Source organism: Musca domestica, unplaced genomic scaffold, assembly GCF_030504385.1.
Source record: "Musca domestica strain aabys unplaced genomic scaffold, Musca_domestica.polishedcontigs.V.1.1 17, whole genome shotgun sequence".
Classification (NCBI taxonomy): Eukaryota; Metazoa; Arthropoda; class Insecta; order Diptera; family Muscidae; genus Musca; species Musca domestica.
This window is the reverse complement of record NW_026712230.1, coordinates 701,083-773,171: the sequence shown is the minus strand read 5'-3', so window position 1 is coordinate 773,171 and position 72,089 is coordinate 701,083. Positions and strand designations below refer to the sequence as shown.

Here is a 72,089-nt window from a genome sequence, read left to right as displayed (position 1 = left end):
TAATATTCGTGATCATTAAAGTATGAATATATTCCCAACTTGCCCTTTACCAGTTCTCTGCGCAAGATTTCGAGTGTCAATCCGTTATCAATATCGTCTTTGTCTAGGAAAATTCTTTTGTTTCCGAAAACTACAGTTGTTGGGTTTTGTTTCTTTTCCACGAGGATTATTTGTGTTTTGAATCTGTTAAACACTGTCTCTAGTATTGGTACGTTATACCCTAAGTCGTACTCTTGAGAGTGAACTGTTTGTACCTCTAATGAGGCGATATCGTTTTGATCTATGTCCCCACTTAGTAAATCAGCGGTTCGTGCCTCTTGATTGTCGGTTTCCGGTTGCCAACAGTTTATTTCATCCTCTCGTATTCTACTCAGGATATCCGCTATGTAGTTGGTCTTTCCTTTTATGTATTCGAGAGAGAAGTTGTACTCTCCTAGACTTATTAACCATCTCTGGAGTCTTGGGTTGATATCTTTGCCGGAGTACTTCGTCATTAACCACTTCAGCGGTTGGTGATCGCTTTCGAGATCAAATTCACTACCATATATATATGGTCTGAAGTATTTTAATGCCCAGACGATGGCGAGTAATTCTTTTTCCACCGTAGCATAATTACATTCATGTCTGTTTAATGTACGAGATGCATAGGCAATTGGGTGTCCTTCTTGAGAAAGTACTGCCCCGATTGCGAAATCGCTAGCATCAGTAGTTATTTTAAATTTCTTATAGAAATTTGGATATCTCAGTATTGGGGTGTTCGTCACCAAATCTCTTAATTTTTCGAACGCTACCAAATAATTGGGATCGTTGATATTTATTGACTGATCTTTTTTCAGGCATACCGTCATTGGGTGTGCAATTTTTGCTTAATCTTTGATGAACTTCCTATAAAAACCTGTCATTCCCAGAAAGGATTTTATTTGTTTTGCAGTGTTTGGTATTCTCAATTTTCGAATAATAGAGACTTTATCAGGATTTGGTTTTATACCCTTAGCGGTTAATACATGACCTAAGAATTGATTCTGGTGTCAATGACAATGAGGCGCGTGTGCATGGTCAGCCAAAAGTACACGCGCAACCAAAAGTACACGCGCAGCCAAAGAATAGTTGGGCGATTGCACAAATGCAGCGCGTGTGCAATGACAGCAAATCTACACGCGCCGCAGGGAGAGTGGCCGTGTTAACTCTTCCCCCCTCAAAAATCTACGTCCCGTAGATGTTAACAAATGTTGGGAGGATCTGTTCCCAGTTTCCTAGGTCCGACATCTGGTAAGGTCACTCTACCATTGACCTTTTTCCAAAGTTAACCAATTGCCATTATGAGAAGCACCAAAATGAAAAAACTGGGAATTCCGACGGCTTGAACCCCTTGTGTGAGTTGTTTGAGTCGCTTGATGTTTGTTCGCGATAATTGACAGCTTCCTTTCCTCGTTTGCCACGTCCTCGACAATCCTTTGTGTGATTCGGACTTTATACATGGAAAAATTTGCCACATACAGTTCCTGTAATAGTTGAATGTAGGACTCAGGTATCTTAATACCATTAATAACTGTCGGGTTAAGATATTTCTTCAAAAAATCCATCAAGCGTTCCTTATCCAAATCATTCGTTGTAATGTAATGACGATTGTAACCCGGATGTGGTGTTTCAGAACTATGTAAGTCGCTACCGATCCTAAATACAATCTTATTCCTAAAGACATTCAGCGGAACATCAACATGTGGAATAAGGTCGGAGGCATCTAACTCAGCGCTATGCACTGTAGCGGCGGTAGAGCCTCCCTCGCTTGCAGTTATCGTCTCTGAATTCCCCTCGCTAGCCGTATCTGTCTCAGAGCTAGTAATGACATTCACATGAGTCTTCAGTCTTGATAGACGGGATAGAGCATCCGCTACCACATTGGATCTCCCTGGTGTATAAATCAGTTTGTGATTATATTCCTCTATCCTGGCTTTCCATCTCTTCAGTTTGGCGTTGTAGTTACGGTTGCCCAGCGCATACGTGAGCGGTTGATGATCCGTAAATATGCGGATGAGTTTGGCCCCATATAAATACGTCCGAAGATTGTCCAATGCCCAGACAATTGCAAGCATCTCTTTCTCGTTGGTAGCGTAATTCTCCTCAGTCCTATTCAGGGACCGTGACAGATACGAAATGGGCCTATCTTTACCATTCTCCCCCTGAGAAAGGATCGCACCATTCGCGTAATCTGACGCATCCGTAGTCAAGTTAAAGGGCCTTTCAAAGTCAGGGAAGGCAAGTATCTCGGATGAAATCAATAATTTCTTCAATTCATTGAATGCCCTTTCTCCCTCTTCTCCGATGGTGATTGGAACCCGCCGTGACTGATTTGCCTCTCGTCAAATTCGTAAGTGGTTTCGCAACTTTCGCGTAATCCTGGATGAATCTCCTATAGTAGGACGTCATTCCAAGGAAGCTTTTCAATTCCTTCAGATTACTTGGAGGGGCGAGTTCTCGAATTGCTGCTACTTTTTTCTCGTCCGGTCTGATGCCTTCCGTAGTTATAATATATCCAAGGAACTCAACTTCCCTTTTCATGAAATGGGTCTTATCAATATTGACCCTCAAATTTGCTTCCTTTAGTCTGGAGAACACGGTGTCAATGTTCCTCAAGTGCTGATCCTCGTCCTCCCCATAGACAATAATATCGTCAATGTAGACATAGCAGATTCTCCCTATGAATTCCTTGAGAACATCGTCAATCATCCTTTGAAATATAGCGGGAGCGTTCTTCAGACCGAATGGCAACTGTTATGATAGTAGGATCTAGTGTGATTCAATTCAAACACATAAATTTGAACTGACACTTAGTATCCAAATTAATTTCCTTTCAAGCACATGAACTTGAAAGGAGCCGCCTAGATAGTAATTAAAACTCTTGGTTTAGTCACTACAAAGACGACTGAATTTTCTTTATTTCTGGCTGTCTTTATATACAAAATTTCTTAACATAATTAATTAAAAAATTCTATTGATAAATGCTGATATAAATTAATTGTAATGTAGGTCGGTTACTAGTAGACATTAAATGCTATGTAAGCAAAATAAATAAATGTGTTAAAGAAACTTAAAAACATTGCAAAAAGTGAATGAACCAATGGCCAATGAACTAAAATAAAGAAAATTAACTGTAACAATAAAATAGTCCAAATATGTGATATAATAATGCTGTATAAGAAGTATAAAACTTATAAATATGTAGGTGTGCTTGATTTTTGTATTTATTGTTTGTTTTGGTAATTAAATCTAAAGTATGTTTATAGAACAATAAAAAAATATTTATGTATGTTTTAACATTCTCCGCCGCGTTGACATTGTTCAATGATTGCGCCTGGGTTGGATGCATGTGGGAATGACTCCATTGTAACATCGATTGTTGATTGATGAGATCTTATAGCTGGTGTAGGTATGAATTGAGATGGCTTCTTAAATTTTGTGTGGATCCTCCAACTCAGCAGGCCAAGTAAAATAAGAATGCAGCAAGCTAAAGATGCGTAGCTAACTGCATGATGATGTTGATTTGATGAGTGAATTAATTGTGGTAGGTGTTTTAGAGTTGATTCATGCAACTGTTTTTGTATATTATCCAATTCTTCTTGATGAATCTTGTAAGAGGTGGTATTGGTATTTGTTGAAACCTTTTCAATTTCCTCTTGTCGACTTATATATTGAATGCCTTTCAATCTTACATAGGATGTATGTAAACTACTGGAAGCTGCAAAATGTCCATGTATCGTAACAAATTTGTTTTTTATTACGCAGTTAGGACCAATTTCCATTATTCCGGAATTTTTAATGATGATGAGGTTGGTTTCAGATCCGCATACCATTGAAGATTCAATATCGGCTGTAGTAGCAAAGATCCATTTATTTTGATGATGTAATTGACTCCAAACTGCTGTGCCAGTGAAGACGGCAATTGCTAGTTGATGGGTTATTGAAGATATTGATCTCGCAAGGGTTAACAAGTGCATTTTTCTTGAGCTTTGACTGCTGATTTCTGCAAATATATTCATCATCGTTTGGTTTGAGGCAGCTTGAAATATCCTCTGCTTTGACAAGAATATATTCTTCTCTATGTGCATCGGTAGATATGTATTCCGTTTCTGGTTGAATGGCGATTAAGGTGTTATTTTGTATTGTTGGAACTGCAACTATTTTGAACAACTCAAAAAACTGTTGGTTAACTAAGGGTATCTTCCTATAGTATTATAGGACTGTTTGCAATTCTCACTCTTTTTGCCGGAATGACATCTCTTCCATGTTCATCTGTTACCGGTTTTTTCTAGTGGGAAATTGTGCTTTCTTGAGTTATATCTTTGTCAATTATAGCATTATCATGATCTTCTGGAAACAGTGGTGCTAGTCGATGGATGGCCCGCTTGAATACTCCGGTTGGGGTTTTTATTTCAGCAACTCTTACAGCTCCGTCATCACCGAAAAATACGTTAATAACTCTCCCTAATGGCCACTTCATTGGAGGTAGATTGTCTTCCTTTATAATGACCATATCTCCTTTTCTAAGATTGGGCATCTTTTGCCTCCATTTGTTACGTTGCTGGAGTTCTTGTAGGTATTCTTCTGACCACCTTTTCCAGAATTGGTGCTTAATATGCGAAATTAACTTCCAGTGTGTTATCCTGGATGTTTTCGAAGTTTCTGCTCTACTATCTACCTGCGAAGTTAGAGCTTCGCCGATTAGAAAATGTCCCGGCGTCAATGCATCAAGGCACTCTGGATCGTTTGAAAGAGGTGTGAGCGGACGCGAATTTAAAATAGCTTCGATTTCTACTATTATTGTCTCTAATTCTTCATGAGTAAGTGTTTCCGTTGAAACACTACGGACCAAGAGACGTTTTGCGGACTTTACTGCAGCTTCCCATAAGCTTCCCATAATGGAACTGTATGCCCTTGGAACTTGCAGCTGATAAAAGTAACTCTTGCTCCTTGTCCGAATATAAGGTTTCAGATAATTCCTCTAAACTATTTTTGGCTCCAACAAAGTTTGTAGCGTTATCGCAATATATATTTTGGCAGTGACCTCTGCGAGCTATAAATCGTTTAAGAGCGCCAATGAATGATTCGGTTGATAGGTCCGATACGAGCTCTAAATGAACAGCCTTTGTTACAAAGCAGCAGAATACAGCGACATAAGCCTTTGTTGGTTTGTTGAGGAGCCCTGGGCGACAATATGTGCCGACTTCGTGGGCCCATTACCGCGTACTAAACATGGAAATACGGCATTTCTCGTCTTCTTCGGTCGTTTCACTAAATGGGTGGAACTAGTGCCAATAAGGAAAGCGACAGCAAACGGGGTAGTCAAGGCCTCCAGACACCATTATTATTATTACCAGTTCACCAGCCGAGAAGTAAAAATATATCTGAAGGAGATTGGAGCCCCGTATTGTCCCCAAGAAATTCCCACGGAGCGAGCGAATCGAACTATGAAGACAATGCTGGCCCAGATCTACCGAAACGAGCAAAACAAGTGGGATGAATATCTTCCAGAAGTGAATCTAGCAATAAATACGAGTGCTTCTGACACTATGGGTTACCGTCCGGCTATTTAGGTTAATGTCAGCAGCCACGTCTTCCGGGTAACCTTTTCGACAAAGTAACTAGCGGTACTGGGACACTATCCGATGGAAAGGTTGAGGATCTTCAAGACATTTTCTGACTAGTACGACATCACATAGCTCGCGAATTACGGGTATGAAAAAATTAAAATGACAAGAGCTTTGGCTTAATGCCACTTTATTCTTCTTCTGTGATCTTAAGACTAAATGTATTCAAGTTCTTTTTGACAATTTATTTTGTATTAATGCTAAGTTGACAGATACGGCGACAATGTTGTGTAACATTGTTGCTGCTTTCTGTTGTCTTTAAAAAAACGTTTTGTTTAAGCTTATTCCGTATATTATCGATTATGCTTATTTTGTATATTATTGATTTTGTTGGTTTAGCTGATTCTGAATTTATTGTCATTCTGTTATTGATTTAGCATTGGCAACGGAAGCAACATCAGTGCGATCGTTGTTATGTTATTGTTTCAAGTATTTCTGGACAATAATGCTGATGTCGTCGTCGGCGTTAATGGCAACATTAGGGTGAAGGTACGTAACTCCTCCCCCTTTTGTCATAGGATTCTCCTGAATTCTGTATTTATTTTGCATTGTTCTTAGTTTTAGAAAAACATATATAATAGTAATGCTTAAAATTATTATTATTGCAATGTATCTGAAATTATGTCCCTTTTTTTAGTTCTTGTATTTCTTTAATATTTTTATTTCTCTTTGAATGATGGTGTACTTGAAAAATTATAATTTTTTTTTCATGTTATCTTCGTCAAATTTTTGAATATATATTTCTTGTTTGTTTGAATATTGTTCATCTTCTATTATGATTGTACAGTTTATAAATTCAATAAGAGTGTTGTTTTCTATTGTGTGAGTTATTTCTCTTTTATTACATTTCTCTTTTATTAACATTTTATTTGCATTTTGTATGAGTATCGTGCCATCATTTATTACCTCTACTACTGTTTTGAAGTCTTTTATTAATTTACAATTATTTTCCGTTATACAATTTTTGCTTAGCTTAACTTCTCTTAGAGTTTTTTCGTTTTCAAACATGTAGGTTTTGTTATTTATGTTTATTATTTCTTCGATTTTTGCGTCTATTTTCTCATTATTACTGTTAGTAATAGGAATAATGCGTATGATTTTAGTAGTGATGATGTCAATGGGAATTTTGATAGCGATAACTATATTTCCCTCATGAATCATTACATCCATTTTTATTAATTTAATTTTATAAAAATCGATACTGTATTTACTTAATTCCTCGTTTGTTAATATGGATGGATGAAATAGTTTGTATCTAGCCGAGGCTATAGAGACCAGTATGATATCTATTTTGTCATTCAGAAATTTTAATTTTATTATTTGATCGTGATATAAGATTTCGTTTCTAAGTTCGTTATTGTAAGTATTGATGTTATTGTGTTAGTTATTTTCTCACGATCATCTATTATTGTCTCTTTTAGGTTATTAATGGATTTTTGGATATTATCGTTTATATTTATTTGTTGGTTAATAGTATTTATGATTTGGTGATTATTTTCTTGATGGTTTATGAGATGCTGTAAAATGTTTTGGCGATCCGAGTCGAACAGCCATTTTTGTACTGTTCCTCCTATATTAAGTAGTCCCCGTTTCTGTCTGATCCGGGTATTTGGTGTTATAGACCCGATCTTTGACCTAAGAGTTTGTATTTCTATGTCGAGTTCGTATTTATATTCTCTTGTAATTGTCTTTATATTCTGTTCCATTTGACTTATCAATTCCAAAATTTCCGCTGGGTTGATCAAATGTAGTACGATTTTTGTGTTGTTGACTATTTCTACTTGGGATACTTCTATGGGTATGAATCCGATTTCAGTTTGAAGGGGTGTGATTTCTACCACCGCCTTCATCTGGGTTATTAGAATGATCAGGATGATGGGGATGATTGTCTAAAAATTTGGTAGGTCGTTTGATATTAGAATCGTGAATATTGGTAAGATTCTTTTTAATAAATTTTACCGTTTCTTTATGTCTGACGTTTTTGTAATTTTTAATGAACCCGTTCTCTCTATTTTCGGTGTATGTTTCCCTGTTTTTGTTTGCATTTTCTATTTGTGTTCGTTTTATATTTTTAAGTCGTTCATATATTTTATTATGGTCGGCCACATGATTTTGGGCTTCAAGGGGTGTACACCCAATTGTGCTGTGATAATTGTTGTTATAAAGAGTAATAGCCTTATTCATTCGCATAATAACTGGTATTTTCTCTTCGATATTAAGTGTTCTAATTTTCTCTGTTATGGTGTTATTAAGTCGCTCTGCGTCTGAGTTTCCGGTGTGACTATTTGGTTTAGTTGTATGAAATTCTATATTTTCTCCTCTTAAATATTCTGTTACTGTTCCCGATTTAAATTCATGATCGAAAACGAATTTTTTTACTTTTCCCTTTATAGCGATAAACTCTTGAATCTTACTTAGGATAGTTCTTGCATTCCTATGTGGGAGTGGAAAACATATGGCATGTTTTGAAAATTTGTCTATAAAAGTTATAAATGATTGTTTACTATTTATATATGTATCAATGTGAACTACTTCGTTTATTGTTTTCGGGGTTTCTGTTGTGTAGAATTTACTTTTGATTGGGTTGCGGTCATATTTCCCACCGCTGCATACATCGCAGTTATTTATTATTTTATGGATTTGTATTCTTAGATTTGGATTATAGATTATCGATTTTAGTTTCTCATACGTCGCCACTATGCCGCAATGGCAGCTTTCATTTTTGTGAAAGAGGGCAATTTGAGTTTTCAATTCATCTTCATTTTCTATATCCCTAGCGTACTTTGTACATTTCACGAACTAAATGTGATGATTCATGTAGTACTCACTCTCTATTATTTTGTAGACTTTGTAATATTCGTGATCATTAAAGTATGAATATATTCCCAACTTGCCCTTTACCAGTTCTCTGCGCAAGATTTCGAGTGTCAATCCGTTATCAATATCGTCTTTGTCTAGGAAAATTCTTTTGTTTCCGAAAACTACAGTTGTTGGGTTTTGTTTCTTTTCCACGAGGATTATTTGTGTTTTGAATCTGTTAAACACTGTCTCTAGTATTGGTACGTTATACCCTAAGTCGTACTCTTGAGAGTGAACTGTTTGTACCTCTAATGAGGCGATATCGTTTTGATCTATGTCCCCACTTAGTAAATCAGCGGTTCGTGCCTCTTGATTGTCGGTTTCCGGTTGCCAACAGTTTATTTCATCCTCTCGTATTCTACTCAGGAAATCCGCTATGTAGTTGGTCTTTCCTTTTATGTATTCGAGAGAGAAGTTGTACTCTCCTAGACTTATTAACCATCTCTGGAGTCTTGGGTTGATATCTTTGCCGGAGTATTTCGTCATTAACCACTTCAGCGGTTGGTGATCGCTTTCGAGATCAAATTCACTACCATATATATATGGTCTGAAGTATTTTAATGCCCAGACGATGGCGAGTAATTCTTTTTCCACCGTAGCATAATTACATTCATGTCTGTTTAATGTACGAGATGCATAGGCAATTGGGTGTCCTTCTTGAGAAAGTACTGCCCCGATTGCGAAATCGCTAGCATCAGTAGTTATTTTAAATTTCTTATAGAAATTTGGATATCTCAGTATTGGGGTGTTCGTCACCACATCTCTTAATTTTTCGAACGCTACCAAATAATTGGGATCGTTGATATTTATTGACTGATCTTTTTTCAGGCATACCGTCATTGGGTGCGCAATTTTTGCTTAATCTTTGATGAACTTCCTATAAAAACCTGTCATTCCCAGAAAGGATTTTATTTGTTTTGCAGTGTTTGGTATTCTCAATTTTCGAATAATAGAGACTTTATCAGGATTTGGTTTTATACCCTTAGCGGTTAATACATGACCTAAGAATTGATTCTGGTGTCAATGACAATGAGGCGCGTGTGCATGGTCAGCCAAAAGTACACGCGCAACCAAAAGTACACGCGCAGCCAAAGAATAGTTGGGCGATTGCACAAATGCAGCGCGTGTGCAATGACAGCAAATCTACACGCGCCGCAGGGAGAGTGGCCGTGTTAACTCTTCCCCCCTCAAAAATCTACGTCCCGTAGATGTTAACAAATGTTGGGAGGATCTGTTCCCAGTTTCCTAGGTCCGACATCTGGTAAGGTCACTCTACCATTGACCTTTTTCCAAAGTTAACCAATTGCCATTATGAGAAGCACCAAAATGAAAAAACTGGGAATTCCGACGGCTTGAACCCCTTGTGTGAGTTGTTTGAGTCGCTTGATGTTTGTTCGCGATAATTGACAGCTTCCTTTCCTCGTTTGCCACGTCCTCGACAATCCTTTGTGTGATTCGGACTTTATACATGGAAAAATTTGCCACATACAGTTCCTGTAATAGTTGAATGTAGGACTCAGGTATCTTAATACCATTAATAACTGTCGGGTTAAGATATTTCTTCAAAAAATCCATCAAGCGTTCCTTATCCAAATCATTCGTTGTAATGTAATGACGATTGTAACCCGGATGTGGTGTTTCAGAACTATGTAAGTCGCTACCGATCCTAAATACAATCTTATTCCTAAAGACATTCAGCGGAACATCAACATGTGGAATAAGGTCGGAGGCATCTAACTCAGCGCTATGCACTGTAGCGGCGGTAGAGCCTCCCTCGCTTGCAGTTATCGTCTCTGAATTCCCCTCGCTAGCCGTATCTGTCTCAGAGCTAGTAATGACATTCACATGAGTCTTCAGTCTTGATAGACGGGATAGAGCATCCGCTACCACATTGGATCTCCCTGGTGTATAAATCAGTTTGTGATTATATTCCTCTATCCTGGCTTTCCATCTCTTCAGTTTGGCGTTGTAGTTACGGTTGCCCAGCGCATACGTGAGCGGTTGATGATCCGTAAATATGCGGATGAGTTTGGCCCCATATAAATACGTCCGAAGATTGTCCAATGCCCAGACAATTGCAAGCATCTCTTTCTCGTTGGTAGCGTAATTCTCCTCAGTCCTATTCAGGGACCGTGACAGATACGAAATGGGCCTATCTTTACCATTCTCCCCCTGAGAAAGGATCGCACCATTCGCGTAATCTGACGCATCCGTAGTCAAGTTAAAGGGCCTTTCAAAGTCAGGGAAGGCAAGTATCTCGGATGAAATCAATAATTTCTTCAATTCATTGAATGCCCTTTCTCCCTCTTCTCCGATGGTGATTGGAACCCGCCGTGACTGATTTGCCTCTCGTCAAATTCGTAAGTGGTTTCGCAACTTTCGCGTAATCCTGGATGAATCTCCTATAGTAGGACGTCATTCCAAGGAAGCTTTTCAATTCCTTCAGATTACTTGGAGGGGCGAGTTCTCGAATTGCTGCTACTTTTTTCTCGTCCGGTCTGATGCCTTCCGTAGTTATAATATATCCAAGGAACTCAACTTCCCTTTTCATGAAATGGGTCTTATCAATATTGACCCTCAAATTTGCTTCCTTTAGTCTGGAGAACACGGTGTCAATGTTCCTCAAGTGCTGATCCTCGTCCTCCCCATAGACAATAATATCGTCAATGCAGACATAGCAGATTCTCCCTATGAATTCCTTGAAAACATCGTCAATCATCCTTTGAAATATAGCGGGAGCGTTCTTCAGACCGAATGGCAACTGTTATGATAGTAGGATCTAGTGTGATTCAATTCAAACACATAAATTTGAACTGACACTTAGTATCCAAATTAATTTCCTTTCAAGCACATGAACTTGAAAGGAGCCGCCTAGATAGTAATTAAAACTCTTGGTTTAGTCACTACAAAGACGACTGAATTTTCTTTATTTCTGGCTGTCTTTATATACAAAATTTCTTAACATAATTAATTAAAAAATGCTATTGATAAATGCTGATATAAATTAATTGTAATGTAGGTCGGTTACTAGTAGACATTAAATGCTATGTAAGCAAAATAAATGTGTTAAAGAAACTTAAAAACATTGCAAAAAGTGAATGAACCAATGGCCAATGAACTAAAATAAAGAAAATTAACTGTAACAATAAAATAGTCCAAATATGTGATATAATAATGCTGTATAAGAAGTATAAAACTTATAAATATGTAGGTGTGCTTGATTTTTGTATTTATTGTTTGTTTTGGTAATTAAATCTAAAGTATGTTTATAGAACAATAAAAAAAAATATTTATGTATGTTTTAACATTCTCCGCCGCGTTGACATTGTTCAATGATTGCGCCTGGGTTGTATGCATGTGGGAATGACTCCATTGTAACATCGATTGTTGATTGATGAGATCTTATAGCTGGTGTAGGTATGAATTGAGATGGCTTCTTAAATTTTGTGTGGATCCTCCAACTCAGCAGGCCAAGTAAAATAAGAATGCAGCAAGCTAAAGATGCGTAGCTAACTGCATGATGATGTTGATTTGATGAGTGAATTAATTGTGGTAGGTGTTTTAGAGTTGATTCATGCAACTGTTTTTGTATATTATCCAATTCTTCTTGATGAATCTTGTAAGAGGTGGTATTGGTATTTGTTGAAACCTTTTCAATTTCCTCTTGTCGACTTATATATTGAATGCCTTTCAATCTTACATAGGATGTATGTAAACTACTGGAAGCTGCAAAATGTCCATGTATCGTAACAAATTTGTTTTTTATTACGCAGTTAGGACCAATTTCCATTATTCCGGAATTTTTAATGATGATGAGGTTGGTTTCAGATCCGCATACCATTGAAGATTCAATATCGGCTGTAGTAGCAAAGATCCATTTATTTTGATGATGTAATTGACTCCAAACTGCTGTGCCAGTGAAGACGGCAATTGCTAGTTGATTGGTTATTGAAGATATTGATCTCGCAAGGGTTAACAAGTGCATTTTTTTTGAGCTTTGACTGCTGATTTCTGCAAATATATTCATCATCGTTTGGTTTGAGGCAGCTTGAAATATCCTCTGATTTGACAAGAATATATTCTTCTCTATGTGCATCAGTAGATATGTATTCCGTTTCTGGTTGAATGGCGATTAAGATGTTATTTTGTATTGTTGGAACTGCAACTATTTTGAACAACTCAAAAAACTGTTGGTTAACTAAGGGTATCTTCCTATAGTATTATAGTACTGTTTGCAATTCTCACTCTTTTTCCGGAATGACATCTCTTCCATGTTCATCTTTCTTGAGTTATATCTTTGTCAATTATAGCATTATCATGATCTTCTGGAAACAGTGGTGCTAGTTGATGGATTGCCCGCTTGAATACTCCGGTTGGGGTTTTTATTTCAGCAACTCTTACAGCTCCGTCATCACCGAAAAATACGTTAATAACTCTCCCTAATGGCCACTTCATTGGAGGTAGATTGTCTTCCTTTATAATGACCATATCTCCTTTTCTAAGATTGGGCATCTTTTGCCTCCACTTGTTACGTTGCTGGAGTTCTTGTAGGTATTCTTCTGACCACCTTTTCCAGAATTGGTGCTTAATATGCGAAATTAACTTCCAGTGTGTTATCCTGGATGTTTTCGAAGTTTCTGCTCTACTATCTACCTGCGAAGTTAGAGCTTCGCCGATTAGAAAATGTCCCGGCGTCAATGCATCAAGGCACTCTGGATCGTTTGAAAGAGGTGTGAGCGGAATGAAATGGAACTGTATGCCCTTGGAACTTGCAGCTGATAAAAGTAGCTCTTGCGCCTTGTCCGAATATAAGGTTTCAGATAATTCCTCTAAACTATTTTTGGCTCCAACAAAGTTTGTAGCGTTATCGCAATATATATTTTGGCAGTGACCTCTGCGAGCTATAAATCGTTTAAGAGCGCCAATGAATGATTCCGTTGATAGGTCCGATACGGGCTCTAAATGAACAGCCTTTCTTACAAAGCAGCAGAATACAGCGACATAAGCCTTTGTTGGTCGCTTGCCCCTGACCTTGTAATGAATCCAAAATGGCCCACAGTAGTCGACCCCAGAGTTGATAAATGGTCGAGCAGGAACTACCCTTGTTGCTGGCAAATTTCCCATTATTTGTTGATACAGTTGTGGTCGCGCTCTATTGCATTTTATGCATCTTTGAACAGTAGACCTTGCTGTTATCTTGCCTTTTATTGGCCAGAATCGCTGTCTTATTGCGTTTAACAAGGCTTGAGCTCCACAATGTTTATTTTCTTCATGAACTGTCTTAAATAGCAATTTCACCAAAGGATCATTATAAGGCAATATCATTTGGTGTTTCGCATCCATTTGTAGCATAGCATGTTCCAACCTTCCTCCAACGCGAAGAATGCCTTCATCATCCAAAAACGGTGATAAACTGCATAGCGAGCTATGCTTATTAATCTGCTTTTCATCCTTCAACGCCTTGATATCAGCTGCAAATTCGGATGATTGTACGGCTTGAATTATTCGACGAAGGGAGTCGTCTAATTCTTTGGAAGACACTGCTATATGTTGAGGCCGGTGTGCCTTTTGCATACGTGCATTGCTGGTGAATCTAAGCACGTATGCCAAAATTCTTTGTAACTTCCTGAATGAATTTTTGTGCTCGATCATATGTATTAGGTGCATGTCAGAAGCTACTATTGACGTCGTAGCTGCAGTCTTTAACTCCATGCTATTTGTTATATCCTCCTGCGGAGAGAATTTGGTCGGCCATATTTCTTCCTTTCCATGAAGAAAAACTGGACCATGAAACCATAATCGGCATTTAGAAAGATCAGCTGGCGAGAGTCCTCGGGATAAAATGTCGGCAGGATTTTCTTTTGACTTAACGTGGTTCCATTGTTCTGGCAATGTTAAGTTTTGTATGGTGGATACCCTATTAGCCACAAAAGTCTTATATACGTTGGACCTTGATTTTATCCATGCGAGTACTATTTCAGAATCAGTCCATAAAAACATCGGATTATTCTGAAGCCTTAGGTCATTTTTCACCCTGGTAGCCGGTTGAGCTGCTACCACTGCGGCACATAGCTCTAATCGTGGTAGAGTTTGTTTTTTCAAAGGAGCTACCCTGGATTTAGCACAGATCAGACGTACAACGACTCGTCCATCTTTTCCAATAAAACGAATATAAATAGCCGCGCCAAAAGCTCTTTCCGATGCATCGGCAAACACATGCAACTGGATTTTCGTCGGGATCTCCCCACAGAATACATGTCGCCGTATCTTAAAGTTGTTGAGACCTTCCAATTCCCTTCGAAATGTTTTCCAAGTGGCACAAAGTTTTTCGGGTAGTGCTTCGTCCCAATCTAATGTATGTTGCCACGGCTGCTGAATAAATATTTTTGCCTTCACCACAATCGGTGCAAGTAGGCCAAGCGGATCAAATAATTTTGCTAGTTCAGACGTAACTACTCGTTTTGATATGATTTCATTATGATCAATGTTCGTTTTTACACAAAATTGATCTGCTTGCGGCATCCAATATAATCCCAACGTCTTTATTGTTTGAGATTCGTTGAGATCCAGCTTCACTTCTCGATCGCTATGTGGTATGTCCTTCAGCAATCTTGGTGTATTGGATGACCATTTCCTTAGAATGAAGCCGTGTTGTTTCAAGATTGTTATTAACTCCTTTTGTATTTCAAAAGCTGTACTTAGGCTATCTGCACCGCCGAGACCGTCATCCATATAAAAATGATCTTTCAGCATTTGTGAGCCTAATGGATAACGCTCCATGTTCTCGTTTGCAATCTTTTGTAAGCATTTTGTAGCCAGATACGGTGCTGAACGTGTCCCATATATGACCGTATTAAGTTTGTAATAACTGACTGGATGGGATGGATCCTCTCTCCAGATAATTAGCTGATACCTTTGATCATCGGGATGCATTAAAATCTGCCTGTACATCTTTTCAATATCGGTTGTGTTAACGAATTTTGGCAATCGAAACCTCAGCAAAATAGAAAACAATTCACTTTGTACGATTGGTCCTGTATACATTAGATCATTTAACGATTGACCTGATGAAGTTTTCGCTGATGCGTCAAATACAACCCTAAGTTTTGTTGTTGTACTATCGGGCTTAAGAACACAATGATGCGGAATAAAATATTTAGGATTTGATACGGTACACACGTCAATCTTTTGCATGTGTCCTAATTGTTCATATTATCGCATAAATTTAATGTACTGACTTCGGATATCTTCCTTCTGTAGAAGTCGGCGTTCAAGGCTCATAAATCGGTTATAAGCCATTGCATGTGATTTCCCCAATGCTGTTGGAGATTCTTGAAACGGAAGGCTGACGATGAAACGACCATTCTGATCCGTCTTAACATGTTGATTGAAGTGAGATTCGCAAAGGGTTTCTAATGGAGACATGACCTTTTCAGTTGATTCCACTTCCTCAAGTTTCCATAATTTTTCGATAGCTTGTTCCAGTGATGTTTCACTAAAAATTGCGCATGTTAGCGCTGCTGATGTGTCGTCCGTTGACGATTGTTGAATTAAACCACCTACAATCCAGCCAAGCGTAGTATTTTGGAGTATGGGTTGATGACCATTTAGTTTTATTGTGCCTGGTTGCATTAAACTGAAGTAAAACTCTGCTCCGAGTAAAATGTCAATTTTTCCTTGAACGTTAAAATTAGGGTCTGCTAATCTAATATTCTTGGCAATTTGCCAGTTTTGTATATCCAAATCATGATTTGGTTGCGGAGGTATAATTGTGGGCAAAACAAATGCTTCCAAATTTGTGGAAAATTCAGAATTGCTTGATAACATTTGTATGTTTACCCGATGATAAGCCTTCTTCTGAATCCTTCCGACTTCGGAAATAGATAAAGAGGCATCTGCTGTTCTAAGTGACAATTTTTGTATGAGTCTTTCCGTCACAATGTTCACTTGCGAACCCGAGTCTAACACCGCTCTAAATTCGCCTGACATACCGTTAGTCGCTTTGATGATGACTCTAGCCGTTGCTAGAATTAAATTTTTCTGATCTTCTGCTGATGCCGAAGAAACTGCAGTAACGTTGACTGGTGCGATATCGATTTTTGTTGGTGGTGATTGATTTGAGGCCTTCGGCGACGGTTGAGATTTTTTTTGGCAAATGTAGCAATGTATTGTGCTTATTACTACATATTTTGCAGTTGCCAGAAAAACAAGTTTTTGCTGCATGGTCCGATTTGAAACAATTTACACACAATTTATGTTGCTGTATCCATTTCAATCGCTCACCTTCTGTCATTGCCAAGACCTTCTTACAATGATAAATTGGATGGGAGTCGTTCTTGCACAGTTTACAACTCCTGTGACCCTCCACTGATGTTACGGACGAAACAGTTTTGGTTGAACCCTTGTGCGTAGATGCCGCTTTTCCAATCGATTCCATTGATTCGAATTGCAGTTCCAAAAATGAAAACAGCTCTTTCATAGTAGGAACTTCCTTCGGATTCGCCAGTGATTGCATGAATCGTATGTACAGAGCGTGATCCAATTTCTTTGTGATCAATTGAATCAATAGAGCATCCCAAGACGTTGTGTCGATTTGAAGATTGTTGAGGGCTAGCATGCATTCCTTTGTAGTGTCATGCAGAGCCTTGATGGAGGCCGTTGATGAAGTTCCATTTGGTTGACTCAAAATCCGTTCTACTAGAGTGGAAACAAGAACCCGCTTATTGTAATAACGTTCTTGCAGCAACATCCATGCCGTTTTGTAATTATCCTCTGTCAAGGATAGATGACTGATTAGTTTGCCAGCCTCGCCAAACAAATTGGTTTTGAGATACCACATTTTTTGAACACTTGGAAGAGACTGTTTGTCTACCATCTCCAAGAAAAGTTCATAGAACTGACGCCACTTCAAACAATCCCCATTGAATTGAGGAATTGTTACCTTTGGTAGTGGGAGTGAACTGTGTGCTATAATGTCACTCCCTAATTGAGGTGCAATGGTCACGGTTTCGCTGCATTTGTCTTTCAAGACTGCTAGTTTTATTAAGTTGTGTTGTACCGAATCTTCCAGCATATCGTAATTTTCTTGACTTAATCCAATTTTCGATGGATCTTCAATCTGCTGCAATATTTCATCGTAGAGCTCCGTTATTTGATTCCATAGCTTTTTTATAGTATCTTCTTTGATGCTATAAAATTGCTTCGGCTGTTCCGCTTCGATTGTACCCAAGCCTTGCAAGTGACGACTAAGGGCACTCATTCGAGCATTTATCATTCTGACAAGCCCATCAACACGGGAAGGTATTTTGTCTCCTGCGACAACTTCAGTCGATTTCTCTCTCAAGTGGGAACTGGCTTACTTTTGGCTGACCTCAGTTTCTTCATTTCCGCGTCTATATATTCCATTGTTGAGCTGAACTTCTCTCCAATTGTTCTATATAGATTCCGAGCAATATACGGATCATCCTCTGACAATGATGGATCATCTCGAATTCTGTTTTCTGCCTTCTCAAAATTCTGCCATAACAGCCTTAGTTCATCAAGTTTGCTCTTGTAGAACTCTTCCGTTCTCCTTTCAAGAGGTGCCTTCTTTATAGTAGAGACGAATTTTTCGAAATTGCTGCCTCTTTCTTCTTGCTGAGAAATAAGCTCTTGGACGTTTGCCATTATTGTTTGTTGATTTATCAGCGAGTAGCAGCAGTTGTTGTATGATGATTAGTTACAGGCAATTTCCTCCTGGTTTTCCTCCAGAGCTCCAAAAAGGGGGTTTTTTGGTACGCGTGCGTTACGTCCTCACATCTTGTGGATAACGTCACCAAAAAATGTTTCGGTTTAGTTATCGTCAGGATCTCGCCGGGGCCTCCAAAAAACGTTTTGATCGGGGTCACCAAAAAATGTTATGATAGTAGGATCTAGTGTGATTCAATTCAAACACATAAATTTGAACTGACACTTAGTATCCAAATTAATTTCCTTTAAGCACATGAACTTGAAAGGAGCCGCCTAGATAGTAATTAAAACTCTTGGTTTAGTCACTACAAAGACGACTGAATTTTCTTTATTTCTGGCTGTCTTTATATACAAAATTTCTTAACATAATTAATTAAAAAATGCTATTGATAAATGCTGATATAAATTAATTGTAATGTAGGTCGGTTACTAGTAGACATTAAATGCTATGTAAGCAAAATAAATAAATGTGTTAAAGAAACTTAAAAACATTGCAAAAAGTGAATGAACCAATGGCCAATGAACTAAAATAAAGAAAATTAACTGTAACAATAAAATAGTCCAAATATGTGATATAATAATGCTGTATACGCAGTATAAAACTTATAAATATGTAGGTGTGCTTGATTTTTGTATTTATTGTTTGTTTTGGTAATTAAATCTAAAGTATGTTTATAGAACAATAAAAAAAATATTTATGTATGTTTTAACAGCAACCGAAGGAACTCGTATTTACCATTCAGTGTGGAAAAGGCCGTCTTTGGGATGTCGCATGGTTTCATCGGAATCTGATGAAAACCAGAAGCCAAGTCCAACGTTGTGAAGTATTTGGCCTTACTCAGGCTAGCAAGAGTAGCATTTATGTCGTTTGAAGCCAATCACTAGGCGATATTGTTTCTCTCCGTTTGGTTTCGGCTTCTTCGGCACCACCCAGACGGGTGAGTTGTATGGACTCCTTGAAGGTCGAATAATGTTCTCGTCCAGTAACTCCCGTATCTGCCTATCCACCTCCGCCCTCATGCACGCTGGATAGGGATAACTTTTGGTATATATTGGTTCCTGAGTCCTAGTTCTTATCTCTGCCTTTACGTTAGTGCATGCAAGTTCTCTATTGTCAATGGGACCAAAAAGAGATGTATACTTTCCGATAATTTGACGCAGATTCCGCCTAACATCCCCAGGTAAGCTATCGTCCAAAACGACGTTCACTTCCTTGGATAATTTTTCGAAGAGGGGAATCCTTATATTCGGAGTTAGCAACAGCAAATTCCTTTTCCGGTCGATTACTGCTTCCAACTCCTTCAAAGTGTCGTCGCCGATAATGCCGTCAAACGATCGTAGACCTGGCAAAACATGGAACGACACCATTGCATCATTTCCAGCCCGTTGAAAGAATCGACCCTGGACTAACTTGGTTATAAGGATCTTACCACCGGCGGACTGAACAGAGAAGGGTTTTCCTAATCTAGAAGAATTTTCAGAAAGAGATTCGCTAATAAAATTTTTGTTCGCTCCAGTGTCGATTAAAAATTTCAACACCGAGCCCTCGCGGTCTATATATTTTATGTAAGGAACGCTGGATGGCCTTCCTTCATAAAATTTGCCTCCTCACCGATGGTATCTTCAGGAATCTCATCGCAATCATCTCCATTCAAGTCATCGATAGTATTCTCATTGACCCCTAAGTCATCACCTGTCCCCTCAACGGATTGTATATTAAATAGCCGTGTCTGTTTCCTCGGATAGTTCTCAGAGCTACTTTTTCGCTTGAATCGTGCGTTCCCCTGTTGCTGGTTACTCGCGTAAGAGGTTCTGCGGGTTTGCGTAGTTGGATCAACCTCCATTTTCTCAACCGTACCGTGTAGTTGAGGTCTGTTCAATCCATGCTGACTAAAACCATAGTGGCTCCGTTCCCTTGGAACCATCCTGTTCCTAGCATGGCTCACATTAGAACTATCAAATCTCCTTTGAATTGGAACTGGCGCGTATTCCCTCCGAGCCAATTGATCCGTTGTGTATTGCCTACGAACCAGATTATTGGCTGGAACAACCACTGTGTTCCCTGCGTCCGTCCTATGTATAGGTCGTCGTCGGAAATTCAGATTCTGTATGTCCAAGCAAGCAGTGTAAGCCTCCGGAAGGGTCTTGGGCTTTTGCACTATCAACATTCGTGATAGCTCTCCATCCAAACCTCTTATAAATACGTCCAGAGCCCGGTTACGATATGTTTCTATGAGCGCATTAACTATCTCCTGAGAATACTCCTCTGTCTTTATCTTATTAATAATCAAAGAGAATTGATGGTTGACGCTCGCATAAAAGGAATCCACATTCGATCCATTCTGAGCCAGCTGGCCCAACTGACATCCCTCTTATCCGCATAATGAAGAGACAAACACCTTTTGATCGACGGCCAATCATCGTCGAATATATTATAAGAGATCAATGCTGTATCGGCCCTACCACGTACCTTTCCACCAATGCTCTTCAATATAGCTCTATAAATCGGCTTATTCCTAATAATAGCATAATCCACGACCCACGAGACATATTGGGAGGGTTCTCCCTCGAAGGTTGCAAACCTTAACCGAATCAGGTAGACGACCAATGTCGCGCAAGTCGTCCTCCGTTGAAGGACCTCGTAACGGCTCCTCAACTTGGTCACTTGTTGTCAAACCAAGGGGTCGCTCGAGCTCCTTGATACGCGACTCGTTCGCCTTTATCTGCTGCATTAAAAGGTTGACCATTCCGGCCAGTTCGGTAATTTTCTGGGTTAAGGAATCCAAGTTTACAAATTCTTTAAAATATTAAGTGTATTTTTTCAGATTTTCAATTCCAATGGTAATTATTATTCAGTTATATTTTTATTTTCTTAATAATGGTCAATGTTCAGTTCTTTGGATGTATTTCCCTTTTTTTCTACTCTATTCTCAATATTTAAGTAATTTCTATTTCCTATTTGTTCTTAAGTTTTTCCACAATATTAAATGTTCAGAATTACAATATCATCTAATTTCAGATTTTTTCGGATTGCGAAGAATAGTTTTAATTACTGAGCATCAAATTTAGTAATATTTAATTTATATTCGTTTTTTCTTTTTTTCAATAGTATTTCAATATCATTTAAAATTTACTTGATTATTTAAATTCGTCAAAAGTATTTATTCTAATGATTTCTAATGTTAAGTTTCCTTTTTTTTTGAATCTCTCAATTATAATCAATCAATTACATCTACATAAAAATAGAGGGAAAAGAATTTACTTACATTAACAAACAGTTCCTCATCTGGTACGAGATAAATATACTTCTTATTACTAAATAGTTTCCTAAAATTCTTCAGAGTGTGAGTTTGAAGTCTGCAGGGAAGTTGGTTTTTAAATAGTTTTCCCAAATTCTTCAGAAGGTAGGTCTTAAGTTTGCAGAGAAGGTGGTTTCTAAATAGTTTTCCAAAATTCTTCAGAAGGTGGGTTTTCTGAAAATATAAACATTTTATTAGTACAGTTTCAAATTGTTGTATCGTTTAAAATTATTTAATTTTTCTTTCTTTCTTTTTTCAATATTTTTTAATTTCTCGGAGATCGATCCTAGAAGGACCGTTGTAATCCTTTTTAGTCGTCCGTTTTAATAGTTAAGGTCAACCTACTAAGGCAGGGTTGACTTCACACTACCCCTGGATATTCTTATTGTGAATTATATGTGGATATTGCTTGAAAAGGATGCTGTGTTCTTATGGGTACAACACCATATCACCACTAGGGAGTATCAGGCACCACAAACACCATACGCAATCCGAGAGGATTCACGATCGACCTCTGTGTTCCACAAGGACATGTACGTCAACCGTAGGCACGGTGTTCATAGTCCTATTTTTATTCATTCCATTACTTTCATTGATCTTATTCATTCTTTATTATTTATTTGTTCATTCTTCAAATTATTTTCATTCTTGATCTGGAGTGCCTGGCTTTTGGGGCTACAGGATCGCAGATCGCTTTTATCTTTCTTTAAATATTTATCGAACCTCGACGCTTCACAGCAGTGTATTATTTCAGGTATGGCAAGGAGTCGAACCTTGACTTCACAATATTGTGATAGTCCACCAGTTTTGTCATTATCCTTTTCTCTTATCTTGTGCTATTTCAGGTATGGCAAGGAGTCGAACCTTGACTTCACAATATTGTGACAGTCCACCAGTTTTGCCATTATCCTTTTTTTTCATAATCTTCATTCTTATTTTCCATCTTCTTTATTCAGAGTTATCACTATAGTATTCACTTTAAAGTCACTATAGACTCAATATTTCTTGTTAATTTTCAGTCACTAAATATTCTTCATGCAATTTGTTCACTTCTGTCTCCACGCTGACTGTGTAGCATTCAATTTATTTCAATTTTCATTGTTATTTAATAACTGTTTCTTTTGCCTATTTCTCCTTTTTTCCTTTCATTTTTCTCTCTGTGGAACACAGGCCCACAATAACTGTGGGTCCCTGCTCGGGCGCCACTTAACGAGGTTGGAAGGACCTCGCTCAAAAAAATGTTCCTGCCGCGCCAACAGCGGCAGGATTTAAATGATTACACTCGTTTGATTTAATATCCAAATACAATCGATTTATTGACTGTTCCTCTTCATTGTGAATTGAAGACTAACTAAATTACATTCTACTTATTCTAAGGTAAGCGACAGCGTGCCAGCAGTCGTCCGTAGTTCCCACGATGGCCTCTGCTTAGTCGGCAGGTATGCAATGGTAATTGGGGTGGTGTCAATGACAATGAGGCGCGTGTGCATGGTCAGCCAAAAATACACGCGCAACCAAAAGTACACGCGCAGCCAAAGAATAGTTGGGCGATTGCACAAATGCAGCGCGTGTGCAATGTCAGCAAATCTACACGCGCTGCAGGGTGATGTGATCCTTAAGGAACTCATTCATCAACATTTGGAAAGTCGAGGGGGCATTTTTCAGCCCAAAAGGCATTCGAACAAATTCGTAATGACCTGAAGGTGTAGAGAAAGCCGTTTTTCTTCTATCTGCCTCTCTAACTAATATCTGGTGAAACCCTCTCGCCAGATCAAGAGTTGTGAAGTATTGGGCTCTACCCAGTCTGTCCAATAATGAGTTTAGATTAGGAATGGGATACTTATCATCCACTGTGAACTCATTTAGTTTCCTGTAATCGATAACGATTCTGTATTTCCTTATCCCTGAGTTGTCCAATTTTTTGTCCACAATCCATAGTTGGCTATTGTATGGTGAATTACTTTTTCGTATTATATTTTGCCTAAGCATGACCTCAATTTGAAAGGTTTGTCTGTAGTTGTAACTATTTCGTGAAATATTTCGTGTGTCGCTGAAAGGCTGTCTCCTTCTTTAAAGAAGAGATCTTTAAAATCGTTAAGTAACCTTAGGGTTAGCTGTTTCTCTTCAGAGTTTAAATGGCTTAAGTCGAAATTATCTATGTTGTCGTTTTCTATTGATTCGAGTGTACAGATATCGTCCATATACTCTAGGTATATGTATTCCTCGAAATATATTTTTTTACCTAGCATTTCTTTGAATTTTAGTTCGCTGTCTATTTTAGCTTTAAATCCCGTTAGAAAATTCTGACCAATTATGCCAGAAAAATTTTTGTTGGAAAAATGTATTATTTTCCATTGCAAGTTACCCTCACACCTTAATTCCTTTGGGAACGGTGTTACTACTTCATATTTTACTTCCTTGGTCCCACTAAGGGTTTTGTAAACCCATGGATTTTTTAATTCTGACATTGGGTAGTCTTCTTTGAGAATACCTTCTTTTAAGATGCTAGTGGTGTGTCCACTAGGCACCTAATCTTCTGTTTTCCTATTGATAATGATACTAAGGGTAATTGTGCCCTTGAGGCAATGTCAAAAAATTTAATTCATTTTCTGTTTCGACTCTTTCTTCCTGAGTGGTGTCTATCTCCATATATATGGGTTCATTATCACGATTAGTATACTGAGTCCCTATACTCATATGAGAATTTCGGGTTTGTCCCGAGCTTTGTCTATTATTATAATTATTCCTGTGTTGAAATCCAGTATTGTTATCTTGTGCATTAATTCCTTGTTGGTTAGTGTTAATACGATTTTGGTATGGTCGTTTTGAATGTTGGCTAGTATTAGTTTCATGTGGTTGATTAGTTGATTGATTTTGAGTATTTTTTTGTTTGTGTCTATAGTGAATGACTCTTGGGTCATCCAAAGCTCTTATTTGAGTATACCTTGTAATAACTTCATTCAGAGTACTATTTTGGTCTATATGAGACCTTAAGGGAATATCTATTTTTTTAATTAATATATTAACTAAATCTTTGTCCACTCTGCTGGGTTCATATATTTGTGGTTTCATTTCATCAAAAATAAATATTTGGCTGAGTTCGTATTTAGCCTTTTCAAAATAATTAAATAATTCTCGTAAATTACTCACTTTAACATTACGACACTTATTAAATACGTCCCCATATGTTGATTTTGGACGGTGATAGTCCATCTGCTTAGTTTTTATCTGTTGCCAAGATGCGTCAGGTCCTATCTCCCGGATGTAATTTCCTGTTGTTCCAAGAATTTTTTCATTCATCACGATGGCCATGGATAAACGTATTAGCTGCTGGTTATTCCTGGGGCATAAATCAAGTATTGCTTCCACGGATGCGGTAAATGCTGTCACCGAATGGTCCTTGTCTAGCGGTTTTAGTTGCCGAAATTGTGCCAATATGTCTTTCGGAGTAAGCAAGATTTGTTGTTCAGGTTCTTGTATTTGTTGTGGTATTTGCTGCTGTTGCAGCTGTTGATGAAGTTGGTTGATAGCCATTTCTTGCCTTCTAACTACTTCACTTAGTTCATTAATTTGTTCTTGTTCCATTTGTAAATTTCGATTTGCGTCCAAAACTTCTTGTCTATTCATAAATTTTTAGATAAAATCTTCGCTGTTTTTTTATTTTTTGACAAGCTGTTATTAGTGGTTTTGACACACTAATTTTAATGTTTGGTTCTTTTCTTAGTATCTTTTGATGCTAAGTTCCGCGACTGCGCCAATTACGGTATGAAAAAATTAAAATGACATGAGCTTTGGCTTAATGTCACTTTATTCTTCTTCTGTGATCTTAAGACTAAATGTATTCAAGTTCTTTTTGACAATTTATTTTGTATTAATGCTAAGTTGACAGATACGGTGACAATGTTGTGTAACATTGTTGCTGCTTTCTGTTGACTTTAAAAAACGTTTTGTTTATGCTTATTCCGTATATTATCGATTATGCTTATTTTGTATATTATTGATTTTATTGGTTTAGCTGATTCAGAATTTATTGTTTCGAAATATTGATTTAGCATTGGCAACGGAAGCAACATCAGTGCGATCGTTGTTATGTTATTGTTTCAAGTATTTCTGGACAATAATGCTGATGTCGTCGTCAGCGTTAATGGCAACATTAGGGTGAAGGTACGTAACTCGCGCAGGAGGAGAGCAGCGATGACATTATAATCTACGTTGAAGACAATGGAAACCTTCTATATGAAACTTGGTCTGAGTTCGTCAACATCCGTTATCGAAGGCAGTAGAAAGTTTTGCGCGAAATTTAACGGGCCGTATGTAGTGTTGAGCTTCAAGTCGCCGGTGCGCGGTATCGACCGAGGTAATCTGAGGTCCGCACACCTAGTCGAAAAGGGGCAACGGACACATCGAAAACGCGTTGCGTGGTAAAACGAAGAAGGTCTGTCACTGCCACCCTGTTACGTCACACTTGAGCGTCTGGTGCTGAATCCCAAGTCGAAACCTGTTGCTGTCGCCACTGACAGCCACCCGAGCTTCAACAGTCGAAGTGATCGAGATTTGAGACGAAGAGCCAACCATACCGCAGCGTCCGAGACGGGCAGCCTTGAAACCCCCAACGCCTCCACCGGTGGTATTACCGTTACCCAGCATTATTGTCCGAGGACGATGCGCAAGGGATTTTATCTGGTAATCGGCAGCCCGCGAACCTTGGCGCCACTCCGGAACTTGCCCCGTCAGTAACGGAACATCCCAGGGAAGGCAAAAACTCGGAGGAAGAAACCATTTGTATAATTTAAAGCCCTCCACGAGTCGCCACGTCACCACGATATGCCTATTCCACCGAGTCGAAAACGGAGGAAAGCGGTTTCCGGTTGAACCCCCGGCTAATTCCCACATGTGACGAGGTCGACGATACGAGATTGCGCAGTGTGGTGGTGGTGCCCGAATTCCGGCCCAACGCTTATGAATTTTCTTGTCCTGAGAATCTGCCGGAGGATATCAAACAGAGACTACAAAGGCATATACGCTTGGCGCTCGAGCTACATTTTCGAGGAAAGCAATTTTAGAGGATCGTGGAAGTATGCTATGCGGTTTCGGCTATTGATTAACCGCCAGGGAAAAGTCATCATTATGCCCCAGTAATGACGCTGTCTCCGAGGTGAGGGAGTAGTGTTATGACGGAAGTTGCAGCTTCGTTTTCGTCCACACAGCTTGGACTTTTATTTTTTTCTTTTTGTTAAATTTATTTTTTATATTTTATTACTTGAATTATATTCTATTTTTTAATTGTTATGGTTCTTATTGAATTACAAATATATAGATGAATTTATAAATTAATCCATGCCTTAAATAGACAACCTCGTTATTTCCTTGCCTGGTCGATTGTCCCTCATTGTTGTTTGTGTCAAATCATCAGCATCATCAAAAAAACAACATCCCGTTAGGTCACAAACAAGAAGCAACAAAATGCATGCGCAAGTGAAGCTAATAGAGTCGTTGGGCAAGTTAATAAAACATAAACTTTATTTTATTAAAAAAATAATTTTTGTTATGTTTTATGGCAGTGAACCTCCTTTATTGAGTTATATTTAACAACTGAAATAAACATATAGTTACATTTGTCATTATGGTTATGATTATGTTTACTTAAATTACAAAAAAATCACCTGATGTGATAGCAGGCATGGTGTCAGCAAATTTTAGTGAGAACAGAAATAAGAACGGATGCTCGTGTTAATGCAAGTATTGTAAAAATGCTTATTTTTGTTTATTACAAGAAATGTTAATATTTTTAATGTTAACTCCTCCGCCCGCGTTCGTTATAAAGAAAGCAGGGTTATTACCAATTATTTGAAAAGGAGCTGATATTTGCATTTTTTTTTTGATTTAGCAATTTTAAAAAACGTATTATGATCAAAATTATAATTAATGTAAAACTTGTTGCAAATCCAATAATTTGTTTATTTTTTATTAATTTTGTTATTGATGTATTATTAATGTGAAGTTGCTTCAAACTTTGTAAAGAAAGTGTTTTTTCAAAGGAGTTTGTAGATGGTAAATGTATCATCGCAGGTAATGGTTTGTAAAGGATTGTCTCAGTGAGACTATAATGTTGATTTCCGATTGTTATCGATGTATTTTGATATCTAATTATGTATGTTCCGTTCATCTGTGTGAATGCCGTTTATGGCTGATGGATTAAGATATACGTGGGAAAAATTATTTCAAATTTGTAAGTTGGAATGTCGTCAGTAAGCAGAAATATTTGGTTTTTATAAACATTTATGGGAGAGTTGGAAAATTGTATCAAATTTTCAGAAGATCTTTCGTCGCTATGCTGCGTTGGTGTTAGTGAATTTATTTGTGGTGCTCTTGAAAGTGCATCTGCAACAACATTAGTTTTTCCTGGTTTGTATTGCAGTTCATAATTATATTCTTCAAGGGTAGCTTTCCATCTTCTAAGCTTACTATTAGTATTTTTATTGCTAAGGTTGGTAGTCTGTAATTATTTTTACTTTAGCAGATCCATAAAGGTAATTTCTTACATTTTCTAATGCCCATATTATAGCGAGCATTTCTCTTTAATTTGTAGCATATTTTTCTTCAGTTTTTCTTAGAGTCCTGGATATAAAAACAATTGGTCTATTGTCTTGCGATAATACCGCACCTAACGCAAAGTTTGATGCATCAGCGGTGAGTTCAAATTCTTTTTTAAAATCGGGATAGACTAGTGCTACGTCTTGACTGATTAAGGAATTCTTTAGCTTATTAAAAGCTTCTATTGCTTGGCTATTGGGAGAAATTACTTGTTTTTTAGATTGAGATTTTGGCAGGTTGCCTTCCTCCCTTCTTAAAAAAGCGTAATCTCTAATGAAGCGACGGTAATAACCGGACAGGCCTAAAAAGGATCTAAGTTCTTTTATTGCTTTAGGTTGTGGAAAGTTTTTTATTGCTTCTAATTTTCGCTTTTATCAAGCTGCACTTTCATATTTGCGTTTTGTAATGTTTGGAAAATTTTCTCAATATTTTCTATGTGTTCTTTTTCAGTTTCGCTGAAGATTAAAATGTCATCTACATACACGAAACATATCTTTCCAATTTGTTGGCGTAAAATGTCAACCAGTGTTCTCTGAAAAATTGCATTTGCATTTTTTAAACCAAAGGTTAGTCTTGTGAATTCGTATTTTCCGTTATTAACCGAAAATGCTGTTTTTTCTATATCTTCTTGTCTTAATGGGATTTGATGGAAACCGCTTTTGAGATCTATAACCGAGAACCATTTTTTATTACCTAACTGCATCAATATATCGGATATTTCGGGTATAGGATATCTATCTGCTATAGTTATCTGATTAAGTTTTCTATAATCTACTACCATGCGAAACTTTCTTTTTTCGGAAGCGTCTAGTTTTTTTAGGTACTATCCATACAGGAGCGTTGTATGGAGATCTTGATGGTCTAAATATACCGTTTGCAAGTAATTCGTTAATTTGTTTCTCCACTTCTTCTTTTAATGAAGCAGGATAGGGGTAACTTCTAGAATAGACTGGCTTGTCTGATGTAGTTCTTATTTTGCCTTTCACAATTGTTGTGTATGTCAATTTTTCATCCGGGTCCAGAAATAATTTAGGGTATTTTATTGTTAATTCTCTGATTGCATTTTCCTGATCTAGAGTCATATGTTGGGTTCTAATTCCTATAGTATTTACGTCACTAGTATATTGTTGGTTTATTTTTATTTTCTTTCCACCTCTTATTACTAATACGCTGTTTTAAACTGTCGTTCCCTAATAGGGCATGAAAAGATTTGAGAGTTGGGAGTACAAAAAATTTTATTTGAGTTTCATTATTTCCAAAAAGATTTGCAAAGACATGGTGGGTAACTTTGATAGGACCTCCTATTGAATTAGCATAAAATTCGTTTTCATTTTTGATAATGTTGTTTGATAGGATTGGTTGAATGTAGTTTTTATTTGAACCTGTATCTAAAAGAATTTTGAGAAATTTTCCATCGTTAGTCCTACAACTAATATAGGGTAACAAGGATTGCGTTAACCTAAAAAATGAATATCTGTGAAACTTTCTTCAGAATTTTGTAAGTTTTCTTGATATTCTGGGGAACTATTAATATATTCCTGTAAGGTTTGATCTTGGTTTAGATCATCTTCTATTTCATGTTTTGCCACGGTGTGGAAATTTCTTTGCACTTTTAGAGGTGGTCTAATTTGAAGTGATTGTTGTGGTGGTCTTTTCCCTTGGAAGTTTTGCATAGGTCTTGGTCTGTTTATATAATTTATGTTACGAGTTCTTATACTGTCGTCAACTTCCATTGGTTGGGGTGGTTTAGGAGCAAAAGGTCTAGGTGGTGGTTGTAGGTTATTTTGGAATGGGTTAATTTGGAATTGATTATTTCTTGACTGATTGTTTTGGAATGGGTTAGGTTGGAATTGGCCATTTCGTGATTGGTTATTTGGGAATAGATATGATTGGAATTGTCCGTTTCTTGTCTGAAAATTTTAAAATTAAATCTTATAAACTAATTTTAATAAATTTTTATTTGTATGAATTTGATAAGTCGTTATTTTAATTTACCAGGGTTGTTTTTATAATTATGGTTTTGAATTGTCTCTTTATATATTCAGTTTAATGAAAATTATTCTTTTCTTCTTGTGTTATTTAATAATGTTTAAATTAAATTGTTTAATAATTGTCCTAAAATTGGAACTTAAAAATAAATATTTTAAGCTGCATCCCACCGCTGGTGCCGATTTTGCCCTTTTTGCGACTGCTACTTGGGATCTTCTTCCAGACACTTATGAGGATGTCCTGCGTTGAAAAACTGCAAGATTTAGAGTTCCGGGTTGCTGTGTCACGATATTTTTTTTAATGTTCGGTAATATGCTTCTTCACTTTCTTTTTTGTTTAAAGTCGAAGCAAATAACTAATTTGAATTAGTGGTGTTTCTTTTATTCACTTGATATTTTTTATTGCTCTTTTGCCAGTTAGCGATTTATTTATATTGTCTTTTACTTGTTAAAGTTTTAGAATGTTTTAGTTATTTTATTAGTTCACTAAATTTCACTTACGTATCTTAATTTTTTTTTTTATTATTATTTGTTTTTTTTGTGTTACGAGTTATTAGTTATATTTCTTTCTTAAATTTAAAATGTATTTCTTTTGAGTTTAAGTCATTATAAGTAACTAATATATTTTTAATTTTTCAAACATAAATAAATATATATATATATATATATCTATATATATATATATATATATATATATATATATATATATATATATATATATATATATATATATATATATATATATATATATATATATATATATATATATATATATATATATATATATATTTTTTTTTTTTTTTTTTTTTTTATTGCTATTTTTTTAGCCGGTTAGTGATTTATTTATATATTCTTCACCTGTTAAAGTTATAGAATGTTTTAGTTATTTTATTATTCACTGAAGTTTCTTTATATGTTCTTTATTAAAAACTTTTTGTTTTTTATTTTATTGAATTAATTTTTTCATTTATTTTTCACTAATTTTTTTGCATAATTTTTTTAATTTGAAACACCGTTTTATCGCGATATACACTTAGCTGAACCCTCGAACGTTGGGCGCCAGTTAATAAAACATAACTTTCGAACGTTGGGTGCCAGTTAATAAAACATAAACTTTATTTTATTAAAAAAATAATTTTTATTATGTTTTATGGGAGTGAACCTCCTTTATTGATTTATATTTAACAACTGAAATAAACTTATAGTTACATTTGTCATTATGGTTATGATTATGTTTACTTAAATTACAAAGAAATCACCTGATGTGATAGCAGACATGGTGTCAGCAAATTTTGGTGAGAACAGATATAAGAACGGATGCTCGTGTTAATGCAAGTATTGTGGGAAATGCTTATTTTTGTTTATTACAAGAAATGTTAATATTTTTAATGTTAACTGGCATAAACAGCTAACAACAACATGCATGCACAAGTGAAGCTAATGCAGTCGTTAGGCACAAACAAGTAGTTAATTCGCTAAATTTGCTTATTTTGCTAAATTAGTAAAAGTGTGTTTCGAAACAGACAGGAACTTGTATTAAGTTACTGTATAATATTTTCTTTCATTTGTTCTACAATGTTTTCAATTTCTTCTAAATTTATTATATGTACTAGTATATCAGTTTCCTTTACTATGTCTTGTGGTTTTATACTAATGTCTATATATCCAGATTGTTCAGTCAAATGTGTTGTTGTCATTGTTGTTTGTATTGTTGGTGTCAGGGTCATTATTATTAGGATTACCCAGATCTGTAAATTTTAATGGTCGTTTAATATTGATAGGATGAATATTTTTAATTCTGCTTTTTTATATTTAGGTTGCTCTTTATGTCTGAGTGCTTTATATTTCTTTATGTATCCTTTTCTATTTTCTATATATTCTTTCCTAGATCTGTTTAATTTATCTATTGTTTTAATTTTATTGTCTTCAATATTCTTTTTTACTTTCATTTTATCGACTTTCTCATGTTGGATCTCTTTAGGTGGATATTTTGTTACCGAATGATATCTCTCATTATAATTTCTAATTGCTCTTTGAATAAGTTGTCTAATTGGTATGTCTTTATTTCATTTGTATAAGATTCCAAAATTTTTCTGCAATTGTATTATGTAGACGCTCTATGTCTGCATTTCCTGTATGACTGTTTGGCTTTGTAAGATGCTCTCATTTTGTAAAAATTCTTTTAATCTTATGGAATTAAATTCATTATCTGCTACTATCTTTTTTGGTTTACCTATTCTTATAAAATGTTCCTCTAATTTTTCTATAATGGTTACAATATTTCTATCATTTTGTGTATAATATTGAAAGGAAATGGAATCCTTTCATTACGTTGGTATCCATATAAATAATTTCATTTTTAGTAGGAGTTTCTGTTTTATTAAATTTTGCTTTAATGGGATGCCTATCGTATTTTACTTCTTGACATATATCACATTGATTTATTACAACTTGTATTAATTCTTGTAATTTTGGATGATATATTTTAGTTTTAATATTATTGTATGTCTCAATAATTCCAGAATGTATACTTTCTCTAATATGGTATAAAGATATTTGTTTTATGGCTTCGACTTCAGTTTCAATATCTTGTGCTCTCATTGTAAATTATCCTTTTTTTTCATAATCTTCATTCTTATTTTCCATCTTCTTTATTCAGAGTTATCACTATAGTATTCACTTTAAAGTCACTATAGACTCAATATTTCTTGTTAATTTTCAGTCACTAAATATTCTTCATGCAATTTGTTCACTTCTTTCTCCACGCGGACTGTGTAGCATTCAATTTATTTCAATTTTCATTGTTATTTAATAACTATTTCTTTTGCCTATTTCTCCTTTTTTCCTTTCATTTTTCTCTCTGTGGAACACAGGCCCACAATAACTGTGGGTCCCTGCTCGGGCGCCACTTAACGAGGTCGGAAGGACCTCGCTCAAAAAAATGTTCCTGCCGCGCCAACAGCGGCAGGATTTAAATGATTACACTCGTTTGATTTAATATCCAAATACAATCGATTTATTGACTGTTCCTCTTCATTGTGAATTGAAGACTAACTAAATTACATTCTACTTATTCTAAGGTAAGCGACAGCGTGCCAGCAGTCGCCCGTAGTTCCCACGATGGCCTCTGCTTAGTCGGCAGGTATGCAATGGTAATTGGGGTGGTGTCAATGACAATGAGGCGCGTGTGCATGGTCAGCCAAAAATACACGCGCAACCAAAAGTACACGCGCAGCCAAAGAATAGTTGGGCGATTGCACAAATGCAGCGCGTGTGCAATGTCAGCAAATCTACACGCGCTGCAGGGTGATGTGATCCTTAAGGAACTCATTCATCAACATTTGGAAAGTCGAGGGGGCATTTTTCAGCCCAAAAGGCATTCGAACAAATTCGTAATGACCTGAAGGTGTAGAGAAAGCCGTTTTTCTTCTATCTGCCTCTCTAACTAATATCTGGTGAAAGCCTCTCGCCAGATCAAGAGTTGTGAAGTATTGGGCTCTACCCAGTCTGTCCAATAATGAGTTTAGATTAGGAATGGGATACTTATCATCCACTGTGAACTCATTTAGTTTCCTGTAATCGATAACGATTCTGTATTTCCTTATCCCTGAGTTGTCCAATTTTTTGTCCACAATCCATAGTTGGCTATTGTATGGTGAATTACTTTTTCGTATTATATTTTGCCTAAGCATGACCTCAATTTGAAAGGTTTGTCTGTAGTTGTAACTATTTCGTGAAATATTTCGTGTGTCGCTGAAAGGCTGTCTCCTTCTTTAAAGAAGAGATCTTTAAAATCGTTAAGTAACCTTAGGGTTAGCTGTTTCTCTTCAGAGTTTAAATGGCTTAAGTCGAAATTATCTATGTTGTCGTTTTCTATTGATTCGAGTGTACAGATATCGTCCATATACTCTAGGTATATGTATTCCTCGAAATATATTTTTTTACCTAGCATTTCTTTGAATTTTAGTTCGCTGTCTATTTTAGCTTTAAATCCCGTTAGAAAATTCTGACCAATTATGCCAGAAAAATTTTTGTTGGAAAAATGTATTATTTTCCATTGCAAGTTACCCTCACACCTTAATTCCTTTGGGAACGGTGTTACTACTTCATATTTTACTTCCTTGGTCCCACTAAGGGTTTTGTAAACCCATGGATTTTTTAATTCTGACATTGGGTAGTCTTCTTTGAGAATACCTTCTTTTAAGATGCTAGTGGTGTGTCCACTAGGCACCTAATCTTCTGTTTTCCTATTGATAATGATACTAAGGGTAATTGTGCCCTTGAGGCAATGTCAAAAAATTTAATTCATTTTCTGTTTCGACTCTTTCTTCCTGAGTGGTGTCTATCTCCATATATATGGGTTCATTATCACGATTAGTATACTGAGTCCCTATACTCATATGAGAATTTCGGGTTTGTCCCGAGCTTTGTCTATTATTATAATTATTCCTGTGTTGAAATCCAGTATTGTTATCTTGTGCATTAATTCCTTGTTGGTTAGTGTTAATACGATTTTGGTATGGTCGTTTTGAATGTTGGCTAGTATTAGTTTCATGTGGTTGATTAGTTGATTGATTTTGAGTATTTTTTTGTTTGTGTCTATAGTGAATGACTCTTGGGTCATCCAAAGCTCTTATTTGAGTATACCTTGTAATAACTTCATTCAGAGTACTATTTTGGTCTATATGAGACCTTAAGGGAATATCTATTTTTTTAATTAATATATTAACTAAATCTTTGTCCACTCTGCTGGGTTCATATATTTGTGGTTTCATTTCATCAAAAATAAATATTTGGCTGAGTTCGTATTTAGCCTTTTCAAAATAATTAAATAATTCTCGTAAATTACTCACGTTAACATTACGACACTTATTAAATACGTCCCCATATGTTGATTTTGGACGGTGATAGTCCATCTGCTTAGTTTTTATCTGTTGCCAAGATGCGTCAGGTCCTATCTCCCGGATGTAATTTCCTGTTGTTCCAAGAATTTTTTCATTCATCACGATGGCCATGGATAAACGTATTAGCTGCTGGTTATTCCTGGGGCATAAATCAAGTATTGCTTCCACGGATGCGGTAAATGCTGTCACCGAATGGTCCTTGTCTAGCGGTTTTAGTTGCCGAAATTGTGCCAATATGTCTTTCGGAGTAAGCAAGATTTGTTGTTCAGGTTCTTGTATTTGTTGTGGTATTTGCTGCTGTTGCAGCTGTTGATGAAGTTGGTTGATAGCCATTTCTTGCCTTCTAACTACTTCACTTAGTTCATTAATTTGTTCTTGTTCCATTTGTAAATTTCGATTTGCGTCCAAAACTTCTTGTCTATTCATAAATTTTTAGATAAAATCTTCGCTGTTTTTTTATTTTTTTTTTTTTTTGACAAGCTGTTATTAGTGGTTTTGACACACTAATTTTAATGTTTGGTTCTTTTCTTAGTATCTTTTGATGCTAAGTTCCGCGACTGCGCCAATTACGGTATGAAAAAATTAAAATGACATGAGCTTTGGCTTAATGTCACTTTATTCTTCTTCTGTGATCTTAAGACTAAATGTATTCAAGTTCTTTTTGACAATTTATTTTGTATTAATGCTAAGTTGACAGATACGGCGACAATGTTGTGTAACATTGTTGCTGCTTTCTGTTGACTTTAAAAAACGTTTTGTTTATGCTTATTCCGTATATTATCGATTATGCTTATTTTGTATATTATTGATTTTATTGGTTTAGCTGATTCAGAATTTATTGTTTCGAAATATTGATTTAGCATTGGCAACGGAAGCAACATCAGTGCGATCGTTGTTATGTTATTGTTTCAAGTATTTCTGGACAATAATGCTGATGTCGTCGTCAGCGTTAATGGCAACATTAGGGTGAAGGTACGTAACTCGCGCAGGAGGAGAGCAGCGAAACTTGGTCTGAGTTCGTCAACATCCGTTATCGAAGGCAGTAGAAAGTTTTGCGCGAAATTTAACGGGCCGTATGTAGTGTTGAGCTTCAAGTCGCCGGTGCGCGGTATCGACCGAGGTAATCTGAGGTCCGCACACCTAGTCGAAAAGGGGCAACGGACACATCGAAAACGCGTTGCGTGGTAAAACGAAGAAGGTCTGTCACTGCCACCCTGTTACGTCACACTTGAGCGTCTGGTGCTGAATCCCAAGTCGAAACCTGTTGCTGTCGCCACTGACAGCCACCCGAGCTTCAACAGTCGAAGTGATCGAGATTTGAGACGAAGAGCCAACCATACCGCAGCGTCCGAGACGGGCAGCCTTGAAACCCCCAACGCCTCCACCGGTGGTATTACCGTTACCCAGCATTATTGTCCGAGGACGATGCGCAAGGGATTTTATCTGGTAATCGGCAGCCCGCGAACCTTGGCGCCACTCCGGAACTTGCCCCGTCAGTAACGGAACATCCCAGGGAAGGCAAAAGCTCGGAGGAAGAAACCATTTGTATAATTTAAAGCCCTCCACGAGTCGCCACGTCACCACGATATGCCTATTCCACCGAGTCGAAAACGGAGGAAAGCGGTTTCCGGTTGAACCCCCGGCTAATTCCCACATGTGACGAGGTCGACGATACGAGATTGCGCAGTGTGGTGGTGGTGCCCGAATTCCGGCCCAACGCTTATGAATTTTCTTGTCCTGAGAATCTGCCGGAGGATATCAAACAGAGACTACAAAGGCATATACGCTTGGCGCTCGAGCTACATTTTCGAGGAAAGCAATTTTAGAGGATCGTGGAAGTATGCTATGCGGTTTTGGCTATTGATTAACCGCCAGGGAAAAGTCATCATTATGCCCCAGTAATGACGCTGTCTCCGAGGTGAGGGAGTAGTGTTATGACGGAAGTTGCAGCTTCGTTTTCGTCCACACAGCTTGGACTTTTATTTTTTTCTTTTTGTTAAATTTATTTTTTATATTTTATTACTTGAATTATATTCTATTTTTTAATTGTTATGGTTCTTGTTGAATTACAAATATATAGATGAATTTATAAATTAATCCATGCCTTAAATAGACAACCTCGTTATTTCCTTGCCTGGTCGATTGTCCCTCATTGTTGTTTGTGTCAAATCATCAGCATCATCAAAAAAACAACATCCCGTTAGGTCACAAACAAGAAGCAACAAAATGCATGCGCAAGTGAAGCTAATAGAGTCGTTGGGCAAGTTAATAAAACATAAACTTTATTTTATTAAAAAAATAATTTTTGTTATGTTTTATGGCAGTGAACCTCCTTTATTGAGTTATATTTAACAACTGAAATAAACATATAGTTACATTTGTCATTATGGTTATGATTATGTTTACTTAAATTACAAAAAAATCACCTGATGTGATAGCAGGCATGGTGTCAGCAAATTTTAGTGAGAACAGAAATAAGAACGGATGCTCGTGTTAATGCAAGTATTGTAAAAATGCTTATTTTTGTTTATTACAAGAAATGTTAATATTTTTAATGTTAACTCCTCCGCCCGCGTTCGTTATAAAGAAAGCAGGGTTATTATCAATTATTTGAAAAGGAGCTGATATTTGCATTTTTTTTTTTGATTTAGCAATTTTAAAAAACGTATTATGATCAAAATTATAATTAATGTAAAACTTGTTGCAAATCCAATAATTTGTTTATTTTTTATTAATTTTGTTATTGATGTATTATTAATGTGAAGTTGCTTCAAACTTTGTAAAGAAAGTGTTTTTTCAAAGGAGTTTGTAGATGGTAAATGTATCATCGCAGGTAATGGTTTGTAAAGGATTGTCTCAGTGAGACTATAATGTTGATTTCCGATTGTTATCGATGTATTTTGATATCTAATTATGTATGTTCCGTTCATCTGTGTGAATGCCGTTTATGGCTGATGGATTAAGATATACGTGGGAAAAATTATTTCAAATTTGTAAGTTGGAATGTCGTCAGTAAGCAGAAATATTTGGTTTTTATAAACATTTATGGGAGAGTTGGAAAATTGTATCAAATTTTCAGAAGATCTTTCGTCGCTATGCTGCGTTGGTGTTAGTGAATTTATTTGTGGTGCTCTTGAAAGTGCATCTGCAACAACATTAGTTTTTCCTGGTTTGTATTGCAGTTCATAATTATATTCTTCAAGGGTAGCTTTCCATCTTCTAAGCTTACTATTAGTATTTTTATTGCTAAGGTTGGTAGTCTGTAATTATTTTTACTTTAGCAGATCCATAAAGGTAATTTCTTACATTTTCTAATGCCCATATTATAGCGAGCATTTCTCTTTAATTTGTAGCATATTTTTCTTCAGTTTTTCTTAGAGTCCTGGATATAAAAACAATTGGTCTATTGTCTTGCGATAATACCGCACCTAACGCAAAGTTTGATGCATCAGCGGTGAGTTCAAATTCTTTTTTAAAATCGGGATAGACTAGTGCTACGTCTTGACTGATTAAGGAATTCTTTAGCTTATTAAAAGCTTCTATTGCTTGGCTATTGGGAGAAATTACTTGTTTTTTAGATTGAGATTTTGGCAGGTTGCCTTCCTCCCTTCTTAAAAAAGCGTAATCTCTAATGAAGCGACGGTAATAACCGGACAGGCCTAAAAAGGATCTAAGTTCTTTTATTGCTTTAGGTTGTGGAAAGTTTTTTATTGCTTCTAATTTTCGCTTTTATCAAGCTGCACTTTCATATTTGCGTTTTGTAATGTTTGGAAAATTTTCTCAATATTTTCTATGTGTTCTTTTTCAGTTTCGCTGAAGATTAAAATGTCATCTACATACACGAAACATATCTTTCCAATTTGTTGGCGTAAAATGTCAACCAGTGTTCTCTGAAAAATTGCATTTGCATTTTTTAAACCAAAGGTTAGTCTTGTGAATTCGTATTTTCCGTTATTAACCGAAAATGCTGTTTTTTCTATATCTTCTTGTCTTAATGGGATTTGATGGAAACCGCTTTTGAGATCTATAACCGAGAACCATTTTTTATTACCTAACTGCATCAATATATCGGATATTTCGGGTATAGGATATCTATCTGCTATAGTTATCTGATTAAGTTTTCTATAATCTACTACCATGCGAAACTTTCTTTTTTCGGAAGCGTCTAGTTTTTTTAGGTACTATCCATACAGGAGCGTTGTATGGAGATCTTGATGGTCTAAATATACCGTTTGCAAGTAATTCGTTAATTTGTTTCTCCACTTCTTCTTTTAATGAAGCAGGATAGGGGTAACTTCTAGAATAGACTGGCTTGTCTGATGTAGTTCTTATTTTGCCTTTCACAATTGTTGTGTATGTCAATTTTTCATCCGGGTCCAGAAATAATTTAGGGTATTTTATTGTTAATTCTCTGATTGCATTTTCCTGATCTAGAGTCATATGTTGGGTTCTAATTCCTATAGTATTTACGTCACTAGTATATTGTTGGTTTATTTTTATTTTCTTTCCACCTCTTATTACTAATACGCTGTTTTAAACTGTCGTTCCCTAATAGGGCATGAAAAGATTTGAGAGTTGGGAGTACAAAAAATTTTATTTGAGTTTCATTATTTCCAAAAAGATTTGCAAAGACATGGTGGGTAACTTTGATAGGACCTCCTATTGAATTAGCATAAAATTCGTTTTCATTTTTGATAATGTTGTTTGATAGGATTGGTTGAATGTAGTTTTTATTTGAACCTGTATCTAAAAGAATTTTGAGAAATTTTCCATCGTTAGTCCTACAACTAATATAGGGTAACAAGGATTGCGTTAACCTAAAAAATGAATATCTGTGAAACTTTCTTCAGAATTTTGTAAGTTTTCTTGATATTCTGGGGAACTATTAATATATTCCTGTAAGGTTTGATCTTGGTTTAGATCATCTTCTATTTCATGTTTTGCCACGGTGTGGAAATTTCTTTGCACTTTTAGAGGTGGTCTAATTTGAAGTGATTGTTGTGGTGGTCTTTTCCCTTGGAAGTTTTGCATAGGTCTTGGTCTGTTTATATAATTTATGTTACGAGTTCTTATACTGTCGTCAACTTCCATTGGTTGGGGTGGTTTAGGAGCAAAAGGTCTAGGTGGTGGTTGTAGGTTATTTTGGAATGGGTTAATTTGGAATTGATTATTTCTTGACTGATTGTTTTGGAATGGGTTAGGTTGGAATTGGCCATTTCGTGATTGGTTATTTGGGAATAGATATGATTGGAATTGTCCGTTTCTTGTCTGAAAATTTTAAAATTAAATCTTATAAACTAATTTTAATAAATTTTTATTTGTATGAATTTGATAAGTCGTTATTTTAATTTACCAGGGTTGTTTTTATAATTATGGTTTTGAATTGTCTCTTTATATATTCAGTTTAATGAAAATTATTCTTTTCTTCTTGTGTTATTTAATAATGTTTAAATTAAATTGTTTAATAATTGTCCTAAAATTGGAACTTAAAAATAAATATTTTAAGCTGCATCCCACCGCTGGTGCCGATTTTGCCCTTTTTGCGACTGCTACTTGGGATCTTCTTCCAGACACTTATGAGGATGTCCTGCGTTGAAAAACTGCAAGATTTAGAGTTCCGGGTTGCTGTGTCACGATATTTTTTTTAATGTTCGGTAATATGCTTCTTCACTTTCTTTTTTGTTTAAAGTCGAAGCAAATAACTAATTTGAATTAGTGGTGTTTCTTTTATTCACTTGATATTTTTTATTGCTCTTTTGCCAGTTAGCGATTTATTTATATTGTCTTTTACTTGTTAAAGTTTTAGAATGTTTTAGTTATTTTATTAGTTCACTAAATTTCACTTACGTATCTTAATTTTTTTTTATTATTATTTGTTTTTTTTGTGTTACGAGTTATTAGTTATATTTCTTTCTTAAATTTAAAATGTATTTCTTTTGAGTTTAAGTCATTATAAGTAACTAATATATTTTTAATTTTTCAAACATAAATAAATATATATATATATATATACATATATATATATATATATATATATATATATATATATATATATATATATATATATATATATATATATATATATATATATATATATATATATATTTTTTTTTTTTTTTATTGCTATTTTTTTAGCCGGTTAGTGATTTATTTATATATTCTTCACCTGTTAAAGTTATAGAATGTTTTAGTTATTTTATTATTCACTGAAGTTTCTTTATATGTTCTTTATTAAAAACTTTTTGTTTTTTATTTTATTGAATTAATTTTTTCATTTATTTTTCACTAATTTTTTTGCATAATTTTTTTAATTTGAAACACCGTTTTATCGCGATATACACTTAGCTGAACCCTCGAACGTTGGGCGCCAGTTAATAAAACATAACTTTCGAACGTTGGGTGCCAGTTAATAAAACATAAACTTTATTTTATTAAAAAAAAATAATTTTTATTATGTTTTATGGGAGTGAACCTCCTTTATTGATTTATATTTAACAACTGAAATAAACTTATAGTTACATTTGTCATTATGGTTATGATTATGTTTACTTAAATTACAAAGAAATCACCTGATGTGATAGCAGACATGGTGTCAGCAAATTTTGGTGAGAACAGATATAAGAACGGATGCTCGTGTTAATGCAAGTATTGTGGGAAATGCTTATTTTTGTTTATTACAAGAAATGTTAATATTTTTAATGTTAACTGGCATAAACAGCTAACAACAACATGCATGCACAAGTGAAGCTAATGCAGTCGTTAGGCACAAACAAGTAGTTAATTCGCTAAATTTGCTTATTTTGCTAAATTAGTAAAAGTGTGTTTCGAAACAGACAGGAACTTGTATTAAGTTACTGTATAATATTTTCTTTCATTTGTTCTACAATGTTTTCAATTTCTTCTAAATTTATTATATGTACTAGTATATCAGTTTCCTTTACTATGTCTTGTGGTTTTTTACTAATGTCTATATATCCAGATTGTTCAGTCAAATGTGTTGTTGTCATTGTTGTTTGTATTGTTGGTGTCAGGGTCATTATTATTAGGATTACCCAGATCTGTAAATTTTAATGGTCGTTTAATATTGATAGGATGAATATTTTTTAATTCTGCTTTTTTATATTTAGGTTGCTCTTTATGTCTGAGTGCTTTATATTTCTTTATGTATCCTTTTCTATTTTCTATATATTCTTTCCTAGATCTGTTTAATTTATCTATTGTTTTAATTTTATTGTCTTCAATATTCTTTTTTACTTTCATTTTATCGACTTTCTCATGTTGGATCTCTTTAGGTGGATATTTTGTTACCGAATGATATCTCTCATTATAATTTCTAATTGCTCTTTGAATAAGTTGTCTAATTGGTATGTCTTTATTTCATTTGTATAAGATTCCAAAATTTTTCTGCAATTGTATTATGTAGACGCTCTATGTCTGCATTTCCTGTATGACTGTTTGGCTTTGTAAGATGCTCTCATTTTGTAAAAATTCTTTTAATCTTATGGAATTAAATTCATTATCTGCTACTATCTTTTTTGGTTTACCTATTCTTATAAAATGTTCCTCTAATTTTTCTATAATGGTTACAATATTTCTATCATTTTGTGTATAATATTGAAAGGAAATGGAATCCTTTCATTACGTTGGTATCCATATAAATAATTTCATTTTTAGTAGGAGTTTCTGTTTTATTAAATTTTGCTTTAATGGGATGCCTATCGTATTTTACTTCTTGACATATATCACATTGATTTATTACAACTTGTATTAATTCTTGTAATTTTGGATGATATATTTTAGTTTTAATATTATTGTATGTCTCAATAATTCCAGAATGTATACTTTCTCTAATATGGTATAAAGATATTTGTTTTATGGCTTCGACTTCAGTTTCAATATCTTGTGCTCTCATTGTAAATTTTTCGAATTTTAACTGCGTATTATTTGAAAACATATCTATTAATTTTTGTTGTACAATATTGCATTTAGAATAGCTTAATTCAGAATAAATTCCTACCTTTCCTTTTGTTACATATTTCCTAAATATTTCACCCATTATTTCAAAATCTGATTCTGATATGAAAATTATTTTCTTTCCATGGATAGTTTTTAATTCTTCCGTTTTATTATTAGTGATAATCAGTTGAGTCCTATATTTATTAACTATATCTTCCTTTATAGCAAAATGATTCATTAAATTTTCTTCGGCTGAATGAACTGTTACTAAGGTTAAATTTTCTTCTACAGCATTTATTATATTCTCAATTGTTTCTATATCTATTTCATCATGTGTTTGTGATGATATTTCATCATGCTCTTCATTGTTAATATCTTTGTTTTGTTCAATTCTACTTAAAAAATCTGCTACGTTATTTTCTTTTCCTTTAATATAATCTATGTTGAAGTCATATTCTCCTAACTTAAGTAACCATCTTTGATGTCTTGGAGAGATGTCTTTTCCTTTATATTTAGAATGTAAATATTTGATTGGTTGATGATCTGTTAATATTTAAAATTTCCTTCCATATAAGTACAGTCTTAAATAATTTACGCTCCATAGTATAGCTAAGAATTTTTTTTACCAGTCGCTGAGTAATTTCTTTCATGGTTATTTAATGTCCTAGATACAAAACAAAATGGATGTCCTTCTAGTGAAAGAACAGCGCCAATTGCATAATTTGATGCATCTGTAGTTAATGTAAACTTTTTCTCAAAATTGGGATATCTCAAAATTGGACGTGAGCTGATAAGCAACTTTAATTTCAATAGGCTTCAATATATGTTGGATCTTTGGTATTAATTTTTATTCCCTTTTTAGGTATTTTGTAATTGCATAATTTGATGCATCTGTAGTTAATGTAAACTTTTTCTCAAAATTAGGATATCTAAAAATTGGACGTGAGTTGATAAGTAACTTTAATTTCAATATATGTTGGATCTTTGGTATTAATTTTTATTCCCTTTTTTAGGTATTTTGTAATGGGTTGTGCTACTTTTGCGTAGTCTTTAACAAATTTTGTATAATATCCCGTTAGTTCTAAAAAAAACCACCCGATATTTTGATATTTTAGGTACAATATTCACCGAAATTGCTTGAAATTTCGTATTTGAAGTTCCTAATAGGCAGAAAATTGTCTATGCATGTCCAGGTCTTAGTGTAGCCCCAATATGACGGTACCTACATTGTTCACCGCATTTTTTATACCCTCCACCATACATAGTATGTAGGGTATATTAAGTTCGTCATTCCGTTTGTAACTCATCGAAATAATAATTTTAGACCCAACAAAGTATATATATTCTTGATCAGCGTAAAATTCTAAGAAGATGTAGCCCTGTCCGTCCGTCTATTGTAATCACGCTACAGTCAAAACGAATAAAGATAGGAAGCTAAAATTTTTGCACAGATCTGTCTTTTGTCTGCAGGCAGGTCAAGTTCGAAGATGGACTACATCGGTCTACAATATCGTATAGCTCCCATATAACGGTACCCCTCGATATTCGGTATTTTGATGATTTTAGCCACATATTTCAACGGAATTGTCTGAAATTCTACACAAGGAGTTCCTTGTGAGCACTTTACCCCCTGAAAGAGAATTGTCTATATAGGTACACGATATCGTATAGCCCCCATATAACGGTACCCCCGATATTCGGTATTTTGATGATTTTAACCACATTTCTCAATGGAATTGTCTGAAATTCCACACAAGAAGTTCATTGTGGGTATTTCACCCCCTGCAAGATAATTGTCTGTAGTGGTCCACGATGTCGTGTATTTTGATGATTTTAGCCACATTTTTCAATGGAATTGTCTGAAAGTCCACACAAGGAGATCCTTGTGGGTATTTCACCCCCTGCAAGATAATTGTCCATAGTGGTCCACGATGTCGTATAGCCCCCATATAACGGTACCCCCGATATTCGGTATTTTGATGATTTTAACCACATTTCTCAATGGAATTGTCTGAAATTCCACACAAGAAGTTCATTGTGGGTATTTCACCCCCTGCAAGATAATTGTCTATAGTGGTCCACGATGTCGTGTATTTTGATGATTTTAGCCACATTTTTCAATGGAATTGTCTGAAAGTCCACACAAGGAGATCCTTGTGGGTATTTCACCCCCTGCAAGATAATTGTCCATAGTGGTCCACGATGTCGTATAGCCCCCATATAACGGTACCCCCGATATTCGGTATTTTGATGATTTTAACCACATTTCTCAATGGAATTGTCTGAAATTCCACACAAGAAGTTCATTGTGGGTATTTCACCCCCTGCAAGATAATTGTCAATAGTGGTCCACGATGTCGTGTATTTTGATGATTTTAGCCACATTTTTCAATGGAATTGTCTGAAAGTCCACACAAGGAGATCCTTGTGGGTATTTCACCCCCTGCAAGATAATTGTCCATAGTGGTCCACGATGTCGTATAGCCCCCATATAACGGTACCCCCGATATTCGGTATTTTGATGATTTTAACCACATTTCTCAATGGAATTGTCTGAAATTCCACACAAGAAGTTCATTGTGAGTACTTTTCAGACGTAGATTTGTCTCTATAGGTCCACAATATTGTATATAACCCCAATATATCGGCAACTTACGATATTCGGTATTTTTACGATTTTAAGAGAATTTTTAATTGATTTAATTTTTTTGAAAATTTCCTAATTCGTTCCAAATGGTGGAGGATATTCAAAGTCCGGCCCGGCCGAACTTACTGCTTTTTTACATTTTTTAATGTTTCGTATTTGAATATTGTAATGGCTTATGACAAAAGTTGCTTATGCATGTCCACGTTTTCGTATAGACCCCAATAAAACGGCTATATTCGGTATTTTTAAGATTTTAACAGAATTTTAAACGGATTTTATACATATTTTTTTTCTTAATTTCCAAAATTTGTTCCAAAAAGGAAAATAAAATAAAATTAAAAGTACGGCCCGGCCAAACTTAGCTGCATTTTTGTATTAAAGTGTTTTTATTTGTCTTTTTTCTTTAGAGTGCATGTATGTATTTCAGTCACGTTCTTATATTATATGACATTATAAAAAATATATATTTAAAATTCATTGTCTATTAACCAGTCTGTTTTAACAATTAAATAACATATGTACGTATATTGATGACTTAGGCGTAAATTTCCTAAAATAGTTTCCTTTGGTTTTAATTTTGAACAAGCGGTGAATAGAGATACCAGTCAGCATTTTCCTAACCCACTGGATAATTTTGGGTTTCTGTACAATTCATTCATCTGCTTGCTCAAAAATGACGGGATGCTAACACATACATAATGGCATCAGGCCACATGTACTTGCTGTGTCTATAACAACATCAATTATGAGGTAACACGTTCTATTTGTATGGTGCTATGTTTAATTTTGTACTTTGAATTGCTGGCCAATTGTGTGGCCTTCTCTAGGACCGTGTTGCTGTCGGCTAGAAAATCTGTTAGCGAAATTACAAAGAGTAAGGATTTTATAATTTACCATGAAGGATGAATGGGATTGTGTGTGTGTTTGCTTACCTATGACTAAGTGAACCATTAAAATACTATAATTGGAGGTATGATTCCAGATGTTTAGGTGATGAACAGATCTTAAATAAATAAAGTCATTGTTTAAATACCTCTAAAAATAAATGATTTCAGGCTTACTTGACTCCTTCGATATTGAGTAAATCCATTTCGAGATCATTCAATGATACTCTCTGAGGTACTGAATCCAATAATATGTAGATTGACTCCTTAAAAAGGTTTATTGTTGTCATTATGACAATTATTGAAAACAATATTGTACATAGAGGGTCGAGAATCTCCGCCTTAGGCTGCAAAGATAATATAAAATATGGTATAATATGTAAATAATATGTAATAACAAATGACAATATATAAATTTATGCCAAATTAACAAACCGAAAAATGTTAAAATTAAGAGTGTCTAGTCGAAATTAGTTTAAGCATAAAAAAATCTAGAAGGTGGAAAATTGAAAATATAGAGGACCCGTAAATTTTTTGTGTTAGTTCGAATTTTTTAATCGACCGTCGAAGTTTGCTTTCACTTATCAATTTCAAGAATATTAAAAACTCTGTATTACAAGCTAGTCAATTTTTTTTTATTAAAATGTTGTATTTTTGGCTTGAAACTGTGCGAAACGGTGCGCAATTTAAAGCTTTAATAAAAATCAATGAATGCAAACAAATAAAAAGTGCAGATTTTATTGGTTTTTGTAATTTTCGAAGAATTATTTATTTTCCCCGGGGTAAAGACGGAGGAAAACATTTTTTTGTATTTCACGATTTAACCATTTTTACGTTCGCATTTGTTAAGCGTTTTTATAGAAAATCGACATTTGACAGCAAATTAAAAAAACGACATGGGCGGTTTGTTCTCTTTTTTCACCCTCCATTTTCAGAATGGATTTAATTTTTGCAAATCAAAATTTGTTTCACAGTAATATTTTTATAGGTCATTTCATATATGGAAATCTAGAGAGCTACTTTCAATTCTACAAAATCTTGTAGCACAGTACCAATATTGTGACTGACTGGCTGATTCATGAACGCTCAGACGATACGGCTGAAGCTAGAATATTGAAATTTTGCATGTAGATAAATGTACAGGGTGAGATAAAAAAACTGCAACAAAGTCAAACATTTTAATTCTTATTTATTTTTTTTTTTTAAATTTTATTGAATGAATGTAAAAATGTTGGAAATAGCAAATTTTAGAATAAGTGTAGATTTGTTCGAATTTGTCACCTTGGCACGAATTATGGTCTTCAAATGGCCAATGAAACCGTCACACGCTGCCCGAAAGTTGCTCTGCGGTATTTTGGCCCATTCCCGGCGAAGCGCTTGCTTGAGGTGATCGAAACTTTGGTATTTTTAGTGCCAACGTCGATTTTCAAAATACTTCAGACACAACAGTTCAACGGATTGGTATCCGGAGATTTTGGTGGCCATTGTGCGCTGAAAATGAAGCGAGGAACCTCATTTTGTACCATTCGCGTGTGTGGCGCGTGCTGAGTGCGATGGTGCTGATTCCTCTTGGAATGTCCAAGGTCTGCGGCCAAAATGTTTGCGTGCCCAATGCCTAAATACACCCTCCAGAATATTTTCGCGATAATATTCTGATGCCACGGTCGATTAATACGAGCGGAGAGCGCCTATTGTCTGTTTTCGTGGCCCACACCATCACCATGGCCGGCGCTTGAGTTATGGTGGCCAATCGAAGGTGCAAATTTTCTGCTGACCTCTTTGGCAAGTAAACACGATCATTTTGTTTGTTTACAAACTGCTGGACAACAAATGTTTTCTCATCGGAGAAAACCAAATTCGGCAGTTCACCACTTTCGGCCAAGCGATGCAACTCTTCAGCTCTTTTGAATCTATTTGCTTTCTGTTGTGGTGTAAATTTTTGCACTTTTTGGAATTACAAAGGCTTTACCCCGAGCTCATTTTTCCATATTTGCCGAATGGAATATTGCGATATGTTCAGCTCACGAACCATTTTTCGGTCACTGTGACTTTTCGAACCATTTCTGCTGATGTTGCTGTTTTCTTTCGTCCATTTCCTTGACGTCGGGCTACGCTACCAGTATCACGGTAACGAGCGATGGTACGAGATATATACGATTGATTCGCATTAAAATGCTGGAGTGCTCTAACGATAGCCACTTGTGGTTTTCAAGCCAAATGTAAAGAAATCACACTATAGCGCTTGAATTCCATCACGAATAACTTTTTTCTGGAGAATTCTCACCAAAATGCTTTTGTACGCTTGTAAACAATATAACGAGCTGTCACTGGAATAATTTTAACAGCTGTCGGACGAGTGGCTTAAAAATTACAGCAGTCTGAAGTTGGTTACAATTTTTTCATCTTACCCTGTATATAAAAAAGCTCATATTTTGGAATTAGGATCATTTCTAATTAGTATTTTTTTCGAAAACGGCAGTAACCAAATATTTCATCACATATTATAACTCTAAATAGTCATATGAAATATAGTTTCAAAATGCATATATAAATATGGCTTATCATAAAGTGATAAGTCTAATTTAAAAGGATAGTTTTATGTATGTATTAAAACACTAAGCGTTCCTTTAGACAAAGTGTGCAAAATTAAAAAAAAAAAAATGTCCTTTGATTAAAATATTGTGATTTTCAGAATAAGCAGAAAACTAAATGTCATACATACATATATTTTTATAAATATTGAGGCTATGAAGACTCCAGAACTTTGCACCAGGTCACCAATTGCGTGAATCATTGCCGCTCTCAGATTGAGATTTTTCTCGTTTCTGAAAAGAATATAAAATAAACGTCAGATTAAAAAATAGCAAATCTAAACAAAAATCTTTCAGCTATATACCTATGTGACAAGTACTTTGAATGGGGACAAGTCTGTATGCAAATTCATGCATAGTTTATTTAGTAACAAAATAAAAATAAAATCTGATGTGAATGTTACAAGGTTCTCGAAATATTACGCACCGGTCGTACGTGACATTAATTTAAAATGAAGGCCACATTTGCAAAGTGTCCTTTTAAAGTCATCTACCAAAGCTGGGTGCGAAGCGTTCGTTCTATCTGTTTTGTTTTTTTTTGTTTTTTTTTTTTTTCGTTTTTCACATTCAAATGCCAACATTTAAATAAATAGCCGCAAACAATTTTATTTCAATAAATTCTTACCCATCTTGTTGGTGTTTCAAGCCATTTCCGTTTTGAACCAATGGCAAAGGCCGCTGCTCTATTGATGTTGCTCCTGCACTGTCAACGACAGTGGAAAAAAGTGAATCTCTCCTCTCTGCTGATGCCATTGAATGCTCCAAGTCCACATGGCTACCATCAAGACTGTGTCGGTGTTGATGTCGCTGTAAATCCGGCGAATGGATCTGCGAAGTGTTGTGACTATGACCGTGATGGTGATTATGGCTATGTTTGTGGCCATGGTTGTGACTATGACTGTGGCCATGAGCTGCACCTATGCCACCTTCCGGCAGTTCAGTCGACGAAGTGTGTAAAATGGAAATCATACTGGAAATATTGAAAAATAAATATAACTAGATAAATATGACTAGAGTTAAATGGAATGTAACAAGTTGGTGCTTTTTTATGCGGGCATAGATATAGAGTGCAGCAGTTCTGCTTCCATAAAAACGCATTTTTTTCATTTCATTTTTAAATGCAATTAAGTACTGAAAAACAAAATATCAGCACTGCCCTTCTACATTCATGGATTGAAATAGCATTGGTAAAAAATACAGGAAATATTTGCTGATTTTTTGATTCTGGTAAAAAGTACTAAAAGTACTCGATTATGGGAAAACACAGAAACTATGTCCTTGTCGTTCGGGGAATATAGTCTGAATATATCTGAATTTTACTTTACATGGGCGATATAAAAAAAACTGTATCTTAATTGAATATTTTTGATATTGGATTATTCCCGATGCAAAATCCAAAAACGAGAGCAAAAATTCTTTTTGATTTAAACTTAAAAATAATAATATTAAATATTTTTTTATTTTGGCCGGACTCCGACCCCTGTTGGACAACTTCAATTTCGAAAACAAATTTCAATTCAATTTTTGAAAATATTATGGATAGTAAAAAAAAATATTTTAAATCAGGAAGCTATTGGTAAGGTTTTTATACAGTTTTAATCAGATGACAGCAAATGATTTACTTCACTTATTTTTTTTTACTGTGGGCTTTGCAATGACTATTTTAAGATATTTACTCACGATTTTAATTACGTGGTTAAAACTGCCATATTGATTTCCATTCTTTAGTTTATAATGGATCATTTGTTTGATTCTGAAATCCAAAGTGAACTTTTATTTATAGGGTAAAATATATGCTAACTCCAAGAGAGGTGTATTTCATACTCGATATTTTCCAGCCATATGGGTTATCATGCTAATATTTCGATCGGTTCATATGTGTTCTATCATCAACATAAATTATAGAATGCTTTCAATTTTTAAAAACCATGTTCTCACTGTAAATAGGCTTCACACATAGATAACAAGCGCAATAAAAGCTACAACTTTGTCTATCTAATAAAAATAGAACGCTCACGGACAAGTACATCCACACTTACATGATATTAATTAAAATTCCAATGCCAGAAATGACCATCATGGTGTTGGCATCCAAGTCATAGTCGTTGGCATAGATGCGTTGAACGGCAACCAAAACCAAAGTTGCGGTTAAAATCCAAATGCCCAGGATCGATGCTAACGCGCCCATAACCTCTGCAAATAAACAAAAAGTACGGAGAGTTCAAAATAACACTTTAAACAAATTCTCATTACACAGACACTGGCAACGAATGCATAATCACGGCACACAGCCAGCCATCCGACCGCCAGCCAGTCCGAATGCAAATCTTTCGGATGCACGCCCGACACGGAGGATGGTGGAAATGTTGTAATGCATACGAATTGCAAAATTCATTTATGTGTCTTAAATAAATAGAAAATATTAGCATTCTATTCGAAAATTAACATAATTCAATGTTACATACATAGACACAAACATGCATGTATGCATAGAAACACACACGTTAGTGTATACGTAATAATATACGAAAATAAACATTTTCCGTGAACGCATTTCAATTTTTGGAGGTTAGACATCCCATCAAAGTTCACCAAATGCAAAAGTTGTTGAAATGAATTTTATTTAATAAAATTTGGTTATACTCGAAATAAAATTTAGAAGGCCATTTAAACAGATGAATTGTTTTTTTTTTTTTTTTTTGGTAATATTTACCAAAATAAGTACGTATTAATTTGTCCTATGGTGCTTCAGAAATGGAAAGCTACGAAATAATTTAACACAGAATGTTAAAAAATTATTTAGTCGATATCTATGTAGTCAGATTTATTGGAGAAAAAATGTTACCTCATGTTGGGGTAAAATGACTCGGTCGATAAATCAAATCTACATTGGGTTTGCAGTTGTAGCTATGTTTCATGTTATATGTACGAGGATTGTTGCGTGTGATCCATATTTCCTGGAAGTTAACATGAAAGTAACTGACATCAGGACGCCAAAATCTTATTTGGCCTAGATCTTTTACACCTTTTTATACCCTCCATACACCATAGTATGGAGGGTATATTAAGTTTGTCATTCCGTTTGTAACACTTCGAAATATACATTTTAGACCCCATAAAGTATTTATTGATCAGCATAAAATTCTATGTCGATTTAGCGATGTCCGTCCGTCTGTGGAAATCACTCTAGCTTCCGAACGAATTAAAGTAGATTGATTAAATTTTACTCAAATGTATGTTATGTCGGCAGGACTTTTGGTACTGAAAATGGGCCATTTAGGTCCACGTTTTGGTATAGCCCCCATAAACCGGTACCTCCAGATATTCGGTATTTTGATGATCTTAGCGACATTATTCACCGGAATTGTTTCAAATTTGGTATTTGAAGTTAATAATAGATACCACAGCATAAGTCAGAAAAATTGTCTGTGCAGGTTCACCTTTTCGTATAGCCCCCATATAACGATACCTCCCGATATTCGGTACTTTGTTGATTTTAGTGACATTATTCACCGGAATTGTGTCAAATTTGGTATTTGAAGTTCGTAATGGATGCTGCAGTCTATGAAAGGAGATTGTCTGTGCATGTCCACGTCTTCTTATAGCCCCCATATAATGGTACCTCCCGATACTCAGTACTTTGTTGATTTTAGCGACATTATTCACCGGAATTGTATCAAATTTGATGTTCATAATAGATGCTAGAGCCTATGACAGGAGATTGTCTGTGCAGGTCCACGTCTTCGTATAACCCCCATATAACGGTACCTCCCGATATTCGGTATTTTGATGATTTTAGCAACATTATTGACCGGAGTTGTTTTAAATTTTGTATTTGAAGTTCGTAATAAATACTACAGCTTAAGACAGAAAACTGTCTTTGCCGGTCCACGACTTCGTATAGTCCCCATATAACGGTACCTCCCGATATTCGATATTTTGATGATTTTAGCGACATTATTCACCGGAATTGTTTAAAATTTGGTATTTGGAGTTCGTAATGGATACTACAGCCTAAGACAGAAAATTGTGTGTGCCGGTCCACGTTTTCATATAGCCCCCCATATAATGGTACCTCCCGATATTCGGTATTTTGACGATTTTAGCTACATTGTTACCGATTTTATTAAGGTTTCGCATTTGAATATTGTAATGGCTTATGACAAATGTTACCTATGCCGGCCCGGCCGAACTTACAGCTTTTTTACTTGTTTCTGTTTGTAGCTAACTTTATGCAAATATATAAAAATAAAAAAAAATCACGGAGTTAAATTCAAAAAAAAAAAAAAAAAAAAAAATTAAATTAAATTTGATAAGCAGAGCGATAATTTTTGGAGATGGCACTTTTCAACTGTAGATCTTATATCTATTTTGTATCCTCCACCATATGTTGAAGGAAATACTCCTCTAGGGTTATGTAAACTGTATATATTGGTAATCAGCGAAATATTCTAAACAATTTAAGTATGTTTGTATGTCACACTTACTTTTGAAGGGATCAACCTAGGTGGCTAAAGTTTTGGTCCTAAGCGGGTTATTTTTTTTCGTTCGTTCCCTCGCCTCTCACTCTCACCCCTGCCGACCAAGGGGCGACCTCCCCATACGTAGGGAGCGCGTACACAACAAAAACCGCGAATGATGGGTTAGTTGTGAGTTAGTGGTGCCAGCTACAGTCTAGTCCATCAGCCGGTAACGTAATAGATAAAAATACACTATTGAGAAAGGAATTAGAGCATCACATAACACATATAACATCTATAACAAATCACAGTGAACATAATATGTTAAACAAATACTACTGTTCATAAGCTGGTGTCTATTGTTTCCGCAGAGGGGATTGTAGACTAGGTGCCGTGAAAATTAACTTAAAGATTTTGACAACTAGTGCTCAAACCCTGGGTCTACTGGTTCCGCAAAGGGAGATGTAGATCAGTTGCCGCAAAAATCAGCTTTTTGAAATAAAAAATAGGTAAGTGAACATATAGAATCACATGTGGAGAATAGATCTTTTAATAGAGTTCAACGAATTACTTAAACATAGACAATTGTAGATTACACATAAGAATCTCAATGGGTTACTAATTGCGAAATTAGTTCTTGCGAGAGATAATTTTAACGGTTCGAAATTACGAGTTCTACGAGAAGGAATATTATAAGGAACTTTTTTTTTGACCAAGTGGCAGTGGATCAGCTAGAAATATTACTTTTTTATTCGATAACATAATTTTTACAATGAAATTTGTTGCATAATTTTAGGTTAAAAATTGAATTGCAAATATATGTTATGGTCCAATAAGGGACCTTATTGTTAAATTATAAATAGATTTATAATTAAAAATGGAATATCTAAGAGGTATGAATAAATAACACTATTTACAAGTATCTAAACATAAATGCTACGTTAATCCTACTCATCTTCTTCACTGGGCACATAATCGGATCCATTTGAACCTGCAAACGGATGAAACTCACTATCATCTTCCTCGTCGTCATCAAGATATTGGTCGCTTGTTCTAGCAACTGGTCGAGGATGACGAAAGTTTCGAAAATGGTCTGCATTTTTTCTATAAATGCAGTTAAAAAATGAGAATCAATCAAACCGTGTGTTAATTTGCTAATAAATAACGCTCTTAGCATAAACCGTCTCCATTCAAGTGTTGGGAGATCAATTAACAATAAACAATTTTGATAAGGCGGAAGTAGTCCTGACGGGTTCCAGTAGAGCAAAAATCAGGAATTGAACTGATTCGATTTTTTCTGAATAACATTTATAAAAAGGACTCCACAGAATACATCCGTACTTTAATATTGGGCTAATTAAGCTTACAAATAATCTTTTAGTGACATATGGATCATCGAACTCTTTAGACCAGCATTTTATGAAACCTAATAAAGACTTGGCTTTATTAACACGAGTCAATAAGTAAATGAAAACGTGGTTTAGGATCTAAGATAACACCGAGGTCAGTACAGAAATCAACATTTTGTACTTTGTATGAACCGATGAAGTAGTTAGAAGGTATTGGCTGAGATCTAAACAAGGAATTTTTTTTGCATTTCTTAAGATTAAGGGGCATACCGTTGGCACAGCACCAGTTCACAAGGGAATGTAAATCGTACTATAAGAAAGTCGAATTGTCAAGGGAATTTATATGCATATACATCTTCACATCGTCATCATACATTAGTATTTTAGAGAATAGAATGTGATCCGGGAGATCAGTAAGATACAGAACAAAATGTAAAAGACCCAAATGACTACCCTGAGGTGCGCTATGTCTAAAGGTTTTATGAGAAAATGGAATTGAAAGAACGTTGCGATTCCAGATATATTAATGGTGTTAAGCCCTTTTTTAAATTTAAAGGTTTGGTATAGTCCCACATAACATCACCACTTTATATTAGGTACTTTAATGATTTAAGACATGTTTTTCAACGAGGGTCCTGCTTAAAAATCCGTATACCAATCAGTTGGACTATTGTGTCTTGAGTATTTTGGTAAGCAAGGTTGGCACTAAAAAATACCAATATTTTGATCGCTTCAAGCAAGCATTTCGCCGAGAATGGCCAAAATACTGCAGAGCAACATTCGGGCAGCGTGTGACGGTTTCATTGGCCATTTGAAGGCCATAATTCGTGTCAAAGGTGACCAATTCGAACAAATCTAAACTTATTCTAAAATTGGATGCTATTTTCAACGTTTTTGCTTTCATTCAATAACATTTTAAAAAATGTAATAACTATGGCGTTTGCCTTAGTTACAGTTTTATTTATCTCACCCTGTATATGGGAGCTATAGATTTATCTGAACCGATTTTCTCCAAATTTGATTTACTTGCTTCTAGACTGAATTGGGTGGGATATACCAAAAGACGGGTCATTTGTACTCATATTAGCCATGTGGGAGCTATAACTTAATTTGATCCGATTATAACAAATTTCAATAGGGTTCGTCCTTGCGCCAAAGAAGTATTGTTTGCAAAATTTCATCTCAATGGGATTGTAAATGCGACCTGCATTTTGTTCGCAAGAATACATGGACGGACGGACGGACTGACATGCATAAATTGACTCAGAAAGTGATTATATTATATAATTCTCAAAAGTAACTATGGGTCTATTTCGCTTCCTTCTCCCTGTTACATACAAATGCACAGAGACATAATACCCTTACCACTATATGGTGTAGGGTATGATGTTTGTGTGATACTGACACAGAAAAAACTAAAATCCGTTCATCCTTTCATAATAGAACTCGAATTCTGAACTTGTCCAAATGGCAATCTTTTAATTTTGAAATCTATTAATATACGCTTTTCTATAAATATGGACCTTTCAATAATAAAGTTAGAGTTAATTGCTACCTATCATGATAGAAGAATACATGTAGTCGCATCGACACATCTGCTGGGACAATGAACTGTCAAACCAAATTTGCAATTGAAAATGTTGAATGAAAAATTATTCAAATTCGTTAAAACTGTCGAAAAATGCTTATTATAACAAAATCCGATTTGCATCTTATAAGAAAACATATAAAAATCTACTTATTTTTAAAAAACATTTTAAAATTTTTTGCATATCAATGTTCCCCACCGTTGATGCATCTACCTATATTCTTCTACCGTTCTTTATATTGTTCACAATAAACGTTTCACGGCTTGTCCCAGCAACAATCCTTTAGCAAATGGCGGTGTTTAATTGCTTTTTTCTTTTTCGCCTGAAAGTATGCTCAACTTTTTCAAATAAGAAACCATTGCCTTCAATATCAAGAGTGTGCCTTTTAACATATAAAAGGAACAGAACAACGTTTTTTACGACATTTAAGTCCAATTTTCAAAACTTGTATCTTTGAATCAATACTATTGTATATTGAAATTTGAAAACAAAAATGATTTATTTTTAATAAAACGTTTCATTCCATAACAAATTAGTTTAGCACAATGATCGGTTTTAATTGTCTTTCTATTTCCTTTTTCCTAACATTTCCTAATATTTTGTACAAAGTATTTAAATTCGTATCCCCTATTCTTAACATTAAAGCCACCACACACTGGGACTCTGCCCATCTAATAGGGGTTCCGTTGATGATCTCAACACACACTCACCTGCCTTCACCTTCGTAGCAAAAATTTACTGAAATGCACTTAAAATTAAGTAATATGTTGTTTGTGTTGGTAATGGTCAGAAATATGAATGTGCATGTGTGAGCCTCTGATTGTTGGTTAGAGGCGATTATGGCAGAGTTATACGTACCTAAGCGTTTGTATCCAAATGACATTTTTGCATCCGGTGGTCGGCTGCCCAGGCAGATTGCTACCAGACCAATAACGAAACTAATGCAATCTGATGCTAAATGTGCGGCATCCGTCATAATGGCTAAGCTTCCGGCAATGTAGCCACCCAGGAATTCAACAATCTATATGGAGAACAGCCGTAGCACCAGGAAGACCACCAGCACGCCCCAGTTTCGAACGCCAGTGGAGGATAGCAGAGGAAGAAGGAGCCGGAGCCATTGAAAAAGTTAACAAACGAGCCGAAAGCATTGAAAAAGAAATTGTTGTTGAAAACGAAAACAATAAATATGAGTGGATCTATGGATATTTGAGCATGTTTGTGGTATGTTCACCGGAATGTAGGTGGTGGTCGGTCGGTGGTTATGTTATCAACATTCTCATACAATCGTTGCACAAGCACATGTACACATTTAAAGAATATAAAACCAAAAAAAAAAAATGAAACAAAGCTTTGTTGGACATTAAAGTGGTACCAAAAATAAACCGTTTCGAAAAAATACACCATTACAAGGACGATATATCGTAACAACGACAGCGAGTCTGTAGTTAAGTAAAATTAAATACAATTTTAATTTTATATGCTTATTTTTCTTAATTAAGTCTGTGAAATATCACCTCAACACTGAAAACCGAGAAAAATATTTTATTACCCACAAAAGGCTTTATATGGTGATATATGAGTGTATTGATCGCTTATTTAATAAGTTCATTCACCAACGTTCGCCATTATTAAGATAAAGTTCATTGATTTCGAATTATTCGAAGAATCGAAATTCAAATCGAATCGAAAAAAGTGCAATCACATTAATGTTCATGCATCTGAGGATGAGAGTGTTTAAATAACGTCCAACAAACATACGTGGCTAAGTAAGAACAATATAACACAAACAAACACAAATACATATGCACGTACACGTACACAGATACGAGTATGGATGTAAGCATGGCTTTGCCGTTGATCTTCTACAACAAAGAGCTGGGAGCACTTACCATAAATATGCAACACATACCGACGGCCCAGAGGATTTTTGATTTAGCGGTCTTAGTGGAATTGCTGCTGAGGTTGGATGCAAATCCTTTTTGTTGGCACAGGCAACCGTATTCCAAATCATCCTGTTATGGAATAGAACACAATTAAAATAGCGCAAAGAATTACTCTACATTGCAAATAAAAACGTAATTACAACAAACGTAACGTAAACTTTAATTGGCATCACGCGCTGGAGGAATTTATGAATAGCTTTGTGAGAATTTCATATTTGTACTTACGTCGTCCACAAACTTACACACACACACACATCTACGGACGTGTAAGTAATGAAAAATACGTTATCATTGTTCGGTTTAAGTGATGTAAATGGAATGATTTTTTTGCAGGAACGAAGCTAATTGTCTATTTACCATTACGGACCATTGGTAAGGAAAGGAGGAAAAAATAAAAGTTAACTTTTTTAATTGTAAACAAGATATGTGTATGGAAATTCATCTCCAAAAGTGTAGGAGTTCGAATAATATTACCTGGGCAGTTGTCTGAGTCAAAATGTTGTACTAGTTCGATTCGATAAATCCGTGTGACTTTCCCTCTTTTTGCAATATCTTTGCAAAAAAAAACTCCTCTAAATTGTTGTATGTTTTTCAATGTTTTTCAAGCATTGAAAATGAGCTACACAATACCATGCCTGACGAACTTTTAATGTATTTCTATTAATATAAATGTAGTTTACTGGAATGTAGTGTTTTGATCAAAATCAGTTAATTTGCACCATTAAAAATAATTAACATGGAAGCTGTGCTATAGTCAACGATACAAAACAGGTAAAAGTGAGTTGAAGCGAACAAGATGTTTTATATTATTCACCATTTTTTACATAGACTACGCTATACATGGATTTAGCCCTTTTTTATTTTCGAAGAGAGGGTATATTAAATTTGTCATTTCGCTTATGACACCTAAAATATTCATCGGAGTTCCATAAAGTATCAGCATAAAATTCTAAGTTTATTTAACTACGTCCGTCTGTTGGAATCACGATGCAGACCACATAATTTGACGTAGAGCTTGAACACAATAGTTTGTACTGCCAAATTAAAACTGTGTCTATGATAGCTGGAATTGAAAATGGGGTATGTCGGTCCACGTTTACGTTTGGCCCTCATATAAGGGTACCTCATGACATGTGTTATTTTGATGATTATAGCCAACATTTTACACGGAATTGCTCAAAACGTCCACGTTTTACTATATATAACATATACAGCGATACCTGCCAATATTCTGTATTTTGATAATTTTATCATTTTTTAATGATTTTTTTCTTAATTTGGCATTTAGAGTTTGTTAAGGGTTTTACATTCAATGTTATAAAGTTGTCTATATAGATCCATGTTTTTCCTATAACCCCCTTATAATAGTATCTCCGAATATTAGGAATTTCTACCTACATCCGATTTGCTTCAAATTCGGTATTTGTAGTTCATAATTTAAACATTCGATGTGTGTATATACATGTATGCCTATACTCAGCATCCTTTGAAAACAACATTCAATTATTTATTTTATATTCAGAGGTTTGCTTTCACAACATCACTTTTGTTTGTATTTTAATTTACCCAATTCCGCATTTCAATGTGTTCAAATTCGTACAAATAATTTACAAATGTTTATTTTGAATTATTTGTATTCCAGCCGAAACTATGGCAAATGTTTATACAACATTTTGAAATACACTGAACACACAGAAAAAACCTCATTATATTTGTGTCTGTCCTTTGCGAATTGATTTGAATTGAATTAAAACAACTCATTTTGTTAATTGATGCAATTGTGCGATGTAAATGTTTTTATTAGAAAACAATCGCAATTATTTATTGAGAGTAAACTTTGTCTTTTTTTTTTTTTGTTTTCAGCTTTGTTTGTTTAAAACACAATTTGAAAAATATTCAGTTTAATTTTTGTAAGCATTGCGGATTCGAATTAAAACATGACGTAGAATTCCACGTCTAGAGTTCATTTATTTTATATGTCCTTCTGTCAAATTATTGCAATATAATAAATTCGATATAAAGATTAATCTTGGTTTAAACTTGGAATTTTCATTGGAACTTTTGTTTTTTGTCATAAGTATGGTTTTATCTCTAATAACATTTTTTGATTTGAATTTTTATAATAGAAAAAAATATTAGTGATTTACGAACAAATCTGGATAAAAAAAAAAACATTTACGGAACAAACTAAAAAATTATAATAATTTTGGTTTATACATTAACAGCGGGCGACTGCTTTGGTACCAAGCGCTAAATTTGGGCTATAGAGCAATGTAAATAAGATTCCGTTAAAAATTTAATTTTGTTTTCAAACTGGTACTAGGTCAATCCTCATGAATAGGGTAAGTGTACCAGTAGTCGGCACTTTTAGGATTTTTGCGTTTTTAATCGCTCACCATTCTGAGTGGAACTTTTCAATTATTACAAAGTTAATTTATTCAGATTCGAAAATTTGTATAGTTTTTGCAATAATAAATAAAGTTTTAATAACTTTTTATTAAATTTCATAAATTTGTAGTTTTATTAAAACAATGCTTTTTTGCCGGTAGTCGGCACCACTTGCTAATTGTCGGTATGGCATGTTCCAACAGTCGGCATACCAATTTTTTTGGAAGAATAATTAATAATAATAATAAATTAATTCATTAAAATATAATATTTTTGTTTAGTTAAACTGATTCGACGTCTTTATTGTATTTTTCTTAAGAATATGGATTGTTGAGGATCTTCACAGACAAAAATTTAATTTTTAGAATAAATCATCTTTTCTTAGCGAAATTGTACGCAAAGATAGCTGACAATATATTTGAAGTAAACAAAATACATTTAGTTATAATAGTTTCATTTATTTGGGCTTAAAAGTAAGAAGTGCTACTGGGACATGCCGAATTTAGGCACAATTACCCTATGTGTTTTTCGGTGGGAAGTAATAGTTGTCTAAATCAATCGTAGTAATCTACGCTAGAAAGATATCCATGAAATAGCTGATGTACATTTGTTGATTTTAGAATACGACCATTTTATAAAAGTAATTTCAAACTATTCACTTGTTTTGCATCAAATGTTTGATTGAATTTTTGAACGACGTATCATTAAATTTAAATCCCTTAGAACTTGAATTTAATATAAGATACGCCGTTAATTCTCGTTAGAAGCACAGTAATGTCTTTAGAAAATTAAAAGTGCAGTACATAAGAAACAAATAAAAGGAACGAGCTGCACCTGATATCAGCGACTATTAAGAAGGCCTTTTACAGGATGTTCAGGGTCATCCAGAACACCCTCCATCGCATTGAGATGAGTTGAGATTTAAGCTACTTGGTTTCTTATTTTGATGTTTCAAAATAGTCAGGCTAAAATCCATTTTTGTTGTTTTTATGAAAATTTTCTTTAATTTTTTGGTTCCTCTTCTTTTGACGATCGTCACAGGGGTATAAATAAGCTTTCGAATAACTAGTTAAGGTTGTTTAAAGTCTTACAACAGCATCAACAATTCATCGTATTAAATAACGTTTTTTCGTTTGCCTGAGCAGAATCTCTACAGATGTGGTATTTTGTTAGGATTTTCAAACATTTCCGTGGAAAAATTTGGTTAAAAACAAAAAAACAATAAAAACAATCTAATAGTGGGCGGTATTGCTATGTGAGAGCTAAAGGAAACCGGGAATCAATGCATACAATAGTCTGGTACCCGTGCTAGTACTCATTACGAACTAAAAACTAAAAACTTCAAGCAATTTCGTGGAAAACTGGGATGGTTGGTATAGAAAATAAGGTGTATTTCTCCACGTTTTCGTATATCTCCCATATAGCGGTACCTGCCGATATTCGGTATTTTCATGATTTTGGTCTAATTTTTCCTCGGAATTCTTCCAAGATTGGTATGAAGAGTTTGTAATGAGGTTTAAATTCGATATTTGTAGTTCATAATGGGTTCTACAAATGGTGTCAAAACTTTGTCCATATTGGTCCACGGTTTCCGTATTACGGTACTTACCGATATTCGGTATTTATTAGTTCCTAGCCATATGTTTCCACAGAATTTTTTCCAATTTGTATTTAAGACTGGAAATAGAAATAATATTTCTAGTAAAATATTTTCTGTCTTATAATGTGACCTCTACATTACGGTTACAGCCACATTAAAATACTTCGAAAGTTTTAACTGCATTCTCCAACCGATCTCACTGGTATTTGCAATTTAAAGTGGAACACGTTTGAATCCAGTCTTTATTTAAAATTGTTTTTTGCCTATTGGTAGAGGGTATTAAAAATTGAATTGTTTTTTAACTTATTATACATAAGATTGAATTCAACGTATTGAATTCAACGTTGGAAGACTTAATTCTTCCAAATTGCAGCAGATTTAATTTTTAAGCTACCCGCAGGTCAATTGTTACTGATATCAATAATAGGTGTGTCTGGTTACCCTAAAATTTGTAACAATTGTTACTGGAAGTCGTCTGTTTACCCGAAAGTTCTGCAAAAGAGAGCGGTTGGAGAGAGAAATGTTGACAGTTCTTTCAATGAGAGTTTGCAAATTCTTGCTGGACAATTTTCTTCTTGCAATCTCTTGCAACTCTTCTTCTTCTCATCCATCGACATTCAATCAGATGTTTTCTATTGTTTATTTATTTCTTTCTGTGATTTTAATTTGAAAATATTGTTTTGGAATTAGCAAGACTAATTGTTTTTGGAGAACAACTTTACAAAATGTGAAAAAATAAATATTAGTATGTAATAAGAAAATAAAAGACTATTTCCAGCATTTTTAGACAAATGCCATTAGCAACAGGTTTAAAAGATTCCGCGGAACACATCATATCTATCTTCCTTTTATTGCTCATATTTTTATTTTATTGTCAATTTCCTTTTTATTTAAAAATCTTGTGAAATTGGTGGTGGTTCCTTTGGTTTAATTCTTTTAATAGGGGACAAATTGGTTTGTTTTGACAAATCAGCTGATTAGTTGCAAGCTTCTGCAGGAATACCGTCTGTTTACTTTTCGCAATTTCCTTGCAAAAGAGAATAAAACTACCTTACTCTCTCAGAAAGATGTTGCTGGACAATTCCTGCAGGAAAAGTAACACACCTATTATTTGTGCCAGATATTTTATGCAGCCTAAAAAATTAAGTGATGAATAGGCGACCACGTGCCAACCTACACCATTTTGCGATATAGATTTTGAAGAGGATTTCCTTTTGACAAACTTATAGATCATAATTATTGTAATAATTATACCCAACAACACTATCCGTGGATGTGTGAAAAATACTTAAATGTTCAAACAACCGCAATATTATTAATGCTGTAAGTCAAATACAGCCGAAATCATATACAGACTGAAAGAGCACTTTTGACTTTTATATTTATGCTGATTTCGTTGTCTATAAAGTCAGTTATGAGAAATATAGCAAAATATATACAGAAATTAATTTTTAAAATACTATTTCGAATACCCGTTACCACGGCAGAAGGTGGAAATATATGACAAATGCCTATTGGTATAACCCTATTATGAGACTTTACGACATTATTTCAAGAATGAAATGGCCCAAGTGGGATAATATCTTAGGAAATTCGTTCATTCGTCAAATCACATCACATCTACATAAATGTAACAGTTCAATACAGTATCAAATAGTCCGCCTAGACCGACTGTAGCTTTTGTTTAATAGTTTTTAAATTTAGAATTATAAAAGATCAATGCTTTGATATTGCACCAATTTTCTCTCCAGTGTAAAATAAAAAAATACGTTTGCAACTAATTTTTCTATGACAGTACACACAGAAATGTCTAAAAACGGAAATATTTATTTTCAAAGTTCAGCTTTTTTTCTACAACTACCTTTCTTCCCTGCTCACAACCTTCCATTTCATATTCGGACACTCATGCTCTGTACCAACGTTATCCATTACTTTGTAAAAAATATTATTATTAGCCTATTGGTAATGATAAAATTATTCTTTAGTATGTTGTTAGGATTGTGCGTGTCCCATATTTTTACTGGGTTTGAATTATTACTATTAAAAAAGCACAAAAGCAAGTAAGTTCGCCGTGCCAATATTTAGTACGTTTCACCAGTTAGAAGAAGAAAAATGTAAAAAAGTTCGTTGAAAAATGCCGTTAAAATGCTTAGAATATCCTAATATCAAGTGTTACAGTTATGCTGAATTTTAAGTAAACGTGGACCTCTATAGCCAGTTATATGGCAGCGAGGACGGTGCCTCTTACGAACTACAAATATCAAGTTTGGTATAGTTCTGTTGAAAAATGTAGCTAACATAATAAAAATATCGAAAAATGTCGTTATATGGGAGCCAACGAAGACGTGGGCCTGTAAAACATATTTTCTCTCAGTGGATGTGGTACCCATTACGAACTCAAAATACCAAATTTAGTACAATTCCGGTGAAAAATGTGACGTAAATCATAAAAATACTGAGTATCGGGGTTACTGTTATATGGGAACTATACCAAAAATTGGGCCTATATGTATGTACAGTTCTCTGAAAGGATGTTTCCTACATACTGGCAAAACATATTCAAAATTTACAGCAAATTAAGTTGGATAATGTGACTTAAACACCAAAAACCTTAAATTCCGGGAACAAGTGTGACACAAATAATCAACATATCGAATATCGGAGGTAAAGTTTTAAAATTATACCTTAACCCTCAACCTATCCCAGTTTGTTAAAATATGTTTTGACTCACATTATGGTTATTTAAAATGTTGACCCTTTATCGAGGAGACACCGCGTGAGGTACCAGATATATTTATCTAAGAGAATGAAGAGAATCAGACATCTATAACCATTTTTTTTTTTTTTTTGGAATAATTGTTAATTATTATTTAAACCTTTTGATAGATTGCATATTCACCTCTGATCATAGCATTTATGACAGATATATGCATTGCAAATTCTGAACATTTGTGGGAGAGGTACAAGAAGGGGTAGGCCGATATCGGGGAGGTACCAGAAGAAGTAATCCCACATATTCCATCTTCATTCCTGGTCTTGTGTTGATAGAAATGTTGCGGTGTGCTGAGTTTGAAAGGAATGCTCATTTCACGATTTTCGAGCTTCATGGCTATTCAAAATTTTGACCCGTTATATGGGAGGTACCAAAAGAGGTAGACCGATATATCACATATCCGGTTCGATCTCTACCATTATATCTTGTGTTGATGGAAATATTGATATGTACCAAGTCTGAATGGAATCGGATGTTAATTTCGCGTTTTATGAACTTCAGGGATGGAGTGGACCGATATATTTCATCTTCACAGCAGATCTTCTGTTAGTAGACATAATTGGATGTGTGAAATATGAGAAATAAATAGTTATAGAAATATAAGAGTTATAATTATTCAAAATTTTGACCTTTTGTGGGGGAGGTACCAGAAGGAGTAGACCGATATATTCACACCAGACCTAGCACTGATGCAAATATAAGGATTTGCAAAGTTGGAGTAAAATTGGATTATCTTTTTTCTTTCTGTGCAGTAAAATATTTTTTTTTGTTTTGAAAATTTCGACCTTTTGTGGGTGACGTACCAGAAGAAGTGCACCGATATTGCTCATCTTCGAACTCGATCGAGTGTTATTTATATTTGAAACAATTCCCAAATTCCGCTGCTATAACCATAAAAATACTGAATATGGGGAGTATACGAAGACGTGGACCTGTATAGGCTGTACAAAATATAACTAAAGTCAACAAAATGCCGAATATTAAGATGTACCATTATGTGGGGGCCATGTGAAAACGTAGACCGACATGGTCCATTTATAAGCTGAACCTGCCTACTGCCAAAACACACATATGTGCAGATTTTTAACTTTCTATCTCAGTTCGTTCCAAAGGTAATGTGATTAAAATAGACAGAAAGGCGAATACCGCTATATCGATTTAGAATTTCACTCTGATCGGGAATATATACACTTTGTTGGGTCTGACATGATTATTTCTAGGTGTTACAAACGAAATGAGGAGGATATAAAAATTGGCCTATTATTTTCACCAACTAGTAATGCAGGAAAGTAGTTTGTTTACAATATCTTTTAATGGGTTGTTCGGCCCTCACTGCTCCCAAATTTTCGTTGGGTGTGAATTAGTCCGACTACTCTCAACTTGCCGTTTGCAATTATGTTAATTGAAGACATTCCAGCGCGTGATTTTATTCTTAAATTAAAAACATTTATGAATGAATGCATACATTGTTTTATACATACATAAACATACCTACACACATGTACATATATGCACCATGTAAACCTATGTAGGCTCATATTTATTTACCTTTTTATTGTAGCTTTCAAAGTGATTACTGTTGTTGTTGTTGATACAGTTGTCAGCATCGACGGTACTGCGTTGAAGTAGTGGTATTTCCATTGTGTTGTCGTCAAAGTCGAGCCCTGCAATAATTAAATTATTGCTGCCGCTGCTGTCCCCGCTGTCATTAATAGTTGTATTCCTATAGGTAGCGATGCCATTCATATGTTTGGCACTGTTGTTGTTGCTTGTGGGGTGTCTGGTACTGTTTTTGTTGTTCATGTTGTTTGCATTACGTTCCCGGTCGACGGTGTCGTTGTACTGAATGAGATCTTCCACCTGATAATGGCTGTTGTCATCGTTGTGACGATGACGACGACGGCGATCATCATCATCATCACTGGTGGGGAATATCGCAAAGTTCTCGTCGTCTGTCAGTGTTGCCGTAGAATCGTTGTTTGATAATTTCTGGTACTTTGACATGATGGCGTGTTGCTTGGGTTGCCGATCCACACAATTTCGATGTTCTAGTTGTAGACGTTGTAAATGCTTGGATATTTCGTGTTTTCCTCATTTATTTGATTATTGACGTTAACAATTTTATTAATTTACACTGGTAATTTATCGGCAAGTTAATTATTTTGTTGCTGTATGTTTATTTATATTATCGTCATTTACATTGAACGTTATAATGTTGTTGTACGCTGTTGGTGTTTGTTGCTGTTAAATTCATTAATTTATTATTAATATGCAATATATCGATTGGTTTGTTGTTATAAATTACTGTTATTCGCTTTGAAAAGTATTATTTATACAATCTGATTACACCAATGAATGCAATTGTGCACAAATAGGCATAGGTATATTTTATGTGTATTAATTTTAAGCAGTAACAATTCAAAATCTGCTATATTAATGGGGATGCGTTTAAAGCACTTAATAAACCGATTATCGTTTCCAATTTCAAGTTTTTTACTCAAATTATTTGTAAACCGTAAGAAAAAAGGCAATCCGCCATGGATTATGATACGTTAACCCTACTCGTTCGCACATCTTATATGGATTTTCCTGTTTTCCGCTTTTCACAAGATCGCGAGAACAATATGACACTAATTATTCGACAGGTTACAATGACTTTGTTTTATAAAAAGTATATATTTGAATTGTTATTAGCGTTTTTACTCTTTGCTTTTGGCTTCACATAGCTTCATTAACTCGTGTTTTCAGCGATTGTTTGGTGGTTTTTTCTCAAGTGGAAAAACACTCATAAATATGCATAAGTTCGAAGTGAAATAAAACATGATAACACAATTTTATACGAAACTTCAAAGCGCTAAGCAATGGAAATTAAATTGCAATAGCTTTGAGGTAGTTTTTAAAATAAAACAAAATTTCATGCTACTTTCAATTGGCACCTGATAAAAATCTGAGGAAAAATTGTCCTTTTAAAGTGACACTGTGTTGCATCAACTCTCGTAATGTAGGCTTTGACTCTAAAATTTTGGAAAGATTTAGACATTTGACGTCTTTAATGACCTATAGCAGAATTTTATGACAAATACTATTGTAGAATATTTTGACCTGCTTTAATATCGGTTAAAGGGAGGTTTTAGCAATATTTTCAAAAAGGACCAAAAAAGACCTCTTTGTTGACTAGCTTGATGGTTAAAATTTTCGATCAAAATAATCCTGGTGTTTTATTTAGAGTATGTGCGATGCAATCTTTCAAAACGCCGATACACGTGCCTTCTATTCTTAGCTCTATTTCATAGTCTGTTGGATTATCACAGTAGTTATTGAAAAAATTGTATTTTGTCGCACTGTGTTATTATGTTATGGAAGTTGGACATTTAAAATTTGCAAAAACAACAATTTGTCACTTTGGGTTGATTGTGAATATACTTCATATCAGCTGAAATGGGTTTAACATTCTTTACTAACCGAATCCGAAATATAGCAACATTCATAAGATAGAACTTGGTCTTGTCGATTTATTTAAGTGGAGCCACCAGGAAGATTTAAAGAAAATCGGCGAGGTACTAAAAGGAAAGGGTCGACATTGATCTTCTGGGCATACACAATACCTCTTCATAATGTATCTAATGTTGATAGCAAATGAAAAGTCGTAAGAACCTTTGTGTGACCTCTATAGGAGAAGTGTTTCATATCGTTCATATCGTTTACCGAAAAATAATCCCCAATTACGTAAATTGAAGTCGCTCTAGTCGTGTCCGTCTGGTATCATCCGAATTAATTGAAATTTCATATATCGTAATATCAGACTGGGATCAGGTGTGAAATCCGAAAACATCGTGTTCAAATTTTGAAAAGCCCTTGATTTTCCTCTGGAAAATCTAGGGTGAAGATAGGATATATCAGTTTACTTCTAATAACTAATCTTGGTATAGCTCCATATATCATTGAATCAAAGATATGGAAGATTAGGGGTTGGACATTTCATATTCACCAAATGGATATAATATTTTTTGTTTCGATATCATGACAAACACAAACACATCTAGCGACAATTTTTCAAACTAAAATCTTCGGTTATTTGGAACTAGGATTTTTACTATTGAAATTCCGTTGCCTCTTCATATTTTCTACACAATCAAATTTTTCATAACATTTCATTTGCAATTTTAAATCTTTGTTTGCTGATGATTTTCACTTTCCATATCCGGTATATGCGATGTTGGATTTAAATCATTATTTTTATTTTTAATGTTTAAATAAATTAGGCGTACTTTATTTTATAATTTTTGGTTTTGTATTTTCATCGTGGTTTCAATTTTGTTAACCAGTGTAATTCATGTTAACAATTTTCATATTAATTCATTATCATACTACTGTGAAGCATAACGACACTTTTATTGTTTACGCAAAATAACCGATAAACAGTCGTGAAGGGCTTCCAAATTCCCAAATCACACGATTACGAAAATGCTTTGTTGATCACTGAGTGCCCGCCAATATAAAAGTGAATATAGTCCTTTTATCACTTAATCACACCGAGTTAATTACATTTGTTTTGATGTATGTATGTATGTCGGCACTTTAACGATTTACGACAATGAACAAAATATAAAAAAAAACGAATACAAAACAATCGAATGGGTGATCACACCCTGGCGCGTTCACATTTCCTACTGACTGAGTACAATCGCCTCTGGGGAAGACAAAGTGGTTTTTCGCTTTGCCTACTTCCTCTGACTAGCACTCAAACCGCTCAGTTTGATATCCCACATTATCGTTCGTTGAACACAGTAGCATGCTTATCACATGCATTGAACATTTTCTCATAAAACCGACTGCAAAGAGAACAATGTGATCGTGTTGGTTTGTTTAGTTGTGGGGTGGGTGGTGTTTACCAGTGTTCCCACATTATTAGTACGCTCAGGTATTTTACCGATTTTAACATTTGCAGAACATAAACGGTAACAACACATCAAAATATTCGTCGTAGACCTACTTTAAGGGGTTCGTTCATGATCAGGGTAAAATTCGAGTAGTTGAAATCACGATAGAGCTTACACTATTAATTTGCAAGGTCATGGATTTTTGTTATTAAAAATTGAATGTATCACGTTTATAGCATTCTATATAATGGTGCCACCTGATTTTCGATACATAGAAGGTTTTGGTTTCCACTTCCAACTTTTATTTGATATTTCGGTATCTCAATGGGTAGTTTAACGCTTCGTGAGAAATATTCTAATTAGATCCAGTTTTGACCCACATAACGGACTCAATTTAACTCATGTCCGCTGTAATTTAATATTTGGGTGCCCTTGTGAATAGATTTATCTTTCGCAAAACATATTTAACATAAGTATAAATATTCGTTTTGAAAACACCTGGCAGCACTGATAGTGAATCTCTCTCTCTTTCTCGTAAGCGATTATAAAACAAAAATAATCTACCACACTTCAATAAAAGTGCAGTCGGTTTGTGAAAACAGAACATAAATAGCGGGCAATGATTAGTTTACGACCAAAGCGATACACATCCCATTCATCACTTTAGGACGAGGTGAATGGTGTCGGTCTTGCAGGAGGTATTTTTAAACTAATTCTATTAAAGTTCAAGGCCTATGAACACTCACGTGACAACGAAATTTATTGGGCAGAGATTTTATTTTTGAAGTCCCTACGAAAGATAAACTAAAATAAAATTTGCTTCATATATTTGATCTACATCAAAATGTACCTACATAAGTATTAGAATAATAAATTTTTTTCAATACGAGTAGGGTGTCACTTGCCCTTGTGCATCTAAGTCATTGAGTGTTATATCCTACAACACTATGTGTTGGGGGTATTATAAGTTTGATTGGGCCAAAAATTATGTAACACCTCGAAATATTGGTTTCCCACATAGGAAAGCATATATGGATCTTCCTATTTCGCCGAGCTGAGTCGATCTAGCTATGTATGTCCGTCTGTCCATGTTAATTTGTAATCACTCTACCGGTCGCAATTATGGCCCGATCTTCACGAAATTTAGAATTGGGGAATTGGAATTGCTAGAATATAAGCCTATTACTTTTGGAGATGATCGCATAATATTTAAGGGTTGAAATGGAAATTTGAAAATTTTCATGATGTTGCAGTTGCTCTACAATTATAGATCAATCGATGCGGAATTCAACGTGGGGTTAGAGCTTAGATGGTCATTGGGTAATATTTAGTGGGTGAAATAGGCCACAACATTTGTGTTAAATAAAAGTCAAATTTTCCATTGAACCGCGAATATTTTTAATCTCGACGAAATCACAAATAGACGAACAGGTCAACTCTGCCCGTGACATAGATGCCGATAGTAAATATATCGGATATATATATAGCGAAATATGTGTATATACAAAGGAAAGGGATGCTAGCTAGAATGCTTATATCTCAAGAATGGCTGGACCGATTTTGACAAATTATGTCAATTCAGAATGCCCTCTTCGCATAAAATTAGAAAATCGCATAAAAAGATGCTAATAATGATAACTTTTTTTATTTTTTCATATTTTTTATCGCATGCAATTTTTTTAATTTAACTTATAATATTGAAGTGTATATTTTGTAATATTTTTCGCCTTACAACACAGGTTGGGGTTATTAAATACAGATTGTAATTAACGTTCGATCCTCACGAAAATTTTCACAAGTGTAGGGTTAGGGGTGAGGACACGAAATTTCGCTAGGCGATATCCGAAATACATAAAAGACGAACTTCTGGCTTTTTTATGCTGATCTTGTTGACGAATGTAGGCAAATATCGTAGACAAGCAAATAATATAGATGAGTCTAAATTTGGAGATACAGAGGGGCCTCTTGCTTTAGGAGATGATCGCAAAATATTTAGCGGTTCAAATGAACT

The 72,089-nt window shown here is 34.9% G+C and overlaps 1 protein-coding gene across 2 annotated transcripts; it reads right to left on the bottom strand.

The window, feature by feature from the left end:
• Positions 1–41,497: 41,497 nt before the first annotated feature.
• Positions 41,498–69,878, bottom strand: LOC101897984 (zinc transporter ttm-1). 2 transcript variants are annotated; one of them, XM_005188493.4, is made up of 10 exons: positions 69,744–69,878; positions 66,747–67,439; positions 58,384–58,506; positions 57,353–57,515; positions 51,136–51,289; positions 49,722–50,066; positions 49,228–49,330; positions 46,683–46,852; positions 46,554–46,624; positions 41,498–46,474 (listed from the first exon to the last, which is right to left on the bottom strand). In XM_005188493.4, the coding sequence occupies exons 2-10, from the start codon at positions 67,200–67,202 to the stop codon at positions 46,365–46,367; spliced, it is 1,695 nt and encodes a 564-aa protein (XP_005188550.2). In that variant the 5' UTR covers positions 67,203–67,439; positions 69,744–69,878; the 3' UTR covers positions 41,498–46,364. The 2 variants fall into 2 exon arrangements, with proteins under 2 accessions (XP_005188550.2, XP_019894106.2); XM_020038547.2 differs by having other exon boundaries at positions 69,467–69,863.
• Positions 69,879–72,089: the final 2,211 nt, after the last annotated feature.

What these genes read in the sequence shown, in the direction of transcription:
- LOC101897984 (XM_005188493.4), bottom strand. Translation starts at nt 67,202, where the DNA reads ATGTCAAAGTACCAGAAATTATCAAACAACGATTCTACGGCAACACTG. An exon ending in ATTTGGATACAAACGCTTAG is followed by an intron (nt 51,290 to 57,352) that starts GTACGTATAACT and finishes GTTTATTTGCAG; the next exon opens with AGGTTATGGGCGCGTTAGCA. An exon ending in AATGGTTCACTTAGTCATAG is followed by an intron (nt 46,475 to 46,553) that starts GTAAGCAAACAC and finishes TTTCGCTAACAG; the next exon opens with ATTTTCTAGCCGACAGCAAC.